This window comes from Amyelois transitella, chromosome 15, assembly GCF_032362555.1.
Source record: "Amyelois transitella isolate CPQ chromosome 15, ilAmyTran1.1, whole genome shotgun sequence".
Classification (NCBI taxonomy): Eukaryota; Metazoa; Arthropoda; class Insecta; order Lepidoptera; family Pyralidae; genus Amyelois; species Amyelois transitella.
This window is the reverse complement of record NC_083518.1, coordinates 5,752,436-5,824,524: the sequence shown is the minus strand read 5'-3', so window position 1 is coordinate 5,824,524 and position 72,089 is coordinate 5,752,436. Positions and strand designations below refer to the sequence as shown.

The 72,089-nt window shown below is 32.6% G+C and overlaps 2 protein-coding genes across 4 annotated transcripts; one reads left to right on the top strand and one right to left on the bottom strand.

Annotated features, from left to right (window-relative positions):
* Positions 1-15,971: 15,971 nt before the first annotated feature.
* LOC106138377 (galactosylgalactosylxylosylprotein 3-beta-glucuronosyltransferase I) lies at positions 15,972-27,584 on the top strand. Of its 2 annotated transcripts, none has more exons than XM_060948133.1 (5): positions 15,972-16,338; positions 16,726-16,879; positions 19,107-19,238; positions 21,099-21,313; positions 22,475-27,584. In XM_060948133.1, exons 1-5 carry the CDS (start codon positions 16,145-16,147, stop codon positions 22,647-22,649), a joined length of 870 nt encoding a protein of 289 aa, XP_060804116.1. In that variant the 5' UTR covers positions 15,972-16,144; the 3' UTR covers positions 22,650-27,584. The 2 variants fall into 2 exon arrangements, with proteins under 2 accessions (XP_060804116.1, XP_013194965.1); XM_013339511.2 differs by having other exon boundaries at positions 21,099-21,320; positions 22,482-27,584.
* A 13,661-nt stretch (positions 27,585-41,245) lies between these two features.
* Positions 41,246-58,095, bottom strand: LOC106138362 (fasciclin-2). 2 transcript variants are annotated; one of them, XM_013339491.2, is made up of 16 exons: positions 57,849-58,095; positions 48,022-48,169; positions 47,114-47,271; positions 46,644-46,765; positions 46,164-46,304; positions 45,857-45,997; positions 45,508-45,660; positions 45,276-45,418; positions 44,974-45,065; positions 44,749-44,896; positions 44,373-44,592; positions 43,999-44,282; positions 43,291-43,423; positions 42,671-42,830; positions 41,997-42,174; positions 41,246-41,742 (listed from the first exon to the last, which is right to left on the bottom strand). In XM_013339491.2, exons 1-16 carry the CDS (start codon positions 57,901-57,903, stop codon positions 41,625-41,627), a joined length of 2,394 nt encoding a protein of 797 aa, XP_013194945.2. In that variant the 5' UTR covers positions 57,904-58,095; the 3' UTR covers positions 41,246-41,624. The 2 variants fall into 2 exon arrangements, with proteins under 2 accessions (XP_013194945.2, XP_060804156.1); XM_060948173.1 differs by having other exon boundaries at positions 47,114-47,266.
* Between the last annotated feature and the right edge of the window lie 13,994 nt (positions 58,096-72,089).

The window sequence follows — 72,089 nt, the reverse complement described above, 5'->3', positions numbered from 1 at the left end:
AGAACATGTTTGTAAATGAAGCTCTGTGGTCGGATAACCTCAGTTTATTTTGAAAGTTGTAATAATATAAAGCTGGATCATTAAACGAATGAAATATGATTCGCTCAACTACGTCCGACAATTTTACTTTTTCTTTTATATTGCGAGGATAACGTTACTACGAGAATTGTAAATTGTTTTCTCAAGGACGGACTAAGTAATTATTATAATTCTTACAGTCACTTGACGCACGTCCTCAGCAAAGTATTTAAGCCTACTTTTATATTTATCATACAACAGAATACATTATTAATAACATTCGTCGTCTTTATTTCTAATATACTAACAATATCCTCGCGAAAAATGAAAAATTCGCTTATTCATGTTACCGTAGGAATTTCGGGACATCCTCTTTTATTGCGTCTCTAGACTACATTTAGGAATGTACAGGCTCAATTTTAAATTACTAGACCTAGCGGTTTGGGCTGTGCATTGATAAGTTAATCAGTTAGTTAGTTCTCGTAGGATTTGCGATAAACAACAAGATACACGAGCGAAGTTGCAGACAAAACTAGTATATCACAATATCATAAATGTTTGCCACAGGCTAAGTTAAAGAGTACTCGTAATAAGTTTTTTTATTAACAAACAAAAATACATATCTTTTCTCCATGCAATATTAGTATGGTTCAATACTAATTACCTAAAATGTTGTGACATTTCATTCGACAAAACTCTACAGTCGTTATTTAGAAAGTGAAATTTTTATTTGCGCCCCGAATTGAAACATCCATTCGTTGTTTTATGTTCATAACGTGAAGGGTGTGTCCGTTACAAATGTGAACCATTAGGATGACCTTTTTCATGCACGACTGCTAAATACATGGTGGCACAAAATAGAAAAGGCCGGATACAAAATATCGACAGTTACAGATAAATATTTTGCAATGTGTACGAAGCATTCAAGTGATCTAGATCTCGGATGACAGTCGTGAGAAGATGTTGAGTTTCCGTAATATTGAAACTACATACATAAATTTCGTTATGTACGTTAGTAGATGCTTATTTACCACTTTAAACTTGTAAATGAAATTCCTATTGCTTTTTGTAAAAATACTTGGTTTGGAAATAAATAAACTTATTATAGGCTAGTTAAGAAATCATTCGTTTTGTAAATGAAGAATGTTTTTGGTAATATTTTGTTTGGGTGCCTCTGTAATAAAATAAAAAGAGAGGTAAAATATTGTGAGAAAATCTGCACATTCAGGCGATTGAATGTGAAACTATGATCCAGTACGAGCTAGGTCCCAGGCAAAGAGCATGGCAATCGCTTCATGTAAAATCTGAGTCACTCGATCCAAGATTTATCTAAGGCTTATCCTGGGCTCCTCCCCAAAGTTGTGAGGATGTTACCGGGACTATAGCCAGGAGGAAGAAGACAGATTATACTCGTGTATACTCTCATCTCAATGTCTTTTATCGCTCCTATTTTCTGTTTTGACGTTATTTTGTTACTTGCGTTATTCAGAACACAATCCCGCAAATTCCTCGGATACTCTCAGGCACAATTATTTAATGTGTCATTTGATGAGGTTTTATGTGCCTTGTAAATATTTGTTAAAACATGATTGCCTGAACAAGAGGCAGTGTTATGCTTTTAAGAGATTATAGTCATTGTTTATTAAGTTCCAACTTTCATGCCTCTATATTTATATAGAGCTCTATATTAATATAGCCTGGAAATAAAAGAATATGTAATTTAATAAAAAAAATATATTTATAAAAACAAAATATGGGTTTCATAAACACTATTAAATTGCTTCTTTTAAAGTGAACACATGCAGAAATCCCTTACCACGCTAATTGCATACCTGTTTCTTTGATAAGTAGATATAAATATTTCAAATCAAACCATCTAAATTGTCTAAACAAATTTTGAATTTTTTGAATTAAACTCAAAGGAAGATACATTAAAATGATATAACCGTAAAAGTAGGTCACCGAACAGATCTTTGCAAATCCGAAAATACATCCATTTTATACTTTCCAATACAGGTATAACTTTGAAGTGAGGTTCATCACGATTGGGGATTTCAATACGCCGTCCGTGGACACAGTGGTTCGTATTTTGTTTGTTTTTGGGAACATAATATTTACAGAAATAATATTTGATGCAGCAGCCAGTCTTTGTGGATATGTATTTGAAAACTGAGTGTATTGAATGCTAGTATAACTGACAATATTTTCATTGTTCCTACTTTCAATCGATACTAGTGTCTATCAACAATCTGAGGTGAGGTTCTTTATAACTTTTAACTAGAGGACGCCCGCAGCTTTGCCCGCGTTTGACAAAAATTCAGTTAGTTCCCTTGTCCTTAGGGAATTGTAAGAAATCCTCTTTTAATGCACTCCTATTTCACAATTAGAACTTGATATGAAAATTCAAGTATATAGACTCACCGGTTTGGGTTGTGCGTTTACATATATAGATATATAGTTTTACATATATGGATTTTCCCTCATCGAAAGAGACGATCCAGAATGGATAACATAGATAAAAATGTCATCCACCGAACGTGACACACTGTACAGTAGAATTAGTAGCATGTTATTTTAATAAATATTTATCATAACAAAGTTCATCACTAAGCTTGTGTCGATAAAGCAATGGATACAATAATATATACACATATCAAGTCTTTATCGCTTGTGGAAACGACAAAGTCACAAGACTCCATTGTCACGTTTATTTGAATAGCATAATGGAATGGATGGAATTGTTTCTTCCCAATCACCTTAAAGAAAAAACACAAGTTTATAAGCTCTTTGCACAGATTTTGATTATCTATATTGGACTGGTAGAATTTGCACGGAGAAAAAAAGGAGCGGCTACACATTATATTTTTATCTTTGTTATGAGATCAACATTAAACAGCATAAATAATACATATTGCTACGTAAATTTTAAAATTTTATGAGTAAAAGACTTCAAGATTTTATTATTATAAAGTTTACTTACGACGTAAAAAAAGTCGTAGGCTTGTAGCACTCGTAGCAATCTCGTAGCACGCCTACGACTACGAGTTCGCTTTATTCAAACTGTAGTTATTTCGTTGTCAAAATTGAGATAAAATCGTCTTTGGTAAAGTATCTACCATGCGTAATCAATGGTCACTATTCTATTTCAATTCTATCATTATGGCTAACAGCTGAACGTCTTTCTGTCACTCTTTCAAGACTGCTGGCTCTGTCTACCCCGCAAGGGATATGATAAGACGTGGTTATATGCATAATTGAATGTAGCCCACTGCTCGTCCAAATTTGTAAACGAAAGTATATATATAAAAGTATTATAAAAATACATCGTCCGGTTGTATCTTTTGTGGCGCGTGTACTTTACATTTATCCCGCATGACAAGCCATAAAATTAATTCATCTAAAATGCGACATTATATTTATATTCAAAAACAAAGAGTGTGAATCTTCAGATATGTACAAAATGAACATTTGCAACGTTAAAATGATATGGTTCATTTTTCCCGTGTACCCGTATCTACGTAATAAAATTCTTTAGCGGATGCCATGTTCCGATATACGCTGAGGTAATTAAATTTCGGATTTCACGCAGAATTCCAGGCATGGCAAATATTTGAAAAGTTATGAGGACGCTGTAAGGCACACTCCATTTTGTACGTAGTGTTGTTTAACTTAATAATTTAGTAACCCTATTATTGCGTAAGTAAGTGTGGCTATATTACTAGTGAAGATTAAAACAAATTCTGTTCGGGAAAAATTCCGTTTATTCAAATAACAAGTACCAAATTTCTTGAGTACAGTCACAAGATAAAATACAATAACTGCCGTTCCTGGTACAGTGAAAAATAACATTGAGTACTATGCATTTATGTAACATTCATAAATGGCAGTATTCTAGGCGCTTAACGAATTTCCTTCTATAAATAGACTGCAGAAGTTATTATTAGAGTTTATTTTATAGAAATATACTAGTGAAGTTACTACAATGACCTTGAATAAACTCTGAAAATAAATTAACGTTGAAGTAAGAAAAAGTTAAAATACATTAAATACTGATTTTACTCTTTAGCATTATTCAAATGATCGGAATTCGACTGCCCTTTTATATATAAAATAAACAAAACAAAGTCGAAGACGAAGAAACTTTAAACAACGATGCTCGAGTTGGGATTCATTAAAACAAAAGAATTTGACTTTTAGAGCCCACTTCCAATTGTAATGTTCGCTGACATTTTAGCTGATTTCGATGTCATAACATTACATTTAATGAAGTAAAATGAGAATTGAATGACAGTTTGACCAATAATAAAGTTGAAAACTCTTCAGAAATAAGATGTTGTAAATCGCAGGACATTCTTTCCGTTGCAGCTCAGGCATACTTTTTAGGGATCTAAAATGTTATATTATATTTCTGAATAATCGAAAAATAGAGATTCTTATTCTGAATGTATAAAAAAGGACATTGAATAACTAAATCTAGGCATGTCAGCATGAAATTTCGTTATGAAAGGCAGGGTTGCACTAAAAGAGACCCGAAATTCCCTCAGGAAAAGGAAAATAACAGGATTTTCGCTTCACGCGTGTGAAGTCGTGGGCGTATTCTACTAAGGTTTTTGAAGACTAATGAAAAAGAGCAATTTAATTACCAGTATCCATCAAAAAGGCCTTAGCACTTAGTAATTACATCGTACCACCTTTGTGGACTGAGACTTATAAGCTCTTCAAAGGACACTATGATGGACGTAAAACATCACTCCTTTGAATAACCTGTGTAGTTTCATAACTGCTAACTAAACCTGCGTAGTTTTGTTTCCCATCATAAAAGGAAAGTACGTTGAAAGTTGGACAAGCTGTCTACACCGCAAACAGGTTTTGGAAAATTTCCAAGAAGTATGAACCATGTTTTAAAGTTTGAAATTAATCATTGTTCATAAAATACACATGCTAGTGCTTGCATCGAGTTTGGTACAGGGATATAAAAAATTATGAACATTTAAGATCGGTGTTTTTCTTTGGTATTTGTTCGACAAAGCAAAATTAAAATACTTTACGTTACCTACGTATTATATAGCCAATAGTTTGTATAGAAAAGGTTATTTATTATAATCTTGACGATGCGAATTTTTTAAATTGAGCAAAGTTAAAATCAGGTACATAATAATGAGAAGAATTACTGTTATTTTTTTATTCCTGTTATAAATTTATACTTGTATATTTTGAAACCACCTCTCAAGTCTCTTATCATTAATGCTTTCCAATTTACATGGAATTGAAAATCATTCAAATTTATATGGAATTACAGACAAATAATACAAGGTACGAGTACCTATTGATTTATTAGTCTGCAATTGCTTGCTATATTGATACAATCTGCTTGTCTAAAATTAGTGTTAATTATTTTATTCCTGTTATAAATTTATACTTGTATTATGATACCCCTCCGGGAAAGAGGCGTGATTTTATGTATGTATGTATTTGAAGCAAATATCACTTGCTTAATTTCTATTTGGTAATATTATTGAGTGTATAGGTACTATTAGTTTTATTGAGAAATCTAATCAAAATAATTCCTAACCATATAGTAGTGAGGATATTTGTCAGCATTATTGACCGAGTAAGCAAAGCTTGTGAGGTCTACCAATCGACTTGTATGTAAGTACATATATTTATAACGTGATGACTTTCAAACCATTAGTCCGATTTTGATCAAATTTCAAATAAATGTAGGGTCTGACAATATAATTTTAAAGTTCGTGCGTGGAAAGGTATCAAAATCGGTTAAATTCTGTTATGTTCTGCCTGATACACGAAGTACCTACAGCCGAAACTACTGGGCGTAGAAATCGAAATTTGTAATGTTGGATCTCTGGAAAGTGAAGGTGAGTACTAATGTAATTCCCAAAATTCCCATGGTAATGAAAACTAACGGAACTTTTTGAATTACGCGGTCGTATAACAAAATATTGTTTATCTCATCCATATATTACCATAATGACATAGTAATGATATTAACTAAGTCACAAAACCTCCTTACACTAATTTGTGACGAAATATGAATCTTTTACTTCCTTTGTCATAACCTCTTTGTTATTTTTATTCATAAATCATTCACAATGTGACGTCGCTAACATTATTTCAAAGGACGTATAATAACTTCCCGGAGAAAGGGTCGCGCAATAAATAATATTGCATTAAAAGGCAATAATTCCTAACCTCAGACTAAAATGTTTGGTAAATTGCCTCAATTTATGTTTATTAAAATCTTTATTGTTAATGTTCATATGTTGAGGATGCAACCGGAAATAGAGCCACAAGGAAGAAGTGTTAACAAAATTATATTTTTCTAAGGAATAATATCATTGCCCTTTTTAAACAAAAGAAAAGTTGTATCTAGCAGGATTCAACTTGTTTTATGAATTAGAATGCAACAGGCGATTGTTCTGTTCCTTTTGTGAGACATGGTATTACTTTTTTTTTTGTTTGAACACTACTTGTGTTATTTAATTGCATCGCATTTTTTTCATTCATCACGTCACTTTGTCTTAGTTCAATCAGCACGTTTGTCAAAATTACATAATACATTTTACCATTAAACTGTAAAAAAACAGTTACAAATCTAAACGCATGTCATTAAGTATATTATGTACGATCGCGTTCATATCTGCAGTCATAGTTTTAAAATTCTTACGGGTTAAAATAGCGTGCACTGTGGTTCCACTAGATACACACACACATGCATATTTAAAAGAATAAATATTCCTTCAAATGAATACGGTCTTTAATACCAATGATTACTAAGTAAAAGAGTTTATTATTCTATGACATATAACATAACAAAACAGAAAGAGACGGTAATCAACGATGGCCGAACTAGGCCCGATAATTGTCGATCGAAATATCGTCGTCTCTCATTATTTGCATAAGATTTGCCTATAGAGGGAAGCCTGCGACTGCCAGACTTATGTCATTTTAATAAGGTTGAAAGTTTGTCTGCACTCGACCCTAACATAGGTAGTGGTTCCTTTGAAAGTTATTGGGTAGCAATTTTATTACTTCGTGTGAGCAAGTGAGATCTAAGATATATTAGATAATCTCGCTTGCTCACACTCGCTTGTTCTAGTTACTAGCTTTACTTGGATTCCGAAGTTATTCAAGGATTTTTTTGTCTATTTTAGTGTTATTGACAATTTTTTAATGTTTCAAGGTGCCATTTGAACTAAGTAACTGACTGACTAACCAACTAACTGATATCTAAGAATTACAATACCCGTGTTTTCAAACACGGAAATCAGCAAGATATATTAAACAAGAGGGAGCAAAATAAAACATTCAATAATTAAAATTAGTAAATTTTATTGAAACAGTTTTTATTTACATATTGATGATTATATAAAGCTATACATATATAGTTTATTACACTAATTGTATCATCCACTTATCTCCTGTTATTAAGGTTACAGCTTAATTATTCGTTTTCATAAAGAAAAGATATTGAAGCTGTCCTTAAAATACTATCTAAGTAATTAGTACTTTTAATATAAATTGGCAGAACCTTTCACGCACTATATGGACTCGATGCACAGGGCAGTTGTCTTGCACAAATGACATTGTTGGCATATCATCAATCGGATAAATACACCGCACAGTTGGTAACATGGTTTCTTGCAGCACTTGCACATAATGAGCAGCTGTAGCGCGTCCTGCTATCCACACCTGTTCCCCAGGTCCAGCAGCACTCATCCAGCCCCACATATTTACAGCGATGTGTCCAGACTCCATATTTGGCACAATATTTTTTTCTTCATACCGAGTTGCATTTCTTCGCCATAAATAAATGAAGTCTACCGTGTTGTGATGACAGAAAATAAACGAACTTTTCGTCCGTAAATATCGCTTTTTTCCAGTCAAAATCCAAATACTGCCGAGCAAATTCTAAACGTTTTTGCTTATTTATTTCTGATAAATACGGCTTTCTTGCTGGCTGTCTGTGGTGTAGTCCCTCACGGTGCAAACATAAAACAGTAACCGTAGTAAACTGATGTGTCGAGCTGTTCCGCAAATATTCTGGTCGGCATGAAGCCATTATTTTCGTACTGTTCCACCATGGATCTCCGCTGTGTGGCGTGTCGCTGTGTTGATTAGCGGACGACTTTTTTTTTCACTACCCTCTTCTTGATGGCGGGTTACCCAACTTGTTGTTTATTGTGTTATTTGTGTGAATGTGTGAGTGATAGCAGCGGTGCAAGCTATAAAGTTTTGCGAACTATGATTGCAATTATGAACGCGACCGTACATTATGATTCTATTGTTCTCATTTATTTATCATCATTATAACTTTGATTTAGCCGTAAAGATGAATAAATATATAATTCTTTAATAGAGAATTAAAAAAGGTGGTATTATGTCGCATACCGACTATAAGAAGTTAGTAAGGTACAAATCGCTCAACTTTTTAAATCACTTTAGTTCCAGGGTTTAGCGATCGTGGCAAGTTTAAAGATGTAGTGTCCGTCTACCCCTCCGGGAAAGAGGCGTGCTTTTATTTATGAGAACTCAATCAGGAATACGCGACAATAAAGGAGAGAGAAATAGTAAAGTTTAAAAGGAAGATAAAAAGTTGGTACATCCCCGACGAAGATTGATGTCTACCTTAGCTTTGTAATCTAATTGCTTGGTAAATCATTTCAGCCGATTCAAAATGTCTCAGATTCAGTTACAAATAATAAACAAGCTAATAAATACAAACAATTTCAACTGACACTAAAGAAACTGCGCGGTTCTCAGCATTTTAATAAACTTGGGATTCTGCTTGTAGGCGATGGGCTACCAATCTATCACTATTGGATTTCAATTCCATCAAGTCATACAGCTGAACGTGTCCTTTCAGTCTTATCAAGATTGTTGGTTCTAGCTACCCCGCATTCCGTCAAAGCTATGATTCAAATACACAGAAAAACACGTTCAAATTCTAGCAATACCTAGACGAAACTCTCGTATGAGTAAATATTATAAACCAATTTTCTTTGTCCTCTCATAAAGTCGTAGGTTACATCCCAAGAGTATAGACGGGGTAAATGTCAAATGTTACAATTACTAGACACAGCTGACTGAAAACCCTTCAGAGTAAAATTACTGAGCTGAAAAATTTATATAAAAATTCTATCAACTTATTTGAATTAAAAAGAATATTATATTTTAAGTTTTTAACTTAAAGTAGTAAGTATATTTTATTATGAACTGAGGTAAAGAGTTGTCCAGTAAAGCAATTAATGAATCTTTTTGGTAAGTACCACAAGACACTAAAGTCTAGCGGTTGCCTGCAAATACATACATGTGTACTCGTGCTATTTATGAGCATATCCACAGCATATCGATTTATAGATTGAAGAAGGTTTGATTGAAGACGGTAATAACACTTATTTTTAGTTCGTTTACTTTTGCTAAGGTGCCATTTCTATATTTTTGTAGTTTAGATGGGGTTAATAAGCGGTCTTTATTGGGTTTTTTAGTTTCCTAAATGTATCAAACTTAAAGTTTCTTTAAAATTCCTAAGGTACCACAGAGGCATAACGGAACATAATTAACTTGGATCATGGTTTGTGTAAACATTTTTGTTGCAATTTTCAGTATATTTCCAAATATTTTTCCCGCCGTAAAAGCATCTGTAAGCATTTAAATTAATGTGCTTTATTCAGCAAAGAGAGTGTAAATTGGCTAACAGTAAATCTACTAAAAATACGAAACTAAAATCACAAGGCAACCACAAAGGTTGTACTAGCGGGCGTTGCCCCGCTGCTGAATTCGGGATTTTCATATAAATGCATTTCGTATGCATTAACTGCACTGTACAGGTACCCTGTTATTTAACATCATATTACTGAAGACTTGTAAGTACTATTGTTACTGCTTTATATTGTAGCGAACAATATTAATACCAAAATACTATGCTTCTATATAAGTATTATGTATGTATGTAATAAAATTTAATGATTGTAAGTAGGTAAAATCATTACATTATTTCAAATGAATAATTATGATTGAAAATTAGGATCAAATTTTCTCTTTTTGTTAGCAATAAAACTAGCATTGTTTTTTAAATCTGAAATCTTCTAATTAATTCCTGTATAAGTTTGTTTTTCAATTAAAAACAAATATGTTTTCCTTTTTTACAACTGAGAATTCGACGACAAATATCTGTCTTATGAAAGATAATACAGAAGTTATATGTGCATAAGACTTTATATCTAAACATAGTAATACCCTTGATGTGATACTAATAAAGAAGAATACAAAGAAATACGGATTACGGTCCCAAAATGACGTGAAAACATGGCATAGGATTGATGATACCCTATTTATATGATTTCAGCTCTGGGGACTGTTTTTTTCTGCAAAAGACAATGTGTGTTTCATTTTTTTCTTTACTTGTAGAGGAAGGTCATTCAACCTTGCACATCTTAGTGTATGTGTTTTTACATCGCTTGCTGACCTGGGGTGTAATTTCTTTGACGATCATTAGGTGGAAGCAATGAGTTACTTTGATCGTAATTTTCCGTAAGGTGGAAAAAGTTTAAAATTGTATGTAATTAAAACAATAAATTTAATTTGTGCATCAATACGTATATAAAACAGATAGAGTAAACATACCTACATATGTACATAAAACCGCCTCTATATCCCGTGCGGGATAGACAGAGCCAACAGTCTTGTAAAATACTGTTGACTCTGTCTCACCTGTTTGGCTTAATGAACCAGATACTGTATAAGTTAACTTAAAGGTTTAGAATATTCTTGAATTTGATTGAATAGTAGCAAGCAAATTCCCGAACATGTACTAAACAAATAATATTCGATTCATTTTTAATCAGTAACGATTAATATCTTTCTTTGTCCTATTAAGTTGTAAATAAATTAGCATTTGTATAATTACATAATTTACAGCAGAGATAATTTTATGCCTGTTGACGAGTACTTTCTGAAATAAGTACCGAGTAAAAGCATATTTTGCGCCGAGTAGGCTCATTTAATTTATTTTAATATGCCGCCGAGTCGCGGTCCTTGCTTTAACCGCATTTTCTCTCATAAATCTGCCAAATGTACTTATCTCAGTATTTATTTTTTACTCTACTTCAAAGTAAGTGCTCTTATATTTTTACCGACCATGTTTATATCAAGGTAATTTTTTTTCATGAATTTCCCGAAGTGCCTGGCATTCTATTATCTATTATTTTTTAAAGAAGTTTTACTTAATACAACTAATAGTATTTATACCAATATATTCTATTTGTTAAAATCTAAATACTTACCAGAGGACAGGAGCTCTTCGAACAACGATTTACAGCGACGTATAATATTTATTTAATTGAGAAATGGATACAAATATCTATCGTAAAGTACAATAGTCAACAGGTAACACAGATACGAGTATAACAACAGTTTTTAAATATTTCAAAAGTTTCAACAAGTTAACCGCTAGCTCGCAGCATCATGTGAGAGTCGTCCGTAACAATAACACTAGGAAGACCAAACCAAGCGTATTCGGGAGTGAAATTAACAAGGCAGAGCGGAAGCGAAGAGTAGGCATCACAGGAGGCTGGAAATCACATGTGGAGAGAGTAGAAAAAATAAAGAAAATTCGAAGGAGAAGGACACTGGGCCGCGTGAGGTTTGACCGAGTTCAAATATGGCAAGTCTGTGATTCAACAAGTGGTTGGCGCGGGCGGGCGATGCGGCTCCGAGGAGACTACCTCGCGGCGGGACTGCTCGCCCGCCAATGTTCCGAGCTGGCTTTCGAGGCTGCGGGAGTGCGGGCACGTACGCCTGTGTGCGTGCGCTAGGCCGAGGCTTCAGCCTTCATTGTAAGCGGTGTGCCTGTGTGCGCTCATCCCCTGTACAGACGCGTCTGCAGGCCGCAGTGGGGGTGGCCTGCGTGGTGTGCGAGCGTGACGCGCCTACGGGTCTGGCGCACAGGTAAGCCCGGGCCGCCCAGCTAACGTCCCTGTCCTATCTATACCGCTTTTACAATGAAATGCCTCGCTGAACGTAAACTACCTGGTACATTAGTAGCATGTAGCTCGTATGGAGGCTTTGTTCGGCGGGGTCGCTATATAATAATGTAAGCTCTGAAAACGTCAGTTTTCGGACCGCTCTACACTTGGGATAAACTTTCGCGTTCCTGACAGGCTTCGGCACATATTTATTTAGTTGGGTACTCACTCAAGCCCGAATATTTCGCGTTGTTCGCATACCGAATACCGATGTAGGGAATATATTATTAATTTAGCGTTAATTTGATATGTGCGGAGTTAATTATAATATGATTCAATTATGTGAACAAATATTTTGTATCTAATAACATTCAAGGCAGTATTGTGATTCTTATCAATAGTATATTGAGAAAAATAATATTTGCTAAATCATAAAAATACAAAAAAAAAAAAGATAGTAATTATATATTAAAGGAAAAAATGATAGCCTGATCCTGGCAATTCACTGAATTCACCAAACTGATTTCGTTGTAATTTGACACTGAAAGTAGTTACGATTTATGCAACTTTTAGAAAAAAATTGAAATGTTCCTAAATCAGAATCCTCATTTAATAACATCTAAATACGAGTACCTATATACCAAGATGTACACCAACGAAGAAGAACAAACAAAAATATACTACATTCAACACGTAATAAGCACGCAATACACCTTAAGTTACTCACAAATAAATTTATTTTCTAAATCAACAACTGTTTATCTTACGCAAAACTCCGCGAAGTGAAAATTCTAATTAAGATTGTCCCGATTATCATTAAAGCTAAAACGCAGGCGAAGTTGCATACCTAATTACCGCACTTTAATTGCGAATCGACCTATCTACAATGTTGGTTGCAGGAAAAATACTTAAACAACTAAGAGGATTTGCATAATGTGACTTTGAACTTAAAGCGCTTGGTATTGAAAAAGGAATAAAATATCGTGTGGTTTCGGGCACTTTAGAATGGAATCACTCCATATCTTCCCATGTATGTCGTAAAGGGCGACTGAGAGATAGGCTTATAAACTTTAGTTGCCTCCTGTAGGCGATGGCCTCGCAACCTGTTACTATTTGAATCTCAATTTCATCGAGAGGCCTTACACCTGAACGTGGCCTTTCAGTCCTTTTGAGAATGTTGACTCTGTCTACCGCTCAAGGGATGTAGACCTAACTATATGCCTAATTATACATAACCTAGACCCCGCCTAAACTAAAATATTTTGATTTCTGTCATCGCTTTAATCATCTTCCTGGGGTGTCTTAGTTGCGGCATCATCTCACTAGGGAGGAGCATGAGGTGCGCCTGATCACGATTCTATTATTGAGCAAGTGGAGTGACTCAACCCCGACCTCTTCAATTGTTGCAGGGAAACTTAACTAATATATTATGATTATCTAGTTTACACATAATTGACAAATATTTATTTATTGAAATTATACTTATAAACTGTTGTCATTTCGACTCTCTCGTAAAAAGTATTGTTAATATGAATGATTAATTATTCAAACAGAACCAAAGGCAAAAGTAGTAAGTAAATTTTGTAATAATTACTCAAATTTAAGGTCTAAGTGTGAAAAATATAATTTAATATAATATAATTTATTTTTTATTCAGATATCATGATCCACTTTGTTAGTAATACAGAAATCTTAAAGATAGTGTTAGTATAAAGTGGAGACCAATGTGTCTATAATAAGAAAAGAGATACCTATTATTCCAAATGCCATAATGGTTTATATTTGTAACGATGCTGCGGGGTGAAAGACTCATGTGTGGGCAGATCTTACTTGAAAGACTATCTTTAGTACACCGGTACGATTCTCACATACTTAGCTACAAAGAGCTTAAACAATAATTTACTTTTCCAACAAAGTTAGATTAGTTAATTTCATGTTATGATGAAATGTTCTTCGTAATTTGATTTCTCACTTCTTATGTGTAATTTGGTTTGTTTATTTGGAAAACAACAAAATACGAAATGAGAATGAAAATAATTGGATCTCTGTAAAAGTAAAATTACCTATATAAGTACCTATAATTATAAATCCAAAGATTTACTAAGTAGGTAGTCATGAAATTAGTTAGTGTGTATATTATTCCAACTAGACATCGCCTACGGCTTCAACTGCGTGAAACGAATAATCCCGTTTATTTCCGTTACCGTTGGAATTTCGGGAAATTTTCACGTAATTTCAATTACCCGAAATTCCCACATTACATTTGGAACCTACATGCCAAATTTCATATGCCTAGATTCAACGGTTTAAGCTGTACGTTCATACTACAATAAAGCATACGGCTCAGTAACATTACCACAAAGTCTTTACTCCTGTCGTTAAATTTCTACATTGAGCTCCAATTTGTTTGAATCGAAATTCAAAAAGCAAATTTATAGCTTGCAAACGGTGCTCCATCTCGATTGGTGGTTAAAAATATGAATTGCATCGAACAAAATCAATAATGACGCGTTTGTCAGTTGCGTTACGGAGCTACGATGCTACAGCTCTACCTACGGCGTGGTGCTACGAACACGCTACGGCGGAGTAGCAATTTCTTGTTGCTCTTTTGTCTGGAGTTTTGTTCAAGTATTTAAATTTCAAATCATTCAGTGGTTTGGCTATGCGTTGTCTGCCAGTCAGTCACTTAGTAGGTAACGAAAAAGTTAATGTAGTTATATAATGAGTAGCCTTCCTAAGGTATAATTATGAGGAAATAAATTTATTTTCTGCCTGGTGTAAGTCCCAGTTAAATCCTCACTTCGCTGAAGAGGAGCCCAGGGTGCGCCTTTTGACCATGATAATAAATTGGTACGAAACCGCTCCTATCAGACCTTCGCAACATTTACAGAGAAACGCATCAGTTGCCTGAATATGCAGGTTTTCAAGCTGGGTGCAGGATAATTTCCCTCACTGTTAGAACTCAAACTAAAGTACCTACCTGCCTAATACATAACTCAAAAAAGAGTATATGATGATGATGGTAAATTGTATGGTTTATGTGAGTAGGTACCTACATACATAAAGCAGGTAGATATTATAAAATACTCGTTATTAACTGATAAACATATCTATGGCATCATGTTTGTGTTTGCTTGTTATTGATATCCGTCCATCCGTCCATTAGCGATGTTTAATTAAAACATAATTATCGATAATTAGTGCGAACACTGAATGCATGCCATTATTAATTTGATGGGAATGTTTTAATAGGTGACAACGGTAACACTGGACTACGATATGGGGGGAGCCACTATGTAGGTACATAAATCTTTGTCTGATTGTTGTCTACCTCGCTTAGTTATCTGATTAAACAGAGCGCCATCTAGCGGAGTGTTGAAAGATTTCTCTCGAGATAATGAAGCAGGAACCTTTATAAAGCGGGGTTGACTTTACCTCAATAGCCGCCCAATATAGAAAAATGTATTAAACGTAATGGAATGTTATCAATAACAATAAAAATCTTGCCGAGGTTATCCATATATAGCAAAAAAAAATGTGACGTGTAGAGTGTTGTTTTACACAAACTGGGGTGTAAATAAAAATGTATGACAACGGCAAGTTACACTTTGTAATGAATTATAATAGTTAGTTACAATATTCTAATGAAAATGGAGCTTTATTTCTAAGTTTGTCACAAACCTCAACTTAATATCAGTATGTAGATACCTCCCATTACCTTATAAGGTTTTAGTCTTTAATTTAGACGATCTAAGCAAAATAATAAGAGCGCCATCTGAAACTCTCCAAAGAGTGAAGTTAAGACAATAATCAATAATCAACGTTCGTGAATAAACCCTGTCACTGCGGCTTAAAATTCGTTTGCAACTTGTCGCAGACGTGAGTTGACCCCTTTAGGCACCACATTCTAGCATAATCTGTGTCATTTTGGCTGTCAATGCTGTCATCAATTTACATCTGTCTGTCATTCGAGTCTGTAGTCGTCATTTGAGACGGCGTTCCCAAATTTATCATTAATTAATCACGAAATGAGATAAATACCTTTATAATAATGTTTTCATTATAACGGTGACAGTGAACGTCTGCGTGTGTTTGTAATGTGCAACAGAAATTAACAGTTCAAACTGAATTCTGACAATAAAATGCCTTTTGTTAACATCAAAAAGCAATACTTAGCAATCGGGATGTTGATTTTTGTAATTCTGTTTTTCTTTAATTCTAAGCCTGCTTTTCAATGTCAGATTTCGACGGATAATCAGGTGGTTTCTTACCTTCCAATCATCTATGGAATTACCCCAACGTACACCAGATTAGCTCAAAAAGCTGACCTCACCAGGTAAGTATCGTGACGATGTCGCCCTTGGTGGCATCGATTTGATTTTTGTTTACATTTACCAAAAATATGAAAACCGTTTGACCGCAGAGGTATTTCCTAGTTCATACAAGAGTTTTATATTGTTTGAAAGGTCATCCAAACACTTGGAACATTTTCTGCGTTTTTTGTTTGAACCTTGTTTTCCCTCTTATTTTTGTTATCCTCCAACAAATGAATATCTATTTAATGTCTAGTAAAGGTTTGCTAAAGCTAAACACAATAAATTTAAATTAGGTATAATATGATTGTAATATAATAAGATGTAGGCGGATGTCAAGTACTGGCTGGTTAAACAAAAATTTTGAAATTTTAATTTGTCATTAAATCGAGTGCTTCCTTTTTTTACAGGTTATCCCAAACTTTGATGCTTGTTAAGAACTTTCACTGGATTGTTGTGGAAGATGCGGAAACAAAGACAGACTTAGTAAAAAATTTCCTAAAAGAGACTGGGCTTAAATACACACATTTAAATGTGAAGACTCACAGTTCAAAACATTCCACGGTGAGAATATATTATTTAACAATATTTCATTCATTGTATTTAATTTGGTATTTTATCATACAAATTTTATGTATTATACTCCTATCTCTTATGCTACCCAACATGTGTTGAAGTCTATCTCCATTGTTACAAAAACTGCACAATCAGGTGACTGAATAAATGGATGGATGTATAAACATGATCCTATATCTGTTACATTTGCTTGCAATAAATAGTAACAGAGGCCAGACTGAAGTCTTTTTGTGTGAGAAAGAAAGAAAAATTGTTTATTTTGTACAAAATACAAAGAACACATGAAAAATATGACAATTTACGTCTAATACATACATACATACATATGATCACGTTTATATCCCTAACGGGGTAGACAGAGCCACCAGTCTATAAAAGACTGATAGGCCACGCTCAGCTGTTTGGCTTAGTGATAGAATTGAGATTTAAATAGTGACAGGTTGCTAGCCCATCGCCTAAAAGAGGAATCCCAAGTTTATAAGCCTATCCCTTAGTCGCCTTTTACGACATCCGTGGGAAAGAGATGGAGTGGTCCTATTCTTTTTTGTAATGGTGCCGGGAACCACACGGCTATTACACGGCACAAAAAGTTATCTGCTCAACAAATGTCACAGTAAGTATGTGACTTATCCAGAATCTTGGTCAGCAAGCACACCCTAGCTTCCTTTCTAGAGAGGTTAGGATGTATGTGGAACTAATCCCAAGAGAAAGGCGAAGAAATGTGTGGGAGCAGGACAAATATGGAATTTTCTCTTTAGGGGTGTATTCCAATCAATTATTTTACAGGTGTAAATAAAAATAGTCACAAAATAGATGGGAAATTACATACCCTACACCTCACTTTGATGTTGATGGAATATTCTTGATTATCATGCAAACCTACCAAACAATTAAATATGTATATAACTCAGCCTAGATCATTTGAGCCAATAGAAACCATAGTTATTTTGAATCAGTTATTTTTAACTCATTGATTGGTTTATTACTTTAAATAGTACAAATCTTTTAGAAAGATAAGAAGCAATAAAATGATAATGAAATCAATTTTCTTGGTAAACATATTTCAGATTCTGGATATCAATATTTGTTTGTTCAAGAGCTACAAAGTAAACTCCACTTGGTATTGTGTATGTTTCTCAAATTCAATTTTGATCTGTATCTCAATGCTGTGTGAATTTATATTTGGACCTTTAACTTACTAAATTTATAATATGAAGCTCTATTTGACTGCAGTTATATAAATAGGTATTTTTTTGAGATGCCCTTTAGAGTGACATTGCTGATAATTTTATATAATTGAACATTTTGCACATCAAATACAGAATTCCCTCTCTTTAGTAGCCATTCGCTTTGAACTGATATTTTACAGTTTGTCATTGAAATCCACTTTTGTTGCTTACTCTTTTTTTCTAAAGTAGGTTAAATTTTATTTATGTAAGTATAATGATTTTGCTGTCAATCAGGGCTTCTATAATGTAGGTAGCAAAAATACATATAAAAGTATTAGGTCCTAGAGGTATACAAAGGTTTTATAAATTTAGTTATTATAGAATGACGGACTGTGAGGCTAATATTTGGTTAAACTAGACCTAATTGTTTGTTTATACTTAATACTATTTTGTATAAAAAAAATTTATCTTAACATTTCTAATCACTATATTTGATTTGCTTGATATTTTAAAGTAGAAAAAATACAATAGATATAATAAGTACTATTTTAAAAGTAAGACTAAAAGTAAGTAATAGGGTACTTTTAGTCTCTTTACTCTCTTATAACATATATTAAACTCTGATTGAAACTGCAATTGAAAGCTTCAAATCATAACAATATGTGAACTATAACAAGAGTGTTGTGTGAAACCGTATTGAGGTAATCTTAACAATATTTGTAGTTTTGTTTTTGTAACCAGGATTTTGGGATCGTACGGAATGCTCATTTCCTGCTCTTTTCATAGCCCCAATGTTTTTAATTTTGGTCCAAATAAAATTTAACGTTTTCAAGTCGTTATGAATATATAAATTATTTTATATTACATATGATAAGACCACCCACCCAATTGATTAATAATTGGAATTTAATTAATTTTTAATTTCATTAAATTTCTTATTTGAGTTTACTGAATCTTGGAACTTGTCTTACATTATGGAAGAGCCTAAGAAATGAGCAATTTATTGCATTTTGAACAAATCCCTTAATCATCGTTTAATATAACAGGCGAGTGGCGTAGAACAACGCAACTTGGCTCTGGATTGGCTGCGAGATCATTTGGCGAAGATCGAGGACAAACGGGGCGTCGTCTATTTTATGGACGATGACAATACATATGCTCTCAAAGTGTTTGACGAGGTAAGCTCTTAGTTAAATAATTATTTTATTATAGTATGTATGTTGTATGGTAAGTTTGTTGGCCTACTTAAAACAAAAGAAGGCTGGCGTAAGGCCCATCACTACCTTCTGACACCCTACTTGCATACTGTAATTAGCTTATAAATATAAAAAAAAACCGAGAATTACAAGTAGCTTTTAACACCCTTTTTTATTCTTAGTTATTTTGAAATTCAAAACAGTACTTTATCTACCTATCTATTTATTTTCAAAGTTCGCTTTTGTGTTTCTTTAAACTTTCAAGTACTTATATTTGAATATACTAAAATTAACAACAACTAAATTTAAACAAAAATAAATATAATAAGTAAATAATAAGTCTTTATTTTTATTTACAGACAACAAGGTGAGTTTATAATTACGAAACAATGATTAAGTGTTTTTAGCTTTGTAACAATATATGTATTGCATTGTTTGTAAGCAAAGATCTGATCATTTCATCACATTCATCATTCCAATGATTACATAAACAATTAAACAATATTATTTCAAAGCAAATGCAGTGTCTGCTTTCAGGTAAAGAGATATTTATTTTCTGTAAATTATAGGAGGCAAATTAAAGATGAAAGCACTATTATATGCAAAAAAAACCTATTCTTGAAAACAGATAATTTGGTTAAAAATAAAAAAAGCTACATAGAATAATGTCTTTATGATAGTTTTGAAAAGACTGTATGACCACGTTCAGCTGTATGTTTTAACGGTAAAATCCTACTACTATTATAAAGGCGAAAGTTTGCATGGATGTATGGATGTTTGTTACTCTTTCACGCAAAAACTACTGAACCGATTACCATGAAATTTGGTATGTAGGTAGCTGAAGACCCAGAATAACACATAGGCTACTTTTTATCCCAGAGTTCCCGCGGGATTGATAGGGTTTCCATGCGGACGAAGTCGCGGGCGGCCTCTAGTATTAAATAAAGCTCTTTGTTTAATGCAATTGCAAAAATGTTAATTTACATCCTTGACATTAATCTCAAATGCTTGTGGTTTACATAACAATGTGACCTCGTCAACCAATTTGCTTAGATAGTGAATACCTACCCATATTTATGGAATTTTAAATGATTTCTACAAACTATAGTAGGTACTTTAAATTATCAAACAATAATGTGTTACCATGGTCCAATATGAACTTGGTTCTTCGTGCAATGGTTTCGGAGGTCAGACGGGAGTGGGTTCGTGTAAAAACTTGATTTAACCAATTCAAGATCGTGGTCGTGATCGTGTGCCGTGTGGTTCCCGGAACCAATACAAAAAAGAATAATACCACTCCATCTCTTTCCCATGGATGTCGTAAAAGGCGACTAAGGGATAGGCTTACAAACTTGGGATTCTTTTTTAGGCGGTGGGCTAGCAACCTGTCACTATTTGAATCTCAATTCTATTATTAAGCCAAATAGCTGAACGTGGCTATTCAGTCTTCAAGACTGTTGGCTTTGTCTACCCCGCAAGGGATATAGACGTGACCATATGTATGTATGTATGCAAGATCGTGGTTAGATTTGCATTTCGGGCTCCCCTTCTTAGAATTGAGAATATAGCTAGAACGAACACCTAGTATTTTGGCCTCCGATGTCTGCTCAGATTTGTTCCATCATCCTACAAAGACAGACAATAATAATCTTTATCAAGTGGTACAAGTATGCAGGGATCGTAATGAATCGAAAGATGTAGTCTCTGCCTAATCCTCCGGGAAAGTGGCGTGATTTACGTACCTAAAGACAAAACTTTCAGTAGGTAAAAAAAGGCTACTTTTGTATGATGTATTCGTTTTATAACTAATTGTTAAAAGACAACTGAATTTTTAATTTCCAGATGCGTAAAATCAACAAGGTAGGCACGTGGCCGGTGGGAATCGTCGGCGGCATGCGAGTCGAGATGCCCGTGGTAACAGACGGCAAAATAACCGGGTTCAATGCCGTGTGGAAACCGTTCCGGCCGTTCCCTATAGACATGGCCGGGTTCGCGATCAACGCGACGCTGTTCCTGGAGAAGCCAGACGCGAAGTTTTCTAGAAAAGTGCAGTCTGGGTTTCAGGTTGGTATTTATTTATATTATCACGTCTATATCCCCTGCGGAGTAGACATAGCCAACAGTCTTGAAAAGGCTGATTGGCCACGTTCAGCTGTTTGGCTTAATGATAGTATTAATTTATTTATTCGTTGTGGTGGTGTTGAATTTTTGACACGATCAAGAAAACTTCTTGTTAGTCCTGAAGGTTTGTTCTCTATGCTAAACTTCATCAAATCGATCCATAATTTTTTTTTACATATATATTATCACGTCTGTATTCCTTGCGGGATAGAAACAACCGGCAGTTTTACAAAAAACATACAAATATACAAATATTTTCTCCTTATACATTAGTATGTATTGACTCGAGAATATATTACTTTATAATAAAATTTTATTCAACAAGTTTGAGCGCGCCGTTTTTAAAGTTCTGTGATAGGAAGATGGATGGGAAAGAAAGGAACATGGCGTCATGACAGATTCGTCATGTTCTATTGAGCCTTCTCTTACAACCATTTGATTCGGAGAAAATACATAGGTACTTGAGTTTTATACTTAGGCTAAACATTTGTAAGTCCCGACTGGATGCACCCTCCAACTCTCTGAAGAAGAGTCTGGGGTGAGCCTCTGACCACGATCCCAGCTTAATGTTTTTACACAAAGCGAAACTCGTGTGACTCCCGCAGCCTTAGCCAGGGAGACCTCGCCATTTGTTTAATAACATTATAACCAAATAAATGAATTATGTTTTAAGGTCCGATAAATTGTGGTATATCAAACAAATGCTTATCTCGCTTTCACTTGAATATCGTGGCCCGAGTTATCGCATCCTGTACCTATATTTAGTGTTGCGTAGAGTCCGTTGTACAAATGTTACAATCGATTCTTGGTATATTTTAAAGATAATAATATCAATTGGATTGAAAAAACAAGTGCTCGAAGCTAATCTTTAGCAATAATTCTTATTCTTCTCATATGGAATTTATCTTGTATCAACTCTGTTTCTAGAGTTTAACCATTAATTAATTTTATTTAGTCTTATAGGTTTTGGTCTCAATGTGCTACTTAGCGTCTTCTAACAACACATTCAGCTGTTATTTTTCAAAGCTCGGGATCCTCTTAATACAATTTTTATTAAGTTCTAAACTATTTGTTTCTAACATTAAAAATAATATTATATTCCAGGAGAGCGAAATCCTCAAGTACTTCACTACAAAAGATGAACTGGAACCTTTAGCCGAGAACTGCACCAAAGTGTACGTCTGGCACACACGCACTCAGAAACCTTCCATCATAAACCCTAAGAAATTGAAGCATCCACCGGTTATATCAGACGCCCACATTGAAGTTTGATTCTGTAAGATCAAGTTTATGTGGAAAAAAAATATCAATCAATTGAGTTGTACTTTTAAATTGCAAGTACTACTTTTTCTAATATTGGTATGGGACAGTGCTTGACCAATCAATAATAATGAATCATTAGTCCATCGATATATGCGCGTTCCATATAAGACCTCGTCTAACTAACCATTGCGGAAATTGTGGTCAACGCACTTAAATTAACAATAAAAAAACTATTGTCGATGGAATTCATTTTCAAATTACGTCATGGGATTATACGGCCATGAATATACAAGTCAATCTCTTAATTTTTAGGGGTACTATTTAAAACTATTAGGGGTACTATTTAACAATAATAGGTTTGGAATAAAATAATACACGTGGTAATATTTACGCATATTGCTGCTGTACTCAAGCGGTTGATTTTGACTATAAAATATTCAAATAACGCGCCTAACAACCTGAGTTTTGTATTAATTTGATGCAAAAATACTCCAGTTTATATTCACATATATCTTAATATAAACATTATTTATGAAGATTTTTTTCAAGAACATATATAATTTTGATTAAACATATTCATTAGCCAGCATAAAAGTAGGTATGACCCGCTCGTACAGGTCAGAATTTTGAATGTTTCTCAATGTACTTATAAGGCGTCTCCGTCATATTCTATCACAAGTACAGCGGCCCACAACTGAGATGTGGTACACTGTACAGCGGAATACAGAATTAAATTCAGTTTTACAAACTTTTGCCATGAAAAATTGTTGTCAGTAATATGTTAAACGAAAACGAATATGTTATTGAGAAATAAAATATTTTGTACCAGTATGCACACTCGGCGTGTTATACTCAAATGTATGAAATTTTCTAGTGAAATAAAATAGATAATATTCACCAGTGTAACAAATAAGATTGACCCTAAAAATAAGAAATAATTGTAATTAATATTGGCATTACTTATTTTAGTAGTCTTTGGGATATTTACTACGATTGTACTGCCTTTTTGTATATTTTTGTTATTTTTTTTTACTTTTTTATATTGTTTTGTTGTTGGTCAAATTTTTATTAGGATCAAAGTTTTTACCATATATTTTCATAAATACTTTCCGTATAGTTTTTGTTTCAAAAACCGAAAATATTTAATAAGTTTCATTCCAACCTGACGAAATAACATATCATTTTGGTTTTCCAAATGTAAAACCCAAAAATTCCTTAACGCTAGAATTAGTCTCTTAGGGAAAATAATTTATAAGCATGAATTCTAGGGATCATATATTTTCGGCTTATCACAACGAATTTTGATATTATCCCCCATTTCATCTTAATTGAGTATTGTAATCATGAACAAAATACTTTGTATTTTAAATTAAACATAATGCTATTATTGTACCTTTATGTCAAGCATAGTGAAGTAAACTTAAATTTATTATTTATTACTAGTTTTATACTAGTCTAAGAGTATTATTATATGGAGATATTTATTAAGACCTTTAGAAACTACATTAGTTAAAATTGTCATAATAACTATATTAAGCCTAATTTAATGAAATTTATTTTGTAGCTGATTGTCTGATTTATTGTTTTTGAGATAAATATTCTTTCTGCCCATTTCCTAGGCAGCATTAGAATGTGGCACGCAGTAAGTTTTTGCATACACATATACATTAGGTATTATCACTACAGTATACCTTGAGAGACATGAACATTTGTTGTCAAATGCGATCTTCTGGTTTTAGTCCTAGCAAATTTTACTTGATCAGTACTCTTTGCATACAGGCTCGACAATAATGGCTTGTGATTAATTTTGTTATGATATGTATATCGATCACTTGTATAAATTATTTGTCTGTCATTGTATTTTTTTTTAGTTATTTTGTCTAGTCCGGTTTGAATTCTTAACATATATATTCGAATTAATTTGATTGACTTGATAAATATGTGTATCTTTTATGAGTAGTTATGTTGCTTCTGAAAACTGCAGCTCTCGATATTAATTTGAAAAAATGCACATAATTCAATACAATAGGTAGGTTACATATACGTTTTTAAATAGCAGCTTAAAATACTCAAGTAACAATTAGTATATCTTAATCTTAACTAATAGTAGCTATTTCATTTAGTCTTCCTGGCTATAGTCCCGGCTGCATCCTCACCGCTCTGGAGAGAAGGGTATGCCTTTGACCATGGAACCTTTGGTTTGGATTAGTCAGGTTTTTAGACCAAGCCACTCCCGTCTGTCCTCCATACCCTTTGCAGGGAAACCTAGCCCGTATTGGATCGATCATGGTTACACATCCAGTTCCCTGAATGTGCAGGTTTCCACACGATGTTTTCCCTTACCATTAGAGCATTGGTTTGTAATCAAATTAATGTACATAACTTCGAAAATAGTCATTGGTACATGGCCGCATTGAGATTAGAACCGATGTCTTGATGTGCAACCGCCTTAGTAGTTTAATCCTGAAGTAGTAGTTTAATTAAATCCTGAAAAAAAGTGAATATTTTGTTATAGACCGGAATATTCACCGATTATCCATAAAAATATAACAATAGTATTAACAATTGGCTTGTCCGTAAGTGTTTCGTCGCAAAGGGAACATATTAAAAAAAAGTGGTAATTCGCTTTGATAGTTCGCTAGATTTCATATACAATAAATCTTATTAATGTTAGCAATCGGAAAAGTAAATCAGGTAATTGTTTTGTTTTATAAGTAATTATTTTATGATATAAAATTTCTGATCGGCCTTGGTAATGAATCTTTGAATTAGTCAACAAATCTAATGATCCTTGCTTGTAAACTCACAATGTTATAATTATCCTTAGTAAATAACTTAATGCTTGATCCTTAGTAATATTATAATGTATAGACATTATAATAGCAATTGTATAAATTGCTTTACCTGAAATTATTTGCAGTAAAAGCTTCTTTTTGTTTCAAAACAGGGTTAATGTAATAAACATAACTTCTTTACTAGCAGTGCCATAATAAACGATGCAGCTCATATACCAAGCTTAAACATTTTTTTTTTCAATTTGATAATGCCCATTTTGTCAGCTGAAAGATGCAATATAATGTGCTCCAACTTATAACGTATTTTAATGTAGCTACTAAATTAAGAACTAATATATAAATGCTCAAATCTTCTAATCGGTCTAAATAATGTACTTACTTATCTCAAGCCTTTATATGTATACAAATTTTGTAGTGTTGTTGGTTTTGTAGGTGTTTTTGTTATTAAGTAAAACGTACCTTATTTATACCTGTCATTTTCCTGATATTTGCCCCGGTTACGTCCTTACGACATGCATAGGAAAGAGATGGAGTAATCCTATTCAAAATCTCCGGAACCACACGGAACCGTTTATACGTATTGTATGTATAGAAAAATGTACTACTTATTTAATATTTATTCCAATATTACGCTTACCTTCCGCTATGTTTACATTGTTCATTCTTGTTATAAAAAATCTATGGAAATCAAAACACAATAGAAATTTCGATTTCTGTATTTTTTTTTGTGATATATAAACGGTTTGGTAGACAATGTAATTTTATAATTCATTTTAGTGCACAGTGGGCTATATAGACAAGTATACAACCTTGATACGCACTTTTGCACAAATATGAAAGTGGTATACTTTACTTTGTGATCCACTGTTCAAGCTACGTGTTTAAAATAATTTAATTATAGGTAGATGCAATAAAATATATTCTACTCGAATAAACAGTATTGTATCATACTCGTAGTTTGATCATATCATCTGCTTCAAGTTAAGTTTATTGGATTGTATTCAAAACGTATTAAATATTGAACAACGACTTTTTACCATAGTAATTAAATATATTGATTAAAATAGCTTTTAGTGACAGCTATACATTCTCTATCCATAGTCGGCCAAGAATCGACTCACAAAGATTACTATGAACTTTGCTACACATTAAATTTAGTTAATCTTATTATTGTAAAATTAAAAATTAATATTCAACGGAGAAACTGTATAGCCGTCATTATAGAACAATTTAGTGGTACACAATCCATTGCGTATTTTTGTCAGTACATTGGGCCACATAGAAAATTTGGCAATCTTTGTATATTAAGTATACTAGCGACAGAAAAAGATGACCTTTTCTTCAAATCACAAACCCGTTTACTTTTCTCCGTGGTCCACTGTACATGAGCATAGAAATCTGTGTCTGTACGCAGTCCAGGTTCCTGTGTTCCTCATTGTTTATTTTCAAGGATAATAATATTGAAGCATGGTTAATGCTTGAATTGGTAACGTCTTAAGTTTAATCCATTCTTTTAATTCCAAATAGTATCAATATATTTTTAATTACTTAATTGTTATTGTTTTCGAAATTGTCGGCTGTTTGGGACCACGATAAAATACTTGCCTCTGTTTCAAAAGAGATTTGATATCCAATTAGAGTACAAGAGAAAAATCTTTTCTGACGGAATTTGGTTTTGGATGAGATTGATATTTATTTCATGAATACCTAAGCTATAAAATATTAAGTAAGAATCTAATAACACAAATCTCAGTCTTACTTTGGGACTACATAGCATAATTTGAATGAATTTCAAAGCCAAGAATAATAAAAATGGTATTTTTTTTTTATCTTATTGAACAATGTTGTGTTTTTTCTTTTTTGTATAAGGACTTAATTGTGAAAACTGCAAGCTTAAAAGGTTACCAACAAGTATTTCAATCTGTATAAAAACTACAATAATATTGAGTAAGTATCAAATACATCACAAACATAAATCGCAATAAACTAGGTATAATAAATAGAACAAAAATGTATTCTAGATTAATTTACACTAGGTATTAGATATATACTATTAGGAGACTCTTATGTGATGGTTTTTAGATTTCTATTTCAATCATTGTGTAAATACTGAATAATTTTACAACACGATAATAAAATATTCAGAACATTTCGCTTTTTTTCGTCCGTAAAATATCTGAAATACGAAATAGAAAAATGTACATTTTATTGTTTTAAAAATTAAACTTACATTCATTTTATTGTTTTAAAAATACAATAACTAACAACATAAGGTGAGAGAAAACATCGTGAGGATACCTACACATTCAGGCAAATGATTTTGTATCTATAATCAATACGGGTTTTAGTTTCCCTTATCCATTTATCCCACCTTGGCATCCCACATACGAGAGAAACCCTGCAATCGGTTGCGGAGGTCAAGTGGAAGTCGTTTCGTGTCTAAACCTGACTCACCCAATTCGTGATAGTCGAGAGAGCCTACCCCGTGCTCATCTTCAGATGGGTGACTATATAACCGAGACTATAGTCAGGAGAAAGAATAAGTAGCCAATAATTTTCAAGGATAACGAAAAAACGCATGCTACTTCAAAATACTACTCGAAGGATTAATTTTTGATCAATTTCAGTTTGAAACTGTAAACCGATTACTGTTCTATTTGCAGTCATACTCATAAGACAAAAATAATGTAAGGTCATTATAATAATCGATCAAAAAAGACAAAAAAAAAATAGTGAATGTAAGATAAATTCCCAACCCTGAACTGAATAATCTGCCTGTATAAGAATTTCGATCAATTCAACATATCTACAATTTAACCAAAATTTCAAAAAGTTTGCAAGTTCTTGCGAAGTACATTTTGCAAATAAAAAAGCCCTTCAAAAGTTCCAAGTGACAAATCTTTTATTACTTGCATGGGGTGAATATAAATGTGCACTTCGCGGAGTGAAGTTACGCGAAAGTAAATATTTAGAGTTTGTTTTGTATAATAAAAGCGACATTTTCCATTTTGTTCCTTACGGCAGTAGATACGAGTAGTTCTACTGGATGGAATTGAAATTCAGATATCGACAAGTTGCTCATCGCTTAAAAGAAAACTCGCACTCAAATTCCCTTATTCGCTTTTTACTACGTCCAGGGGAAGGAGATGAGAGGTTGTCTTATTCTAAATAGTAAATCTTATTGTGCTTAACAAATTTTTGTCAATTAGTTGGTAGGTATTTAATCTGCCAAGTTGGTAGTATTATGCAGATAAACTCTACCACCAAAGAACTAACATACGTAAAGCTTTAAGTACTTGGTACTTATATCTACGCTGAAAGTTCAAAGAAGTTAACCAATTTATCAAGTGTTCATGAGCTCTTAAAAGTTAGGCAATATTACTGAAACTGCGGTAGTTTTATTAACATAGTTAATGCAAAATAAATAAATAACTTTACGTTTCATATTTTAATTTCATAAATTTATATTTGTCGACTGGTCCTTTTTTGTTGTGGGATCCATTCCCAACGTAAGTCTAGATAGAAAGAATTTAATTTTTTGGTTTTATTTCTGGATTAAGGTATCTTATAAACTTGGGATCCTACTTTTAGGCGATGGACTGGCAACCTGTTACTATTTGAATATCAATTCTATCATTAAGCCAAACAGCTAATCGTGGCCTATCTGTATTTTCGAGTGTTGGCTCTGTCTATCCCGCATTATATGTATGTATGTATGTAAGGTGGCTAAAGTGCAAAGAAAATACTCGCTCGACGTTACGCTTTTAGTTTCAATATCTTTATGTAGATGGCGACACTAGTACTTGTTATTCGACACTAGTAGTTCGTAGAGGTATCTATCTATACATACTTTAGGTGCAAACTATACCTACCTAATAATCTCCTCACCTCTAGAGAGGAGCCCGGGGTGCACCTATGTTCACGTGTTATTACCCAAATACAGTTGTTTTTGGGATATCTTGACACAGTTAACATACTTACCTTTTGCACTTAGCCATGCGCTACTAAAACTACTCGATTAAATGACGAGCCATGCCGTTGATTGCCAGTAGATTAAATTATAAATGAGTTGATGTGATGAGCAAAGTAAATCTATTAAATACTTAGGAGTTAATCCTAGTACAAAAGTGTTTTTAAGGTATGATGGTATACGTTATATAGACCAAAAGCAGTTGGTTGATGAAAAGGTTTGGTAAAAATAGACTACTGACTCACATTAATACAGTTCCCCAATAAATTGATTACCAAGTCAGATTTACAATAGAAAAATTTAAAAAATAATCTTTTTGACCCGAACTATTGCTTTTTATAGACAACCACACACTAATTAACACCTAATATTTCAATTATATCAAACCCAAATCTAGCAAAATCAACAGCATTCCGTCGTAACAATGTCCGAATCACTGATTAATTTGGTTTCTCCTGAAAGTTCCCGAGGGATGGCGGTCATCCGTCTCAATAAACAGACGCTGATTATCACTATCCCGACCCGACACATCCACTGTAATGTAGCTTCAGCGTTGGGGTGAAACGGGAAACAAAATGGTGGTTTGGGTAAATCACATACATCTAAGGATAACATACCTATTCACTATAATATGACTTAGGTGGATATAATTAAATAATCTTTGAAATTAAGACGCTTTCCCATGCACGGGGGATTTTCGTTCAATGTAGTACACACATGGTACACGCACGAAAAATCCCACGGGAAAAAAAAGTGCAGTCTTCTTAATTTTTTGTGTTTTTAAAGAGCTGAATGAGGAAACCTTTTTCTAACCTATTATTATTTTTTTAATTGGGCCTTTCCTTTTTCAGTGAAACAGGAAGTTTTCGTTCTTAGTTATATAATTAATTTGTGTCGCCGTCCGCGTGCCGTCATATATCAAGCGGATTTTTGTTAATGTGTCGTTCTATAAAGAAAAAAAATACTATATAACAATTTCAAGAAATTAGAAGGGATCCTAAATAAATACACATCTTAATTAATAGTTTGGAAATGAAACACAATGATAAAATGATGGCACGCTACGTAAACGAAAAGAGTGTTTGATGAATTAAAATCTTCACAAATCACTGAAAATCATGCCAACGTCATGTTCAAATACAGTTTTACTTTTAAAGAGGAAATACGTACATAAGAAAATCTTTACTCAGCAAATACTTAGGTAGTAGGTGCTTGTAAAATACTTTACAACTAAGTACTAAGTTAGGTACTTAGTTGTATTTATTTACATTGAATGTTGAGAAATAAAGCAGTTTAATTACTCCTTTAAGTCTCAATTTATTTTATTTTGGCTAATTCCATTTTTTTATGTAAGATGAAGTAAATACTTAAATAATATTAAATATGCACCGAATTTCCCTTCAAAACACCTTCTATCAATGCAAGATGTTTTCACATAGCATTCCGCTACCAAGATGTAAGCAGGTAATGTTTCCGTGCATTCGCTAGCATAGACAAATTATGCAACTACATTCCGGAGTGCTGTAAAATATAGCCTTTCTGCATAGGTACGTTCAGAAATATTACAGTAATTTTATTTTACGTTGCTTGGGTTGGAGACTGTTTTGATAACTTTATATTTTTTAAATAAATTTCAGAAATAAGAGTTGTGAGTCATAGGTACCTACTTAGTAGGTATTCATTTAATTATCGCACCTTATGTACTTTTCAAGAATCTGTCTAGGTAGGTAAATAACTAAGATGTACCTACATATATTAGAATCACGCTATGACCTTTAACTTAAATGTTTTTGCAAACTAATTATGATTATATTTTATGTAAATCTCAACCTAAGCTCAAATGATTTATGATGATATTACCAATAATTTGCATACATGCATGAATTGCATCTTCTTGGATATAAAATACTTTGGGAAAACTGTCGAAATATGTTAAAAAAGTATATATCTCTATAAACTATATTTACTTACCTCAAAGTAATCACCACTGTCGATCTGCTACATCTAGTAGCACCTACCTACCTATATGTATGTAACAGAACCTTACAATTATATCCCAAATCAAAGCATATTCAGCGACCTACCTAATGAATAGCTCATTGCCAAATTACAACCACCCCAATTCTTAAACGTAATAATCGAATAGGGGATATTTCTAACGAACGAATTGTACTGACTGGTGCAACAAGCCCTGTCATTATGGACCAGTCCGCTGCATACGAGAGCTGCATAGCTGATGCGCATTTCATATGCATACGCTTATCTGATTGTTTATTTTTTATTGTATTGCACCGGTAGAAATAAAATTTCCGTATTGTTTTTTTAAATCATAACATAATTTTTGTTGTTTTGAGATAAAATTAAACTTTGTAAAGAACCCAATCTGACAAGTAGGCAAATATTACAGACAGAAGCAAACTTTTAATTTCCTACTTATTAATTCAAGATACAAAAGAAAATTAAGATTCTGTGATCCACTAAATGTATTATACATATATTTGATGACTGACTTACAACAATTAAATAATTCGAAATCTATGCATATAATAAATCTGTAGAAGGGTCAATTCTGTACATTGAAAATATTGAAAAAGTAAATAGCAAGGGGTGTTGCTGGACCGATACCAAACACAAATATGTGATTAAAATTTTTTTTGTCTGTCTGTCTGTCTGTATGTTTAGGCATCACGTGAAAACTAACGGTTCGATTTCGATGAAACTTTGTATAATTATACCTTATTATCCTGGGTATAAAATAGGATACTTTTTATCCTGGAAAAATACGTAGAAAAAAAAATTAATCTTAATTTTTCAGTTTTATCCACAGACGTTCTGTAGAACCGCGAACACACGTTGTGTTACCCGCAGTGGATTCAGCGCCGTCATATGTCATTGTCAGATTTACTCAAAATGGAGAAATGAACCATCCACGCGAAGACCGACATCCACGCGGACGGAGTCGCGGGCGGAAGCTAGTTAGTTGAATAATTTCTTCTTGCTTCAATTTGAACAGCCAAGAGTGACTCCTGCCTAGCTGAATATAAGCTAAGATCATAGACACGTTTTCCATACCTACAGTCAAAAAGTTCGTTCCTACATATGACACCTCTCTTTAAACACCGGGGCTTGTTAAAACCCCCCGATTTAACAGTTCGATCATAGCTAGCCCTCGTGCTTTTACACCGAACTAATTGAAATTCATTTGTGGTGCGAGCTTGAAATTTATTTATACGAAATTAATTTACATGCTAATCACGGCTTCGTATTGAAGATTGATTTAGTGGAGTTTTGTTGGTATTGATTTATAAATACTTATATTTGATTAAAAACATTTGAATGTATAAATAATAAGGACAAGCTTTCTAAAATAATTACATACCTATCTAACCTAACCTACACAATTATTAAATTCTGGCTACACTTCACCGGAACCTACATAAGTTTTATGTTATTTGTTATACAATATTTTTAATTACTTGTTTATAGGTGTCGTGCATTATAAAGTATATTTTACTTACTACATCTAAAGTTCTTACAATATAATTTTATTTTACTGGTATTGTAATTAAATATAAATGTTACTTGCAAAATTACATTTATATTTAATAAACACAAAAACCTTCGCGGATCCAGGTTTTTGCTTTACTCCTAGCGAGCGGGCTTTAGTCTTAGTTAGCTTTAATTTAGTTACAATTTTATACTTAAGTAACAAATAAATAAAAATAGGTAGAAAATAAGTAAATAAAAATTTCTTTGATTCGATATACCTACATACAACGCTAAAATCTGCTATATATAAATTGGCAGTTCAATTAGTCAGTCAGAGCCTGTATAGAACGACAGAAGGTAATCCAATTTGAATCGTCAGGGGTTCAGTGTGGGGTCAGTCAGGATAGTTTTAGCACTGATCGATCACTTTCAGCAAAAAGTTTCATCCAGGTAAATTAAATTTTGGACGAAAATATTGACGAATCCAAATGATTCATATCGATATTCCCGGAAAATATGTATTAGTAATGGCCAGACTACCTTATTTCTAAGTTCTTTGAAGTATTTTCAGGGATTACGAGAAAATGCTTAGTCTATTCAAGTAAATATAATGTAGTAATTTTATCACATATTTTATTCACGAGTTTATAAAGCTTTTAGGAATTGATAGTATTATGGATAACAAAAAATATGTAGGTGGGAGCTTATTGGGAAATTTATATTTAGATAAAAAATGAGAAGCCCTTGTTTACAATTTCATAAAATTTTCCTAATTTTATAAATATCTTGCCTATTTAGAGCATGATGAGAGCAATATTGTTATTGTCTTACAGATACATATAAATAAATAATAGATTGCAATATTAGGCGATTGTGAAATATATTTTGTTTATCTTATTATTCGTTTCACGCTTGACAGAATGATCATGGTCATTACGTTAAACGAGAATAGATTGATTATTGAGGTTTAGTTACAAATACTGTAATGCGGCATCAGTCTTGTCAGACTGCAGCCCTTTATAATTATAATTAGATACGGTATTCTTGACATCGTTTAGAGCGTCGGAGGTCGAATCGGTATTCGACTAAACGATGTCAAAAACTTACCGAAGTTGCCTTGTTAAAATGGGTGATGCGCAGGAAGGCACCGCACAGGCAGTTGCCTATGCGGTTGGATATGTAACCATTGATCCAATACAGGGAGGTAACTTGGGAGTCGCTTCGTGTAAAAACTGACCCAATCCAGGATCCATGGTCAAAGGCATACCCTGGGCTCCATCCCACGGTGGTGAGGATGTAACCGGGAATAAAGCCAGGAGAAAGAAGGTTTTTTTTTCATTTTCTTAATTCCCTATTGTTGCTTGTAGATTTTTTTTCTACTTATAGTTTTTAAATACTTTCTGCTACATAATGACATATATGTGCCAAGTAACTGAATGCCAGCTCACGTAGACGGCATAAGTCCGATGTCTGGTGCCAAATCCTTAACAACTCCGAATGTAGTGCATTTATTAAAATTGCTGCTACGAGCTAAAATTAATGGGGTGAAAATACTGCCTTTGTTAAGGATTTAATGGTCCGTTCTGAGATTATTTAATATATAATTTCTATGATGTGTTGTGTAAATGTTTAAATTCCGTTTTTGGAATATAGATGTTAGTGCTTACCTTATTATTTTTTATGAGGTCAGTATCTCATCAATTGGAGAAAAACACGATGACGCAGTGGTAGTGCTTGCCTCTGACTAAGAAAAGAAATAACAAGGCCAGGATTCAATATCAAAGGACTGATATAGATCAGGATGTATTTTTTTACAGAATGACGATGAAGTATGTAACGGATTTAGAAGTATGTTAGTTTCTCTTTTATGTTATTTGTGGAGTACCTGCATATTGGTATATTGATTGAATATAATATTGATATATCAATTAAAGATAACAACTATGGACCTACATAATAAAAGAGGTATACATAGTACCTACCTATACCTAATTGATTTGTATGAATACAGACAAAAGACGCGCATACCACTGTAAATAAAATTAGTTAAATATACGAATATATATACATATTGTCGCATTGGGGGAAAACTTACTTAATAGTTTTAATAAATGTAGGTACTTTTGAAATCAAATATACCTATATTGTTAAACAAACCAAACGTAAAGAATAATTAATTTTGCAGTAATGTCACGTTGGATATCAATTTTCACTATAAAATGGAATCTACGAAACAAGATTTAACTTCAGAGCTAACGCCAATTACAACGATCAAATAAATAATGAAACAGTATAAGTTTCCAGACGACTGAAATAGAAAATATTATCTAACTACCGAGGTACGGTAGCAATACCAACGACCTAAATAAAGTTTCTCGTGTGAACAGACCTCACGAAACCAAGACGAAATCGAACCTACTACGAACCTGACTGGAAGTGGATTTGTATACATTATAGATTAATTTCTGTTTTTTTTCTGCTTGCCTTGCAACTTTCTATTTAAGGGACTATAAATTGTAATTTCATTAAAAATAAAAGAACCAATAAAAGAAAACATAGAATCTCATTAACACGCATAAATCACGCCTTTATCATTTACGGGATAGAAGTAACAGATACAAGACGGCGAAGGCAACGTTTTTTATTATGAGACGCACAAAAATTTTATTATATTCCTTATGTTCATTCAAGTTATTTCAAGCAAGTTTGTGGAATTGTCTGAAACTGTCTAAGTACAACAGACGGCATATCAAACTGTATCGCAAAGAACTTGAATAAAATGTTTTAGGTTTGAATGAATCTTCTGAGGAATTCTAGATTCTGCAAACCCACAGTGAAATATCAGCCGCCGATTCGCTTAATTCCTAACAAATGATCTTACGGTGAGCGAAAACATTTTTTGACATCCATTTGTCTTAGTGATCCAAATACCTATGAATTCACGTGCAAATATTGAATAGGAGAGACGGAAGTCACTTCTCGTAAAATCCAGGGTTCGTAGTCATAGGTGGACATAGCACTTGAGGTGAGAATGTAATGAGTACCTACTTACTTATATAAAGAAAGAAATAAAATATTTTATTATAACATAAAATATAAATAAATATGACGTTAAAATCTTATTCTAACTTATATGCTACCAAAGATGTACCACTCAGCTTCATGACATGACGCTGGTTTTAAGTGGAACCTTAATACAAAAAGTGTCAGATGGCTCTACGTTAGTGTAATTAAATATTTAAATGGTTTTATTTACAAAAATAAAAAATACTGATCGCTTGGTTTACAAATGCATTGGCTAAAAATACATTATAGCATTTTGTGGCTGCATAGCGAAAGCTGCCACAAAATGTATCTGAACTGTGCTTTGGACCCCTATCTAATACAGGGACAATTCTCACTCGGCCTTTTTTTAAATTTGAGATATTTATAAATATCATTAATATCTCTAAATAGAATATTTTATACTTACGAATTCGAAATTTTAACCACTCTGCTACCGAAAACTGTACCAAATTTGCTTAAATTAAGTTGATGTGCTGTTAACTGTACCCACAAACGTGTTTGCAGTGTTAAGTGCAGTGATGCGTTTCGTTGTCACATTAGTTGCATTGTTTCAGTAATTGTGGTTAATGGATGCGGTAACGGATTTGGGGACTGATACAAGTAGTGTAATTAGGTACCGTGTAATTGAAAATCTTATCGATAAGACGTTATTAGCATTTACTAATTTATTACAAAAATCGAACTTTTGCCTGAGCTAACTTTATCTTATAAAAAAGTATGATAAAAATATCGCTCAATATTCCGTTTAATAAATTTTGACTGTCTTTCATCGCGAGCTCATCTCATCGTTGTCGGCTATTGAGTCTCTCCGGATATTACAACTCACATCGCGAGGATATTGGCTCTGCAATGTGCATCCAATGATAATCCCTTATTTCACTTTATATATGCTTATGCACAAAATATTTGTGGGCGGACGGCGAACGTTTCTTATTACATCCTCTGTTAAATTTAATCTTTTCTGGCATTAGCTTTTGTGCAGGACTTCGCTTTTCATGGCAATTTGCAGAAAAAAAGTCCCTCCGGCCACGTATGAATCTAACCAGTTACCTACTGTAGAAGAAAAAAAATTAGATACCAGTTACCATTGGCAGGCAGCAATATCAAATACTTTTTTACAACAGGCAGAGATTGGTTATCTAATAACTTTATTATTAAATAAAAAGCTGAAAACAATTTGGAATTCCTTTTCATATAATGCAAGTTTATCTTTGAAATAAAATAATCATTGTAAATAGTAGCGTACTATTTTATAATCTTTAACCATCTCAATTTTTTCCTGCTTACCTATTAAAATCATGGATTTAATCTCAAAATTAGAAGATTTCTACATCCAAGTGTTCAGCATTATTTGCACAGCACGCCATTAGCAAAAGGTTCACATCAGCATTGCAAGTTTGAGATCGTGTTCACTCATCGCAAACACCCATTACAGTTATTCTGCTTGCTTCACTACAAATAGCTTTGCTAGAAGCGCCTTAAATTTGATTTATATTAGGCTTTTGTAACTTTGTAAACGTGTGGTATAAACTTCTTTTGCCGAATAAGTATAGAATATCTTGTAATCAAGTCATGAGTACACAAAACCGCGCGAGATTACTTGAAGAGAGATAATGTGAATGAAGTTCGCTAAAGTGTACAGGAATCATAGCAAGTGTAAAGATGTAGTGTCTTGCTATTACTCCGGGTAACAGGCGTAATTTAACGCATGTAATCTTTAACTTGTATTTATATACTATACTTTAATTTTTTGTTAATTCCTGCAGTGTTTAGTAGCAATAGAAGACTTTTTTACAATCTTAGTCGGGTTTAATACTGACTTTATAAATTTTCCGGTCACCTGTATAATTTCATACCAGAAATAAAGTCATCTTTACCATAATCTCAATAATTTATTTCAATACCATTTAAATCAATTGACTTTACCCTGGTTTCCATTTTTCAACAAATATTTGAAGTATCATTTTCATGAACAATATCATATATACATAGCTTGATAAAAAGAACATCCAGTATTTCTTAATTCCAGACTGAAGCACTCTCAGCACGGTTTGGCTTCAGTAAACTCGCCACGTTTAGATGTTCCACAAGCTATTTTGGTTTGTCACAATAAGAATAGCAATTTGCACATCCAGAATGGGAACTTTGCAAATAGAGACTGATAATTTAGTTGTATAATATGCGAATAAAATTAAGTTTTTGTATTTTTTACCTTTTTTAATATTAGGTTTTATTTGGCCCTATTTATCTTATAAGGAATAAAGATAAGTTACGAGTAAGCAATATTTACCCGGTTTGGGCTGTAAGTTGATATATCAGTCAATTAGTAGGTGTTCTTTTCTTTATATACATACATTAATCACGCCTCTCCCGGAAGACGGCAGAGACCACATCTTTCCACTTGCCACGATCCCTGAATACTTCTTTCGTTTCATCCATATTCATAAGGAGTTATGTAGTAACTTGCATGAAGAGAGCTTCATGCAAGTTATTCCCTTTTTATATATTTATTTATTTACTTATTTATTTATTTTAAAACTTTATTGCAATACACAAAAAATTTACAAAAGGCGGACTTAATGCCGTTTGGCATTCTGTACCAGTCAACCAGCTGACCAAACCAAAAAAATTTAAGTTGGTGTAGCGATAAAGTATACATGTATACTGCAAAATACTTTTGTAATGTATGTAACATTACAAAAGATGCATAAATACATACAAGATACATATACAATTATACATACATAAAATATCAAATTAGGATGACCCATTATTGATCTGCCGAAAGAAGAACCCATTCACAGCATGCTATATAGGTAAAAATTAATTGCATGTTATGTTACAATAAAAAAGTTATTGAAATATAAATATACTTATATTAAAAAAAAAATTAAAGATCATCGATTTAAAGTATATTTCTGTCACTTTGGCTTAAATTTCAGTTAAAACTGTTATAGGTATCGTGATTTCTAACAGTTATTGCGAGTGTAGAAGCAGTTATTAACACCTGGCAGCCATTTTGTGTAAAAGCCTATAAATTGAACAAATGGTCTCGCGTGAGAAACACCGAGTGCACGGACTAAAGGATATCTTTCACAGATTTCTATACTAATGCCAAGTTCTATCAGAAAAATGTGTTACGGCAAGCTTATAAGCAGCGATTACTATTTAATGGTTTGTTAGCGTTATATTTTTAGTTAAGCACTTGAACGCAAGTTTTGTCTCTATGAAAGTAAAACTCTTTCCAATTTTGGAAAACGTGGAAGATAGGTAAACGTGGGTGGTAGGTACTTTAATTTGGGAACTACCTTAAACCCCGTTTTGCAATTTAATCTTAATATCAGATAGATTTAATTTAATACATACATAAATATAGTCACGTATATATCCCTTACGGGGTAGACAGAGCCAATAGTCCAGAAAACGCACATAATCCATACTAATCCATATTTATATATATATATTATAGTTTATAATAGTAGCTCTTACCCGAAGCTCCGCCCGCGTGAATTTAGCGCCATCTAGAAAAGAATACTTACAGGCTTTTCACAAATCCTCGGGCATCATAGTTTTTGCAGGGATAAGAGGTAAGTACCCTATGTCCTTCTCCGTACACTTAATCAATAAAAAATCTAGGGTACCTTTCGTCACAATAAAAGAATAAAGTTCCTGTGGGACTTCCGGAAAACCTTTATTCTTTTGAAGAAGCCGACGAAGCCGCGGGTAAAACATAGTTTACAACAATAATAAAAGGAAACTATTATAAATAAAGCCATAATTGTGCAATTAATGATGAGTCTCAAATTCTTGGCTCCCGCTATGTTTTCTTAGGTACTATAAAAATAAATGGGACTTCCTTGAATATGACTCGTCTAGGAATAAGCGGAATAGTGACATCACTTTTAATTATGTTTCAGGGACAATAAAACACATTTTTATGGAGCATCCTTCCCCTAATAGGTGAATATGATTTTGTATGGGACGTTCGTTTGATATACTGACGTATAAGTTTTTAATTCTCTGTTATATTATTTTTAGTGAGGGTTAAAAAATATTTAAATTTCAATGGTTGCCAATAAAGTCCAATTAAGGTTCGACTGGCAGAGAATGACTTATGGCATTAAATTCACCTTGTGCATAAAGATTAATTAAATTAATAAATAAAAAAAAAAAATCTATTTGCAAATTCCATATGGGAGCGAAGCTGGCTTGCAAGCTAGTAGAAAATAATAAACTTACCAAATCTATTATAAGAGCGCATTCATAAAAGTTAAGACAATATTCCAATTTTCATGGTTCCCAGCATTTACAATTATCAAAAGTAGATAAGAACGGAAAATAAAATAAATGCTTCCTTTTTTTGCTAAACCTTTTTCTAGTTGTTTAATTAAAAAGGAAGGCAGGTCGTTAGATAGCAGAAAATATCTGCAATGTACATTTAGTTAAAATTCAGGCGGCGATGGAATCACGAACTGCGCCACAGAAACAATCTTCGCCGTTTCCAGCGAATGTATTTCCACTTTAAAATTCTTCGCATTTTTCCTTGCCATAAATTTTGCTAATTTTAATCTGTGCTTTTTTAAATATTTTTAAGTACAAAATTTTAAATCGCAAACCTTTTGTTTTTTCTTTCGTACCTAAACAGCAAATTTTATGTTTAAAGACTCAATTTGCAATGGTTCTAGGTTTTTTTAATTAGTTGAATCTCTCTGACCTGGCCTGTAGGCCTTTTGTAGTAGTAGTAGTTCGTATCCCGGCCAGGATATGATGAGAAACGATCTTTAACAAATTGGCTTGGGTCTAGAATGTTTATCTACATATACAAGTATTTATTATAAAATATGTAATAGCATTATAAACTATGGTATCTCATATACTTACTCCGTTTAACTTAATTTGTGTAATTTGTCCCGTATATATTTGTTATTTATTATTATTATTCTTAGTCAAAAAGTTAGTTGGCACAAACCGGTAATAAGATTAAGAAAAAATACTTAAGATACTCTATTGTTATTATATTAAAGGCTAGAATATAATTAATGCGCCGACACTAACCTGTTTAGTTTAGTGCACCGGCACGACAACGGTTTTAAATTCTCACATCAGCAAAAGCGTCGTTAATTTTAGTAGGTACCGTAAAATATCGCAACTTTGTTTTTTTTTTCATACTCAATTTACTTTTAATTATTTACATATTTTATTTTTATAAACTCTTAATAAGGTAATTAAAAAAACAAAGCATATTGTAAGCTAATTTTTAATTAAATTAAATTGTTGTGCTTAAACTGATAGGCTGATCATATCACTAGTAAAAAAATAATGAGTATCTTTGTTGTAAATTGCTTATAATGATTATCAACAGAAATAAAAGAATATTAAGAACTGTAAAATCCACTTCTGCTATAAAACGGTAACTTTATTTATCGCTCTCAATAAAAACGTTACCGGTAAGAAAAACAACACAACATCATAAAATAAACAATTTGTAAGTTTTTTAATGAATTGACTTAAAATATTATTTCTTCACAGGTACTTACGTAATAATTTTACCTATTTTATGTACAACTAAATTAATTACCTAAATATAGTATAACTAAAATATACCAATTTGACTTTTCATTTCTATAAATTATCTTTGGAAATACTGTTTTTTTCCTATCTATTTCAAACCGAGGAATGTTTTCCCGTTATAATGCCTGTAGTCTTATTGTACTCGAATTCTTTGTGATTCTTTGTATTATCTGCTGACGTGCTATTATCCTTCAGAAGACCCTTTTTATCCCTGAAAATTACCAAAGCGTAAATATAACTGTGATGAAAATAATAATATTGTCATATTTATGATATGCGCATTGGAAGATTATCTTTATTTAAAATTGTGATTTTTTTTATGTTAAAATAAAAATACTATTCATGTTACTTATAACATTTTAAAGAATATTTTAATTTTTGTGTTCCTCACGTTGATAGAAAATTACATATATAAAAAGTGACATTTGCTACATATATTTTCTAATACTTTATATATAAATGTACCTTGTCTGTTCGATTTGACTTTTTCTCTTTCTGCTCTTTTTGTAGTAGAAGCTGGCAATCATCCCTTGCTTTTTCCACACGCAGAGTAGAACATCAAGAATAACGAAAGCTATAAATACGATCACAATTGCAATTCCTATGATAGCTCCAGCAGATAAAGTTTTCTTTATTGTAAGTGCTGAAAAGAAAAATAATAATGCTTTATTTATTGATTTAAATTTTATTATAATTTAATTATTAATCAAAACTTTATTGTTATTAAAGTTAATGCTAAATGCATTGTCTAACAGTTTAGCGGACCTCAGGCCCTAAGCTAAATGGCAGAGGATGCAACTGGAAGCACGCCAAGTGAGAGAGCATTATCTAACAGTCAACCTTTGGGTTAAGCAGAGAAATTAAGTTATTCTATGGAATATATAGTTAATTATATATAACTACTTAAACAATGCAGATACAGATCTCCGTATTCATAATATTGTATTTATTTTATAATAAGATAACAATAGTGAGCTGGTGTACTTCAACCCACGTTTCTAAACTTATACAAATTATTATTACACCAAAGCCAAATTTTGCTAATTCGGTTCGAGTTTCAGTTTAAATAGTAACTTGCGCTTATGATTTAAATTAATTTCTTTACATTTACTTACTACTACTACTTTAAAGTTACTTACCTGCGACTGTCACAGTAATGTTTGCTGCCTCAGAAACCCCCACTTGATTGTGGGCTCTCACTTCCACGCAGTATGTGGCATTCGGTTCCAGGACATCAGTGTGGAATTCCATGGTAGACATTACTTTCAGCTCTTTACATGAATCGTTTACTGAGCAGTCCTGAGAGAAATACATAATTTCGAGAAAGAGTATATTTGCTTAGGTAATGAAATATATATTTTAACGAATCACCACGTATGTCCGTGACGAAAAGACACTACGACATACTTTTATTTGTTTGTTTGTATGTTTGTAAACACTTTATTGCACATTGAAATAAATATAACAAATTAAAAGACAGAAGTTGGATTAAGTGGAATATGTACAATGACGGACTTATCCCAATTGGAATTTATATTTATTACACGAGTCAGTCAAGCTAATATGCTTCGCCATTTTATTTATTTTTATGATCTTAAAAGTTTTACTTAAATAATAACAATATGATAACAGAGTATAGTTCGCCATCAAACCAACCTTTATTACTAGGTAACAAAGTATTTTATTAAAAAATTGAATATAATATACCTAAAGCAATAAGTTAAAATTGCATTTCTTAAAGAAAAAATTGCGCACTTACGTAACAATACCGTATCAAGTAGTAATCAATGGTCGCCCCATTGTCCACAGGAGCCGTCCACTTCAGCACTCGATGCTCTGTCGCGTTCACAACTACTGAACTGCTGTCCCAAGTTGGCGCACTTGGAAATGACCTAATAGTAAATAAAAACATGAGTGAGCCTCGAAGTAAGTTCGAGACTTGTGTTACGAGTTACTTACTCAACGATACAATATTTTATAATAAATACTTATATAGATAAACATCCATGATCCAGGCCAATCAGAAAAAGCTCGTTTCTCATCATGTCTTGGCCGGGATTTGAACCCGGACCCGCAGACAAGCGTACTACTGCTGAGCTACAAAGGTTGTCAATAGTAAATGAAGCATTGTGTATGTTGAAAAAAAAATACGGCAACATAGAGGTAAACTAATGAATAAAAAATCAAAGTTTATATTGAGTGGATTACATGAATAAATTAAATTCAACAACAACTCTCCTTAATATTAATGCATAGATAAACACTCCTGTCCCTATTAAAGTTATTGATAATATGTATAATATATAAGGCTTCTACGTAAGAAAAATAGCTTAAGTTTAATCTTTAATTAATAGACATATAAGTTTTCTTTGTAAATACTTTAAATTTAAGTTAAAGCATAAAACTACTCCATATTTTGTTGAATATGTATATGTTTGGCTTTGTCATGAATTTGTTTCATACTTACGGCGCACGAGTTGTGAATACAAACATTGTATTCCATTCTCCAATCCCGACATCGTTTATTGCGGCGAATCGTATATGGTACGTAGTGTTAGGAATTAAATCACTGAGCACAAAACCTTCAGCCTCTCTATCTATACTCCAAGTCCTATTTTGATGGATATCCGTAACATCATAGTTATCGCTTATATCGTACTCTGCAATATATCCAATCACATCGGGACCTTCGTAATTGGTGGGTTTTTGAATGTGAAACATAACTTCTGTTGATCTTATATCACCGACTACCTGAAATTGTATTTTTAGAGTAGCTTCTATTTTTGTCTGAAATTGCATACCAAGTTCTTTTTTCTAAGTTTCAAATTTTTGAATACTCACATTTGTAATGTTGCTTGGAGGAAATCCTTGTTTTAAAAATATAGTCTTCAGTGCTTCACCATATTCATTTCTAGCTAAACATTGAAATGTGCCATAAAAATTGGTTGTATTTGTTAAAGTTATAGCTATATATTGTTCCTGAGACTCTTCCAAATTATGTATCAATTGTTGTATATAATGTAGTTTTTCGGCTGATGCGTTTTCAGGATTAGTTTCGAAACTATAAATAGATATTTTTGTTAGGACACTAATTTATAACTATAGCTAATATACCCGTATGGTTTTTTCGATAAATAGCATTTTTATCACAACTTAGGATCTTATCATCATCCTCTTGAAGACAAAATGTAAAAATAATGAATTATTAATACTTTACCTCCAAGAAAGAATAGCTTTAGGATTGGCGTCATTTATACAACTAAGGGTAATCGTCACATTATCCCAGCCCCACATGATTTCTATATCAGTTTCAAATATTGGCTTGTGCAAGACAGTGAGGTACATTGTGCTTGTTTCAAAGTCAACTGGAAATATTTTATGTACAGGTCAGATAATTATTGCAATGAAATTAATTAATAAGTAAATGTGATACAATAATTACCGTCATTGGTAGCATTGCAAACATAATATCCTTCAACAGATGGTGTCACAGGCATAAACGGCGATGTGATTAAGATTTCATCGGTTATTCCTCTAAAAACAATAATAATGTAGAGAGAAAAATTTCCATAAAATTGAAACGAGTCAACTTTAAAAATATTCCGTACTCAATAACATTAACAATACTTAAGTAATAAAATAAATTATAGACTTTTATAAGAATCCGATATGACCTCCTTAATTCGGGCTAAAAATGAGCTATTTGTTAAATCCGAGCATCACTGAAAGAAAGATTATACCTACTTTGAACCGTTTACATCTTTGCCGATGTATAATATGGACACGTTAGGTTCTGGCCGGCCTTTGGCGTTACATATGATTTGCATTGTAGTTCCTTCAACGGCCGTGGTGTCATTAAATTCTATGATTTCAGGAGGGACGAAAACCTGTGATAATGCGAAATCTATATTTATTTAATGTTCTATAAAATAAGCTCTTTTCTAATATTATTATATTTATAAATAGTAATACTTACCTCAATAGAGATTTTGTTTGAATCGTTTCCAACAATATTGCTTGCTGTACACTGATAGGTACCATGGTCTTCAGCAGTAATATTATCGAATATCAGTCTATTCACTTTAAAGCTAACGTTATCTCCCATTTTATGCTTCTTCTTCGTGGAACTCTAGAAAAAAAGATGATATCTTTAAAAAAATCGTTATTACTCTATTTTTCTATCTGTCTTTAATTATTAAAAACCTTTAAGAATTTCAGTGCTTTTAGTTACAAACAATATCAAATTAAATATAGAATCAACTGTGCTTTAATATAATCGGCATCGAGAAGATACCAGAAAATAGTTGAAAAGAAATAGTGCTCACCACAACGGGCTCATCTATTTGCCAAGTAGTAACAGGTTTGGGCGTCCCTTCAGCTATACATTCCAATATTAAAGTGTCACCTGCTACAACAGTAGTGTGTGGATCAGCGTGAATATCCAAAACTTTAGGTTTTGTAATTACCTGTAAGATCAGTAAAACTAATTACACACTAGGTTAGTTTACTAAGTTATAGGTTACTTTTACTGCATGGAAATCAAGAATTTTTTACACTTTCAAATGGTTTTTTTGGTTCACATTGTCTATGCAACTCTATTGTAAGTTTGATATTTAGACATATCATCCTTACCTTTACATTTATAGACCTGTTAACTTCTGCACCCGTTTCCATATCCGACACAAAGCATACAAAAATTCCTCGATCATCTTCAGTAACATTGTTTATTATAAGTCCGTCTTCCACTTCATTATATTTGTGGCTTTCTTTATTCTGAAACAGTTTTGCAATTAATTTATCTACTCCTTGGTGATATTTTCCTTAACTCGTTATCCACACACGAGCATACATATCATATTCTTTATAGGAGACAAGGAAAAGTCACAAAACTGGAAAGTCACTTTCAGCTCGATGAGAGGTTGCTAACTCATAATCTAGATATTAATATCTTCATTATCTTTTTATATTTTTCGCGTGAAGGGAAGCAGTTAAAACAATTCTTTCCTTGGCTACTAGACCCACAGTCATAGTCATAATAAGACTTACTACTGATTTCTCAAGAAAAATAAATTTCACAAGAATATAACAATAAAGATACAAATTTATACAAACCATTGGCTTCTCCCACCACGTGTAACGTTCTCCAAGCCCACCCCATCCTTCACATTTGATCTTAGAATTGTTTCCTAATACAATCATCTGATCTGCTGGCGTGTTGATTATTTCAAGAGGATCTGAAATGAAAAAAACGTATGAAAATTATTTGTTAAGACTAAATAAGTTATGGGTACAAACGCATGCGTTACATAATTTATTTAGTCATGATGCGAAATTGCAAAAAAAGAAAAACAGAAATATAATAATATTTAAATTATATAACTTTTCTTGTATTAAATTGTAAATATAAAATAGTTATAAATTTTCTTCTATTAGATAGATATATATAAGATATAATAGAAGAAAGTTCTTATTCCTTGCTTCAAATAATTTAAAAATTTTAATTGCCTTGCACAATTCACAATATATTATACTACTATGGATTTCGAAAATGTAGTGTCTAGTTAATGCATTGTCATACTTACTGTAAACTTTCAGCTCAAGTTGTTCTAAAATATTTGGTTTTCCGTTACATTCGCATATACACTTGAATGTACCGATCATAGATATACTCAATTTCTTTATAAACAGACTAAGTATGTTGCCTCGCTGCTCTGTTTCTATGCCTGAATTTGAACCTGGTCTTATGAAAACAAAATCTTATGTTATTTACGGTCACAATTTAATGTCTGAGCCTTAATGAAATGACGAATATTTTCATCTTTTGTCAAAATCTTTATTGGGAAAAGATATTTTTAGTATCTTCGACAAATTCTTCACTTGGAACAGGATCTTACTTGTTATTTGCATGGAACATAAAAAAAAAATGCCGTGTGGTTCCCGGCACCAATACAAAAAGAATAGGACCACTCCATCTCTTTCCCATGGATGTCGTAAAAGGCGACTAAGGGATATGCTTACAAACTTGGGATTCTTTTTTAGGCGATGGGCTAGCAACCTGTCACTAGTTGAATCTCAATTCTATCGTTAAGCCAAATAGCTGAACGTGGCCATTCAGTCTTTTCAAGACTGTTGGCTCTGTCTACCCCGCAAGGGATATAGACGTGACGGTATGTATGTATGTATGTAACATAAAAAGCAAGTAAGTCATCTGTAAAATATTTTAGGATTATATCCCAGGTTTCGCTCCTTTCCTGTGAGATGCCCACAGTCTTGTAAAAGTCTGTGCTTCATCAAAATCGTTTCGAAAGCTTTTGAATGATGTAAATTGCATTTCTGTTTGTATAGAACAAACAGAAATGCTAATATTTTCTGTTCTTACACATGATGATGTCGACACACAAAGACAATATTAAGAAATGTAGACACAGCCTAAACGACACGAACCTTTTAAAATTTTAGATTCCTATTCCTATTATTTATATAAACCTACCGTATTTCAGTATCACCAGGACCAAACCATTTCGGTTTCACTATTTCATTTTCATTACTTGTACAGTAACATTCTTTATAAAGAGCTTCACCCACTGCTTTTCGTTCTTCTGAATATGTTATTTTACCTTCATTGCAAGCCAGAATACCTGTAACAAATGTTATTACTCATATTAATAATTTTTTAAACATACCTCGACTTAATGTAGGCTAATTTTCAGCTTAGATATGAAAGTATTTTAATAAGTTATTTGAAGCCAATTTATAGAACATAAAAAATAGTAATACAAACATGAATGATACAGAAATGGTCCAGCATCAAATTTAATACAATAAAATGTACAAAAACAACGTCAATACAATAAAATATTTGTAACAATAACATCCATCTGAGATTAAAAGATACATCAAAATTGCATTAAATTTTTAACAAGTCTTAAGATCAATCATCAGATCATTCACTTTGTCAGAATATCAGAAGACTTGGATCTTATTAAAGTTAATCAAAGTAAGCGGATTGGAAAGCTTGTAATGTTAAAGTTTTATTTAAGATCATATTATCGGGTCCAAATTCCCGATTGACATGATTAAAACGAGCGGGAATACTTTCGGAAAGTTCTCGAAAGCGGTCCCGTGGGGATGATAGGAAGTTGTAATGAGTTTGTCGGTAACGTTATAATGTTGTTGGATTGTGGTGCAGAATAAAAGGACTACTCAATATCTTTCAAGATCATAAGAGGTGACAAAAACAACTGCAAAAAAAATGGCGTTTAACATTATGATCGAAAATGCGCTAAAATTCTTAAATAGAACCACATCCTAGAATTTGGTTTATTTTATTTCTTAACAAACAACAAAGGTATTTTAGGTCGTACAGTGTTTGGCAGAGAATTCCAAAAAGTGAAATGAAATAATGGCACTCTATATATAAAAAAACATGTTAACGAATTTGTTACTCTTTTTTGAATATAATTTCTGTGGTCTACTCATAAGAGTATAATTTTTTATAGCTACAAAAACACTTAACCATAAAAAAGCGGTTATTATCTGTTTCCAAGAGAAGAATTGAGACAGCAGACATAATTCGATAATATAGTGGCAAAGTGATCAGAAATTGCATGGGATGCTTGGCTTATGCCTTTGTGATCACATAAACTTTTCCTAAATACTGCACGGCTTAAGATATATAATGGTATAGTCACCAGTAGAAAAACATGATTCCCTCTAGTCTATATACAAACCATATGACCAGGAACGATCAAGCTTTCTGCAAGCGACTGTACCATTTACAAAAATGAAGATTTTATTTTTATACTCGTTTTACCAATTTCGACGAAGGCTTTGTGGATCATGAAATTACTAATCGTTTGTAATATTGATAACATAATACGAACGAAGTTTAAATTGGTTTGCAGAGAGGTTGATTTGTAATTACATCAGCATTTGATAAGGTTTAAGCACATGACCGTCAGAGTTAAAATATTATTAGATATCTTTTCCACCCGAATTGTCAGAGTAATCAGTAGATTATGGTGTCGATACTAACATGGGTAACCTTAACAATAAAAAAGATTAGTTAGGCTTAGTGTAAGTTAATTACTATTTATTAGCCTTGATAAAGCTTCTTTGGACTATTACTTGTTATTATTGAAATAAAGTAATCAATATGGTAGCCTTACGAATGCTATTAGATAGGAAGAACTAGTAATGTGCGGTCTAATTAACTAACAACATTTTTTAGGATTCTCTATTTGACGCTTCGTGATATAAAAACATGATTTTATGGTATAAGCAATACCTATCTATTAGAATAACTATTTCCAAGGGTCGGTTTGATATGCCAATCATTCTTTATCAAATAAGTATAAATAACTAAAGTAAGCTCGCGACATTACCTGCGTCCCTTAAACGAAACCGTTCGTCCTGTCGATTTCCGTTCCCGTGGAAATTTGGCAAACCCGTAGATTCTAAATTTCAAACCTCTAGGTCCACCGGTATGGGATATGCGTTGAAACGTCAATCAATGTGCTATATATAAAATATGTCAATCAGTGTTTTAATATATTTAAATGACATAATTTTGTAGAAACCAAAATTATTCTTTGCGGTTGCGATATCAATTCGTTCAGGTACACTATTCCACGAGCGGATATTTAAAAATATTCAACTTCAAAGAGAACTCAGCGTAAAGCAAACAAGTCAGATACCTATATCGTTACGTTACGTTTCTCGGACATAGATCAGTCCGTGAAAGAATATTATATCCTAAGAAGTGAAGGATTCAGTAGTCAGAATACCCATAACTTATTTAATACCAAATCAATTCAAACAATCAACCCAGTAGGTTTATTATATACTTAAAAAATATCTTATGTCATGTAACATGTTTTTTCTTCCTGCTGAAATCCTTTAAATTACAGTCAGGCCTTGGTCTGCTTTTGGTTTTTTTCTAAGACTTACCATGTTTTTGACATAAATAACATCAAAAGTCAAACATCTTGACCCATGCAAGTCCACTCATACCATTCTTTTTATTACCCTCATAAAATAATGACCATCATCTCACCGAGTTTAATGCCAGTAATTGAAGATTAATAAACAAACGGACAGTATGATTTTATAGGCGTGATTCAACTCTCGGCGTGGAAAAATTTAGCTGTGATTTTACTTTAGAATATTTGACTTTGATGGTGTTGAAAAGTTATGCAAGTTAGTTATTTATTACGTTAGGTAAATTTCAACTCTTAAATCTCGAAGTACATTTAAAATATCGATTATTATTATCTTTCTAACTAAGTTCATATATATCTGTCTGACGCTCCAGCACTTCCATTAAAAATGACAACGACATATAAACTTAGGTTAGTCATAATTACAAACAGTCGTATTAAGCACTATTTTATAAATCATAACTATATTTTTTAGACTTACCTAAGGTCAATTTCAAATATGCACAAAAATATTTTAATAGTCTGATTATCTTGTTCAATACTTTACAATACAGTATTACTGATACATAAAAACGATTGTTATGAAGTACATAATATAATCTAAAATTGAATAACCATACTTATATGAACAATGTATTTAAAAAATATACAGCCTCCATTCAGTGTCAGTGTTCAATGACCCTGTCTTTCGTTCTCATACAAGAGTGTTTTATGTCAAAAGCATGTTGATTCAACAAATCTATTTAATAAACTCAGTCTGACAAAATTTGTTTAAATCTTTTAAAGTAACAGATCTATTTAACAAACCTTTAGTTAGCCTGATGTATTAAGTATTCTTAAACACTTTAAAACTTTTGTCAAGTCTTAACTAGATTTATAAAGTACAATTACAGTACAAACAGATTTAATAGATATAATGATTGCATCAATTAAGGTCACGTAGGCAAAATGCATTCCTATTGAAGTGTCCTGTAACATTAGATCACAAAGAGATGACATACCCAAGATAACTGACATCATAGCTATTCTGACTAAATGAGGAGTTTACTTACACGACTATTTTTATCTAAGAGCTTTAAGGCGGCAATGGTAGCTATATTCTATACAAAAATTTACACAATGAGAACTGTTAAAATCATAATTTTTGTGTCGTTGTTTCAAAATTGTGGCATTGCATTTGTTTTTTTATTGTAATTTTTTTTTATTATTTTATAATGTTTTGATTTGCTTCTGATTTATAAGTATTTAGTTCTCGTTTTACCAAGATACCAAAAGCTAGATGACTAAAACACTAGAAGGCAGGACTTTTTTATATTCAATTCAAATGAAATGAAAAATCGCCTAGATATGAGCTTTTTCTTTGAGTCAATAAGATTTTTAGAACTCATCAGACTGAGGAATTAAGTACAAATAACTTTTATTTCTTCTTAATTTCTTAATATTTTTTTTCAACACCATTTCATAATCAGACATCATGTAAAGAACAACTAAATTACAGCTTACAAAATTCAGTGCTCTCAATTTAGACGCCCCTTTAGGTAGAATGTATGATTAAATTTACATCGCTCTACTTCGGAAGTTTAGTGGAATACAAGGTCGAAATGGTTAAAAATATTGCTATTGAACGTGACATACTTTATGTTTTGTGCAGAGAAAGAGTAATTTTGTTGCTTGTGTTTGATAAAATGGGCCTTGGGTACTTCTAGATGTTTTTAGATTTAATTCAATATCACCCTAGGTATGTAAAGTATGTGTAGATATAACTAATGCTACTGGTACCTATAGTATTTTTCGAAAATTAATTGTATTATGGTGGTCAACTAAATACTAGTAAGTGTATACGTAATAAAAAAATACAAATTATTAAATCTAGTTCGCATAGGTACATTTCGTACTAGGTAAACAACATGTTGTTTATAAAAAAGTATTATTATTTTATTTCCAACCAATTTTCAAAATGAATAGAACTCATATAAATAAAAATGGATACACAAAATTTTAGGATATGTACTTAATTAATGGAACAGAAAACTAGTAAAAAAAAGAACAATAAGAAAAGATTTTACTTTAGGCACACGCAAATACAGCAAATAAAAAGCGATGGAATAGTAAATCGTAGGGAACTCCCCCTGAATTATCGGTTCGTTAGTGGAAAGCATTGGTAGGCCTCGATTTAATGTTATTTCTCCCAAGTGTAGGAATTAGCACATGGAAAACATCAGGGGTGGACTGGCAATCTCCTATTTATGGCTACGAAAACCTATTACGTATTGATTTATATTTGAAGTGATGGGAATAGGCCTGTTTTTTGTTCGCAATCTTATGACCACACATTTATAATTAAGCTAATTTAAGTAAGTATCCTTCATTTTAAAAAGGCAATAAAAGGAAAGTAAAGGTTTTTATAAAAGCAATAAAAATCCGGAATTTTTTCCGCTTCCGATACGCTTATATTTTTTATTTTTTAAAAGTGGTTTAAATATTTATTAAAAAATACATTTATTTTAAAAATATTTCAATTAAGTAAATATATCCATACAATTATATGATAAATATCATCAAAAACGTTTTTAAATAGTAGCTAAAAAGTAATTATGATTCATAAATATTATATGGAAATATGAAACCTAACCGCAATAGGTATTGTATATAGGTCTGCCACTAACTGAAGCCAGCCTTGACCTGCTGAGATGGGCAGGCAGATAATTGCTTTGTTATTATAAAATAGTTACCTATTCAATATATTTTTATTTATTTTTCAAAATAATGGAACTATGGTGAAATATCATCAATTATTTTTTACTAATATTGAGTAAAAATGTAAACATTTAACGAGAATACTATAATATAATAATTTTACAGAAACTGTTTCCCATGAGAAGTTGATATTTTGAACATAGTTTTCTTTATTATCAAATGGCACCTAAAGCGAATTTTGATATTTTTCTATATTCAACCATGATTATGAATTGCACAATTTTCGCTTTACAATAGTAACACACCGTGTAGGATTTTTCAAGTTATAAATAGTAAATACACTAGGTTCATACACTTGGGATTCTTCTTTAAGGCAATGGGATAGCAACCTATCACTATTTGAGTCTTAATTTCATCGCTATGCCATATAAGTGAACGTGGTAAAAATGCAATTATACCTATGTTTGTACATAAATACACTAAAAGTATTTTCAAATCTTGGAGAACTGTTTTTTTACGTATAATCTCGTGGGTACATTTAAGCTTGTGTAGGATGTTCCTATTATCATCTTCATAATAATTAAATTAACTGTTAATATTTCAGTAGGCGTGCCCAACCTTCGCCGTGTTTTCACAACATAATTAGGTCTGTTCATTAGCTGCCTAAAACTACTCCGTGCAAACTTATATTATTATTTTATACGAAGGTAAAATAACCTCGCAGTAGTTTTCAGTGCTAAAATTACTTATAATTATGAATGTTATGTTTAGAAAATAATTTACATAAAACACAATTTACAGTCACATAGTGTATGCTAGTTTGCCGTGTGGTTTTAGGCACTTTAGAATAGGAACACTATCTCTTTTCAAAGGATATCGTTAAAAGCGACTAAGAGAATGGCACATTCATCTAGTGCAGCTTTTAAAAGCGCATACACTTAAAGGTTAAGTCATTTAATTTAAGGTTAGGTTGCCTTGTGAAGGTTACGTAGGTAAGACGGAACGAGTAGCTTCAGGTAAAAACCTGACTTACACGATCTAGGATCACGGTCACAAGGCTCACCCCGGGCTTCTCTACAGAAAGGTGAGGTAAGGGTGTTACCGATACTACCAATCGCACAGTAAAATTGTTAGGCAATTTCTTGTGCATTACGTCAGATACTTTTACCACTTGCCTCCATTTAGAATTTCATTTCATTTTCACTACACAAATGTAGATATTTCATTTAATAAAACAATATCCTGTGCTTCCTCGTGCGCCAGACAGACAGAATGTCATTATTCAATTACATTTTTGAAGATGCTGCTTAACTTAAATTGAAGAACAAAACGGAGGAACAGACCGGCTGGGTATGAATGAGATTTAGAAATGCGCTGTTTGAAAATATGTTTGTAACTAAAAAGAAGTACAATTAAGTAAAGTACTTACTTACACATTTGTTAACTAAAATTACAATCTGTACACAGGTTTTTCCATAATGTAATTAAGTAGTAAGGGTTATCTATGTCTAACTACATGTATACGATAAAAAAATGGAATTGAGACTTTAAAAGGATCTCAAGTTTATAAGTTTTTGTTCAATCTTCCCGGAAAGAGAAGCACACATATGTTTTCTTCACATAGAAGCAAGCTAGAAAATATAAACTTTCTTTAAATTTATATTTGTTTTTTCAATTATTTTTTTTAATTGTGGGTAAATTCAATGTAAATATCACTATACTTCTACCTTAATATCGTCATGTCTTTTAGAAACCAACAATCTTTCTGGGGACTAAATTTCAATATCTGACCATAAACCTTCCATAGGATATTTTGTAAATATTCTGAATTCTTATGTAATGGCTGATGCAGCCTCTCAATGACGTACATTAACATCTAATGAATACGTCGGACCACCAGCGGAGAGCATAAATCAATTTAGCGCAACAGAGATTATTGGTTACACATGTTACGATGTTTCTGCACAATTCTCAAGTTTAGGACGCGTTTTATTGATTTGTATAAATCTGAAGGAAGGATGCAGAGATCGTGGCAAGTGAAAAGAGGTAGTCTCTGCCTACCCCTCCGGGAAAGAGGCGTGATTTTATGTATGTATGTATTTATTGATTTGCGCATTAACACAAATACGTTCAATACTTCTTCGGAAAGTGTAAGGAATCATTAAGAGATATTTTTCCGAATATTCTAATAGGATTTGAAAACGGAAAGCTAATTAAGTTTATTAGATCTACACAAAATGCGTAGCAAAATCTAATATATCATTAGTACATCTTTTACGAGTAATTTCGTAATGAGGAGCTGGTGAGGCGTAATTTTCTTAAAATTGCTGGTGGTGAGTTATTATAAACACATTAATAATTCTTCAGTAGGTATACATTCTACATGGCTACTTTGAAGGTAGAAGCGTTTTCCTGTGGCTTCGCTTAAAACAAAATCCACGGAAAAATATGTTGTTTCATCTGGGAAGAAAGCTGGGATGGAATTGGACACAAACACAATGACATAACATTTTCCCAGTTATCTAATAAGTGAAGAAAAACGGCATTTTGCTTACAGTCCTGATCTATCAGACATATCGAATTAATCAAAAGGCCACCTTTGTGTATATTACTCTGAGCCTATATCATCTCCCTTTAATGATTACCTTATGCAATATGGCCGCCTGTTGAGATTCACTCGATTAACTTTAGTTTTAAATTATTATCTTTGTATTTCTTAATGCAATGAAGGAAATTCCATTCATTCACTAAAATAAGTCATTTCAAAACCGCGCGCAGTTCCCAAAATATTCCCTTCACATATGGCCTATTTCCAGCTACCATGAACCATGACATAAATATGACGGCACAAATTTAGGAATTGGTATCATTTAACGAGCTTAACTAGTCGGTGTCCGGCACTTCAATGTTTGATGCACGCCTCATGTTCCATATTAATTGCTGTGGTATGTTTAAGCTTGGAGACAGACATAACATTTATGACAATTTAATAGGAAGATGTTATATCGTTGATGTTAAAAATGTTTGAAGTCAAAGGAATATGGACGTAAAAGTTACAAATGATGAGATAGTATTTCTTTCTTTTATGGCGTAGAAACTTTGACAATACAGAAGCGAGAAATGTTAGGACGGCCTCTAGGGCGTGGTTGCATTGTCGATCATGGATGCTAAACATATATATATATATATAGAACATATGTTTAGCATCCGTGTTAGTGACTCTGATCAGTCGGCTTGGCCTTTCATTGGTGATCTTAATTTGACGTTTTGTTACCGTAGGTAGCCTGGTGTAGAATGGCGCTCTTAGGTAAACTAAAAAAATCTCTCATCTCTGTCTCTGGGTCAGATTCAAAAATACGTTAAGTTCTTCACTTTGTTGCAGAAATTTATACGGTAAAAGATGTTGAAAGACAACAAGTTGTGCAGAGATGTGGTGCTGCATCATTGAAGCTTCATTTAAGCTTGTCAACCACTTTGTCTCTATTTGTTACAATCAGCAGCTTGGGTTTGTAAGTTTGGCCTCTTAGTCATTTTCCCTCCTGTGACTATCAGACGTACAAACTATCACATTGTTTACCTATTACAGTAAGAAAACATCTTGTAAATTTAGGCAACTTAAGACGTTACCTTGATCCAATACGGGTAAGGTTCCCATGAAAAGGTTGTGGAGGTCAGATTAAAAACCTGACTCACCATCCAGGACAATGGTCTTAAGGTGCACCCTTATTCCTCCCCAGAAATGTGAGAATCAAACCGGGACTAACTACTAACACTACTAACTAACGAAGAAGATATCGTTATTGGAGCGCTTCCACTTGATGAATGTGCTTATTCCCTTACTCTCCTTTTACAAAATCCATAGAAAAGTTTCTAAAAATAAGGTCCACACGGCACCGATGCTTTTGAAAATGTTGTTAGGTAAAAAAAATAGACACGATCTCCTAAACAATCTGTCATGATTCTATGAATACAGTGGCGTAATCGTCAATCATTATGGTACAAGTCATTTCAAACAATTGAATCTATGATACGGGTCATAAGGGACTTTAACTGATGCAGTGAATACTCTTTCACATTTTTTTTTAAATTCTTAATAAATTTTCTTTCTTCTTATCTTCTGTTTGTTATTGAAAAAGTACCTATTAATTGGGTTGGTTGTCTGAATAGAAAGGTATTGGGTATGATTCTGTAAATTTCATTTTGTAAATATGATTGGGTAAGTTAATACTAAATATATACTTTTTACAAAAATAAGATATATTTATCTTGATAAAATATAAATAAAAAATGTAATTAACCATAAAACAATCAAAAGTGGAAAATTCCAGACGAAATGTGGCAATAAAATTCATGACCCAGTCAAAAATAGCGCGACAAAACTCGACTGCAACCGTTTGTAATCGCAGTAGTTAGCGCGTTCGACATTATAGTAAAACTGAAAATTTGTTATATTAAAATTATTGTTGTTATAACTATTGTTTATATTAAAAAGTAAATACAAAAAAAGTCGCTGGGTAAGGGAATAAAACAGAATAGCTATAATTACATCGGCGACAAAATGATATTATGTTTAAATGGAATACTACGCAAAATATAAACATGAAATCCATTTCTTCGCTAAAATAAACAAACACTTCAACATAAATAAACAATTAAAAATAAAATACGTATTGGTACTCACCCATAATGAACAAACAGAAAACTGCCAAAATTGAAATAAAATTCCTCTTCAACATGATTAAATTTAAAATGAGAACACAAAACTTAAATTTGGAACTAATTATAATATATTCTATGGCATTCTAGTTTCGCGGCATTTAAATTCAAATAAGTTTGGAATATGGAGGTTACACGCGGGATAATCGATTTGTTCGGTAATGTTGGCTGCTAAACAAAACACAACGCAACTGACGTTTGAATCCTGTGCCTCTTGCTGACACTGTGTTTGAAACGGAACGCATAAAGCGAAGTGTAAACATCACTCTTATTTTTAGATCCGTATCCATAGTTAGCTAGAATGTCATTATTTTTAATGAGCTGGAGATTTATGACGAAAAGATTGACAAATTGGTGTTTTTGTTGAAGAAACTAACGTTGTTGCTATTTACCTACTAATAATTCATGTAAAATCTTATAAGATTTATTTTGGTTTTATTCGCTTAAGGCATGTCATTGATAGACACATCAATTAGGTACTTGGACGACCACTCTATTTCCACCTAAAATTTTGCATCGACAGCGAGTTATAGTAATAAATCGCCGAATGATTTAACAATAGACATTAAATCAAAGTATTACTCAGGTCGTCTATCATATATACTCTGATATACTGGTAACATCTTATCTTGCCGAGTTTCTCCCAAATTCACTAAGGACCTACACCTACTGCAACATTAAGTTAGACGTGCAACCCACTAGATGATAGAAATGAACGTCATAGGTGACAAACATAGGGTACCCGTATAGACTGATAACGCAGAAGTACCAACATATTAGCAAAAAAACAGCTGGTGATCTAACCAGTGGTAAATGAGAGAGATAAAGGATTTAAAACAACAAGCTAAAATAAAAGATAATGGCCGCGGAATTATCTTCCGCAATATCGCAACGTTGCATAATTTCCCCCTTATCTGTCTACTTAATCGTTACTCTTTCACTAATGCGATGATATTTCATATTTTTTCTTTTGGTTACTAACAACCCTTGCCAAAATCTTAAAGGGATCCTATCAGAAGGGAACCCGAGCAATGTGTTTTGTCTCCCCACTTAAATAAATCGCATCTTATTACTGAAAAGAACAGTATTAAAGGGATTAATGTTTAATGAAAGAAAAGGAGTAATATAATAGCAACGTTGCTAAATCATCTGTTTGTAATAGAAGCGAATAAAGTTTTTAAGTATAAGTCGGCAAAATTTTATGTTTTGTGTTATAAACAAAAAGTCTGCATAATATATGTTGCTGCGCATCTTAAAAAAAATTTACTTATTAGCCAAATACTTAATATAAATATATGATAATTCTTAAAGTTTCTTTAAGTTGTGGAATACTTGTAGATTGTTATTTTCCTTTTATTGATTTTTATTTTTATTCTTTTCCTGCGTACGTATTTCGTTTTATTCACATTCGTAACTCTTCATGCAAGATCAGCAGCTTCGGATACTATTGTCCTGACTTTTCGCCTGGATGAATATAAGAAAAATAAGGCTAACTGCATAGTAAATAAACGGTTTTGTATATAAAAGCCCTATTAGGATGTAGGTACCTACTTAAGATCACACACATATAACTATCATGAAACTAACAATGTCTGACAACTAAGTTCTTTGATGTCAAAACACGACGTAAATAATTATCTTATGTCCCGATCCTGAAATAACATACGGACTGAAAGGTAAAAGCGGATAATTTTCCGATGGCGCAAACCTTTTTGGGAGAAAAACAATTTTCCCCATTCAGAGAACCATTTTGGGCACCTCCGCCCTAATTGAGGGTAAACGTTCTAAGCTGCGACCAAACATTTAAGGCCCCTTTACTTGTATAACCATGTTATATTGTCCTGGAATAATAATCCAAATATATAAAGAAGAAAGTAGAGTTGAACTGAGTGGCATATCATCGCAAAGCCTATACCGCTCGGTTAAAATTTGGCGTGTGGGTTCTTTATGTAGTCAATGGGTGCACTAAGACAGGATTCCCTGATTTTTTTGCAAGAACGGGTTAATTGGATGATTTTTGGTTTAACGAGTGCGAAGCCGTGGGCGCGTCTTCTAATAATGTATTAATAATATATGTAGCTTGGTTTGAGGTGAGACTTAAACTGTCGAGGTTGCATAAATATAGTATTAATGCGTCGTTTGTTCGTAAACGGATAGTGGCAAGTGAAAAGATGAAGACTCCGGCCACCCCTCCTGAAAGGGCGTAGTTTTAAGTACCGTGAAGTACCGTGGTACGTGTTGCATTATTTTAAGTTTCAGTTGTCATTGATATGACACTGGAAATTATTACTTAATAGCATCCCGCGGTTTCATTCGCGTCGTAAATATAATTTATTGTGTTAAAATATATCACCTATGTAGTTTCATTTAAATTAATTAAGAATAATTTACTTGGTATATACTAACCTTTTATATTTTTATTTTTAGTAATTGTAAGTAAAGATAGGAAAGCTTTGTCTTTCCAAGTATAGTAGTTCAACTTGCATTCAACCTTCAATTATAACTTTGGAAAAAGCATTTCAGCTAGATTAAATTTTAAATTGCAGTCCTCACCGTTAAGCAAACTAATATCTTTTGAACAGCTGTGCACGGGTGTACGCACGTATTGGACTGTACTGAAATAGGTTACTTTATTATGGACGAAGTTGTACTCGATAGTACCTACGGTTAATAAAAATTGTCGTTAGTGGGCTAGGGATATTATTGGCTTTTGGTATGAGAGACCGTTATGGGGTATGATCGGTGTAAAATCGAGTGAAAAAAGGAACAGCGTAATAAGGGCTACTGTGGTGTAAAAGAAGATGTAGTAGCATAGTATTATAGTTATTAGTATATACCATAGATATATATATACAATATATATGAATAAGGAGAGTGTGAATGGAAATGCAGGAAGGGGAAATTCTAGACGAACGTACCTTGATCAAATCAGGGATCAAGGTACGGTAAAAATCATGGATGTCCTGGAAAAAGGTCAAGTCAAGAAACGAGCTTGCAGGAATAGAATTATGAATGTGAATGAAACTGCAACGACCATGCCAAGTGGAAAGATGTAGGCTCTGCCTACCCCTGCCCCTCCGGGAAAGAGGCGTGATTTTGTTGCTTAAAAATACATAAATACACCAAAATATTTACATTATTTTTAAAACTCACTAAATGGTAATAAACACCTACCTGTAAGATTAGATTCCTAACAATATTTTGATATTTTGAATTAGGTATTCTGAAATGTAAATTGGGACCCGGAGCATTAGGATAATGTTATAAAATGTGTAAAATGTGGAACGATTTTGATCGCGGATCGAGAAATCAGATTTATGGCCCCGAGCGAGGGAACGTTTAGGTGTATAATGTATTTGATTTTTTCTCAAATTCTGTATAAACTTGCTATTTATTTTTTAACCCTTACAAACTTGAGGGACATCTGCATTGATATAATATGTGTGTGTACTTTCACAGAAGACACTCCTTATTATACTTACATCTTATGTCCAACTAGAATTGTACTCAATGCCAGTGGTACCTATTTCTATACAGTTTAATTTTGTAACAAACAACAATAGCAGAGAACAACGCAGTTTTTTTTTTTCAATAATCCGAGCCAAAATCCTTTTTACCACATTTTATTATAACAAATTAGTTAAGAGGCAACATCAGATGTAAAGTTAAAAAATAAAACACACTAATGTCATTCAACTTTTAAAAAATAAACAAAAGCATGACCGTTACATAAAATCGCAATTAAATGCAAAAAAGTGCATGGTGTCCCCGACTATGATTGATCGACTTGTTAATTTTGCCCCATTTTCCCCAATCACCGAAAACGCTACACAAAATGCCTTTTACATTAAAAGCATAACATCTGACGAATGACTGAGTAGCTACATTTTAGAACAGTAATAAAATTAACCTTATTTTCATCGACTTAGAGTTATGTTCTCATCAAACACAAAAATAGTCCTGAGGGAATCGACACCACGAGATTTATTCAATAACGATATGGTGGTGTGTTTGCACGAGTGTGTTAAAAAGATATTGTTCGTGAAATAGGGCTCTTATTATTTTGTTACACTTATATTGAGCCATGACTTCATCTGCGTGGTTAACATAATTGTTGAAATTTTTGTTTAAATTTAATAGTTAGTAAAAAAAATTATTTAAATTCAAATACTTAGAGCTGTTAATGGATACCTGTCTGAGTTGAACTTAGCACGTAGGTACTTATATATTATACTTACCTACTTATTATATGTCATTGAATAACAATTCGCTATGTAGTAGAAAATATGGCATAATAAAATATTCCACGAACAGCAAATTTAACGTGATTCTTATGTAAATTGTCAAACAATTTAGAAAGTAAATTATTTAAAAACTTACCTCGTACATCTGCTCATACTTACCAGAATTCCCAGTGTTTCTCGAAATTGCTCTCCCGTACTCAAATAGCGTGGTCGTGTAAAGTTTTCTTGCTATTTACAAGTGAGCCGACAGATAAGTTCCAATATTGCCGCATCTCCCCTGCACTACATGGGGAGGAACGGCACAGATGGTCTGCTGTTATTACCACCTCGGGAAGTTTAAGAGTAACGTAAATCGGTAATCAATATCAGTGGTTGCATCCACATTTGTTACCGTGAAAGTTTTCCTTGATTCTTATATGCAACTCCTGAAGTTGTTGTTCTGATATTGTTATTAAATTATAGTCTTGTGTAGAAAAAGCCAGAGTGTTAGAATTTTGGATTAATAAATATTTAATAAAAAGGAAAATAAAGTATTTATATTACAATTGTATTCTTTTAAAAATAACTTACATATGATTTTTAGGATAAAGATAGTTTAGGGACCTTGTCTGAAAGTGCTTATGTCAAAAAAAAATAATTTGACTTGTCTTATATTATTATCGATATTCTAATTAATTGAAACGAATGACATTTAAAATTTTAGTACCATAATCAATCAAAATATAAATGGGTTATCAAATTAACAAGTAATCTGCCATAGATTTTGCATTATCAAATATTATTAAACTCGCTGTACATAAAACATGACTAATGTCAAGAAATGTTTTATGTACAGCGAGGAGACAAAACGCGAATAGTATGCTTAACATTTCGGAAAATCTTTTAAGAATTTTGTTGAGCAGTAACACTGACTACGAACGATAGTCGAGTGTTTGAAACAATTGTCCTTCCTACTTGGCTATTCAGAACTGGTAGAAATACTGTTGAAAATGTTCATATATTTCGAAAACTTCTCTCCAGTTTATTCGCAGTTCCGATTTTATACTTTATCACGCGTTTTTCAATTTAATAATTTAACCTTATTTTACAAAATGTAATTACTTAATCTGTATGTTGATTTATTATTTTTAAGTCGTACAAAAATTATAATATTTAAGTAAATAAAATGAACATATTGAGTAAAATCCTTGTTAAATTGGTAAAATCTTGTTTTAAATTTAATGGTATCAATATTAAATAAAATTTAATTACGTAAATAATGTATTTTACTCGTAATATTTCATTGAATTTAAAGGTTTGCCACAAACATCCGAACATTAAGAGGACCTACATATTACAATTTTCCCATTATTCTAATTAAGAGAATATCTTGTTTATTTTCACATGAAATACATGTCCGATAAAATGAAACAAATTCAAGAGCACCGGTAAAACTTTCATGCATGTACTTGTTGATGCAAAATTGTGCAACTAAAGTTATCTTGAATTTATTATAGGAATCGTTAGACTCTCGGAACTCGGTGGCTGCGTATCGTTTGTAGCCACTCGCAGCTGTAGCCAAGTTCAACGGTGATTTGTGTACGCGAGCAGAATTTTATATTAAATTGCTTTAAAGAATTTTTTATACTTAGATATAAAAAGTAAAGACAATATTTTTCTTAACACATTATAAACTTCTTGTATGCGATAGGAACGAATAAACGGGATCTTTCATTTTGCCGTGGGTGTACGCTAGTGTATTTTAAGGGACACCCCACAAAAGTTTAGTTAATGATTATCATTCAACTTAAAATGAGTTAAACAAAATAAAATTGTCTTTATTCCTACAAATTATTTGTAGCAAAAAAGAAATTCCATTTTTTAGTTTTAATTAAATCCTTGCTCAGTGAAATAAAATCTGACCGTGCCTCATTAATTTTCCGACGGCAAAAATAGAGGGAACATTGACCGATGAGGGTTTTCTGCGGACATTCTCGATTAATCACTATTTGTGTTCTAGCTGGCCCCAACTTCAAACTATCAAAAAGCATTTATGTCAACTTGGGTAAAGTCTTTTTGAGCAATATATCAAGTAGGATGTTCTAGTGGTTTGATATAATTTTTGAACAACGCGGGTTTTCGTTCCTAAAGTTCTTTCGGCAGAGCAAGGTATAAGTAGGTATATATATTGGATTCAGTTCTCAATGGTATTAGACTGAAACGCAAGTTACATAATTTTCTTGTTAAACCTTGTTCCTCATCATTCAGTACGATTTATGTAATCTACTATTTACGCAAAAAAAACTTACTTACGAGTTGGGTACATAAAATCACGCCTCTTTCTTGGCATGTTTAGAAAAAAGATTAGTATGTAAGTAACGAATAAACTCACAGACTACTGATTTTTACGAAATTTGGCGCAATTGTTACATAGGCTACGAGTACTTTTTTCATGAATTTTCCAACCCGACCTGACCAAAATATAAATTTATTTCGTTTCGATATTAAGATATCAAATTGACCACTCTTACTAAAATCTGGCGCGCAAATCGGCTATGTGATAAGGGTCTACATCGGTAGGTATCCGGATTACCCTCATTATCATGCCGAGTCATGACGGAAGGCTGTAATAAATCTTATCCTGAATCAAAGCTGTTTATCTTGGCTTTCGCGATTTTGTTGCGAATATGTTTATTTTTTGTTATGATAAGTCACATTTTTTTGTTTTATATCTTCTACTTGAGCCAGGACAGAAATATTTTAATTTTAATTATTTACCGTAAAATATAATCAGCCTGATTTTCAAACCCAAAATCATTAATGTAATAAAATCTTAATCTTGATCAAAGCGTCGTTTATTTTGTTCTATGTGATTTTAAAATCTTTTCAAGTCTTATAAAAAAAGTAACAACATTCTCTCTTTCATTTTTAAGCATTCCCAAGCAAGTTAGTCATAAAACTCTATGTATAATATATAATAAAAGACAACGATGACCGACATGCACGCGAGACTGCTGAGTCTGCGTCTAAAATTTCCTAAGAAATAAATAAATTAATTAAAAATATATTTAGAATCCAGAAATTTAATATACCTACTATATTTATTGACAGATTCACAATACTCCTGAAAGCAGATATCCGGTATAATGTAAACGAGACTGCCATAATTATTTGTTTGCATCCATTTGATTGACGTGCACTAATTACATTGCGTCATTGCAAACTGTGTTTGTATTGAAAATGGGAAAAATGCTTGTTATTGCTATCGCTGTGATTACTTTCTAAGATAGAAGTTAAGTTAATCAGAACTTAACTGCCTGAGTCTATATTCCCAGACAAGTACTGTCCGCGAACATTCAAAAGTAGGGTATCACTTGGATAGGCATTTCACATCTTCGTCTTTATCGTCACTTAATATCAGGTGAGATGGAATATAAATGCCTAATCCAATATTGAATAATATAAATAATATTTTAGTGTTTACTGCCAATAATTTGGAAGATAAGTATATTTTCATTGGATAAGCTACACGTAAGATTTAAATCGTTCTTACGGTAATTTTGTTTCGTTACTTCGTGCCAATGCTGATATTGTAAGAAATATTACAGTCTCAATAAAAAAAATATCCTACTGAAGCTGTGTTAATTTCGAGAAAATATTATGCTATTTACCCACGCGTAATATTAACATTAAGGGGTAGTCACTAGCATATTCATGTCTAAAAATTGAAAATTATAGGTATATGACGTAATCAGATGAGTTAATAAAATTTCGGTTTAATTCTGATTTTATTTGATCAATAGTTATAATTTATTTTATCAATAAGTATATTACTGTTTATATACTTACCTTGCAAATTTTCTGTCAAAATATTCAAATAAAAAATATATATATATATATTCATATAAACATAGTACAAGTAATTAAAGCTAGTCAAAAGAAAGAACGAAAGACGCTTTCATTGCTTTTTATATTTAGAGAAGAAATTAGGTTCCTACATTTGATCTAAATTTACCATTCATTCATTTAAAGCAGAGTTGAATAATGTTCTATAAATAAGTTTATTAGGGCAAATCATTAGTAAACTGTAACACTGATGGAGAGAACAAAGCAATCAAACGCTCAATAGAGAATATTAGCGACAGAAAATAGGGCTCTGTTTTGATGAAATAAAATGTGTCAAGTAAATCACATAACTATTTAAGAATATAGTAAATTATAAAATCGCTTAACTTAAAATATATATAAATCCAAAAAAATACCCACTAGTTTATATCATAAAAATATGGATCGTGTGTTCGTTACGCGCATTCAGCGAGTGAGCACCGCCGCGCTGATGAACGTCGCTACCTGCGTGGATTCCCACACTTCTTGTTTTTGTAGGATTATAAGGTAAAATATCTTTTTTTCCTTTTTAAAATGTATAAAATATTTAACCCCTTATTTTTGTCCAATTGTTGGGAACGAGAATCAGATACTGATTTTTTTAATATGCAACGCGATTTACCAGACACCTTGTCAACAGGTTAGGTACATCAATAGTACTTACACCGACGAACTTTTATGAAATCATTGTTAAATGAAGCAAAAGAATTATAGAGTGGTTCATGGCAAATGGAAAGATGTTAGTCTCTGTCTACCCAATCGGGATAAAGGCGCAATGTTGGAACGAGGTGCTAAAGGTAGCTTTCACAACTAGTGCATTGAAAATTCTTGTAATGCAAGTTGTTGTCACATAGGCAGTGAAAACTTAAAGAGCAATTTAAATTATTCTTATAATGTCTTCTCTGCTTTGAAGTTTAATCTTAACCTAACATGGGAATAAATCATAACAGAATGGGTAGTAATGTAACATCACAAACGAGCTCTTAATACCTAATTCGCTAATTACACCATCGCATCAGTCCGGTATTGTTCAAACGAATTGTTAATCAGAGTTCTGCTGATTACTTGATCAATACATCTGCATTGTCATGTTCACAGTGTTAGTATTTAGGTTACAGCGACAGAGTATACAGACATTATGAACTACTACTGAATAATCTCTTCTCTTCGTCAGCATACCATAGAATTTCGCTGGGATTGTTTTTAAGATAGGTTAATGTCTCGCTCTCATTCTGGCTTATCACTTTATAACGGTTTTGGGTCGGCTTTTCGAATGATCTACAGCGTCTTTAGTTCTGACCATTTTGCACGCATATCTTTCGTGAGCTGTCACTATTTACTAGCTGAACATTGCCTATCAGTCTTTTTAAGACTGTCGGCCCGTCTATGCAAGGCATATACAGGCTCACATTTAAAACAACTGCATCCTTTTTATTTAAATTAAACGTCATCATTTTCACATTTAAAAACCCTCAAAAACTACGTCACACGCTTTAATACAGACCAATACTACAAAAAGAAATTAAAACTAAACATGTAAATAAATGTCTGAAAAATAAATTATTTTTCTAGTATCAAGGTCAAGCAAAGTACAGAGTTGTCGAGATCGCTCAGCTGAATGAATTGTGTCGTTGACCTCTGAATCTTACGCGTCGCTTTTCCGCCGGCCGGGGTGATATGACGTATTTAGGATCGTGGATGTTGATGCTTTTATTTTTTAAGTACTTTCTGAAATATGAACCGATAATTTTCTTTTAACGTTTTAAAATATCCTTTAGATGAGTACACTTAACAGTTAAATTTATGCAGTTGAATTAAAAGTCACCCTGTATACGTGACTATATGTATGTACGTCAAGCGAGGATTTCTTCGGCAAGTTCAAAAAGGTAAGAGGGTGGATATTCATTTTGCTGATAGTCATTTTGCGTAAATGATTCGCGGTCTTAGGTCGTGGTCAGAACGGACCTGGCCTACTCCACAGGGACAATGCGACGGTGTTAAACTGCTGAAAGATGTTGATGATTATTATGTCAATCTATCTTTTAAAATAAGCCATTCCATTGAATTATTTTAAAAATCAGTGCGGGTAGAGAAGCCGCGGGCACATAGGTAGGTATTCTATATTTTTTCCACCAGACCAGCATGGAAGGAAAGAGAATATATAATAAATTGGTACCTAAGTAAATTTAAAAAGACATAGAAAGCGGAAAACAAATTGAAGAGTAGCTGAATTCAATTCTCGGCATCTTTTCTGAATCTGAATCAATTGAAATGTTTATTGTGTTTACAATTGAGAGGCATTGTCTCTTCAAGTTCGCGAACCAACTCACTAAATTGATTGCTTTGAGTTAAAAGTTCGACGCCATTGCGGTTTCTTGGATCTTGTTCTGTGTTAAATAAAATAAAAAGAATTGAACAGAATTTTTTATTTTTAGATGATGAAGCGACTTTGTTTTAACTATTCTATCTACATATGTGGGCGTTAAGTTAAGCTGAACTGGGATTGGGCTGGACATGTTTGCTGCATGCTGTCAGAACGATAGATACTGGCAACTCATTGGCTCATTGGCAAAAGTGTTGACCTAAGGAAAAACTACAAAAATTATGGCGGGACGACATTGACACCTTTATCAGTAAATGGCGAAACAATTCTTCAGATAAAGGTTTGGAAGGAGGAAGGAAGGTCCCCAAAATAGTAGAACACAAAAGAATGCTTATAAAAAAATTACGTTGTACATTGAAAGATCAAATTCAATATAAGCGAAGTCTAGACTAAACATTGAAAAGTAGAATTCCATACAAAAAGCCGAAGGTGTCGGATGCGTCACGCGTCGAGACGCCAGTGGCGCCGTCTAGTCGGCCTCCACGGTCGCGTAGCAACCCTACATTAATCAACCCCTAGATGGAGAGTACTGACCTTTGAAGCTGTATACTAATATTGAAAAGGGTTAAAGAGATAAATAAATTTGTATGAATAATAAACACATATTATTATATCATGTACTAGAGAGCGCCCGCCCCACCCCCGTAAAACGAAAAAACACGTTAAATTCCGATCCCGGGGGAATTTCGAGAACTTCTCTCTTAATCCACACCTAGACCACATATGGAAGCTTCATTTTTACCACATATGGAACGACAAATTTACGTACGTTGTCTGTCAGTTATAGTCAGTCAATCAATCAACCAGTCACTCAGTAACGGAAGAGTTTTACATATAGATTTTTCGCTTACTAGCCGGGTGGCGTAATGGTGAAATTGAGATTGGCTGGCATAATGATTGAAATTAAGGATATTTGGTATATATGTCGCTTGCTAGGCCCGAATCCAACGTTTCAAAGCCTATTTCTAAGTGTTTTCAATCTATGAGAATTGAGGAAGCTGGCCACACATTTAATTCTATCTTGGCTACTAGCGAAGTTGTACGAACATTGTTAATCTTCCCTCCCTATTTAATTCTGAGCCTAAAGAAAAAGATAGAAAGAGGGAAAAGATGATATGTCTTCCCAATGATCGTGAACGCCACCCCAGTAATCATGTGACTCAAAGTATATAGTTAATTATAAAGCATGCGCTTACAATATACTTATTTTACAAGTACTTTTGAGTAGTATTATTACTTATTTCATAAAAACTTTTTTACTGCTCTTTACGAATCACATATAAAAATCGCCGTTGAAATATGAATGCTATTTCACGTAGGTAGGTATTTGTCAACCGCAGTGAAAATTTCAAACGTGTTCTAACAACAACAAACACGTTAGGTAGGTAGGTACATCAAATATTTGTATCCGCAGGAATCAAACTCGATTCATAGGTATTTGGTCAACATTCAAACTGAACGTAAATAAAGTTTTCCGCTAAATAACATAATGGGCGGTCAGATTCTTTGTTGATTCATAGGTATGTTTTTAACCTAAGTACATGTAATAATGAATGCCTTTGTGCATAAATACACTTTAATGTATTCTATATTGAACTTCATATGAATAAAATAATAGTACATCTTTTATCACCAAACTTTTAAGTATGCCTATTTTATTCATAAATATGAGCATTTTCAACGAAATTTAAATCCGAACATGAATTTTGTCATCCTATACAAAATTAAAAGGGTGCAGATAAATATAAACAAATAGTAGAAATTTCTAGTCACTGTCATGTTCTAAATATCATTATAAAAATTTAGGCCATGTTTATAAAAGTTTTGGTATCCTGCATAGTATTATAAATTAAGTGCCTGAGCAGAATTATTTTTGTGGGGCCTATCCCAAGAGAGTAAAATCTTGATAGGTAGGTACGTCTAGTTAATTCATAAGGGTTGGAACACTTTAACGCGTCTACGCTGTCACTTATACGTCCTTAAATAATGGATCTGAGGACAAAAACAAGGAAAATGTAATGGATTTAAACACCAATTTGAATAAATAAACTTAATTTGCAATTCACCCTTAATGAACGTAACTGTTTAAAAAGCTATCTGAATAAATGGAGTACACTATTGTTATATGACTACTGAATCAAATGTGGTTTTAATTTTATAGATTTATTTTTAATTCCGTAGGGTTATTTTCGTTATCAATTTCTTTATTGGGTTATATTTATATAGGTCCCCCCCCCCTGACTTTAGAAATCATGGAATTTGATCTTATTGAATAGAAGGTATACGATATCACGAGATGTTAAATAAAAAATAAAATTATATAAAAAAAAATTGTAAGACATATTTCAATTAATCATAAAAGTATAGAAAGGGGTGTTATATGTTACATAATTGAAATATTTTTTTAATATTACACATGAGATATTTACTTACATGTACACTCTTAAAATATAATCAGCTTAACTATTATTACTTCAGTTAATTGAAATAATATAAGCAAGCCTTTCACTTCACATACTTTTGTTAAATATTTATAATTAATTAATACCATACAAGTAGTCTTTTGTTTTTCCTCCTTACAATGGAATATTTTCCATTCATTTCAGTTCGATCCTATTAATTACACATCTGTTCGATGATTGACTGCTCATCACTCCCAGAGCTATACCTAGGAAATCTGATTTTGGCATGTAATTACCGACTCGTTACAGAACACGAACGCTGAGACAGGCAATTGATTGCTCGGCTATCAAAATCAGTTTCTAATTGAGATGTGCATAGTGCTTTCAAATTTATTTATGGTCTAGATCAACAAGTGTTTAGCTATATATTTGATTATTGTTAAGAACCATTTTATTCAAATAAAACTAGCTAGCTGCTTATTTATTTGTAATAGTAAATATTTTAGAAATAAAAAGGCAGCTTGCTAGTAATACATCATACAAACATAAAATTATGCCTTTCCCCGGAGGGGTAGGCAGAGAGTACATTTTTCCACTTGTCATGCTCCCTGCATACTTCTTTTCATCGATTACTCTTCATCTTCATCGACATTCATAACTCACTTCATTCAAGCTCGTCGGTTTAAGGTCCTCTGACCCGATCTTTCGCCAGAACATCCTTGATTGATGGTATATTCGCCAAGATCATCTCACTTCACGGTTCCCATTCTTATTCTCGTTGCACATATTTATTTGTACTTTAAAGTACCTAAATAGAAATAGTAAAGTATAGTTATAGTTATATATGCTTAAATATGCTTTATGTTTGGTTTGGTAGTAATCATTTGAGATTCATAGAATATAATAGACTCTATACCAGACAACGGCGTATCAAACTAATGAACTAGACTTGTAATATGAACGCGTGCGGTGGTCTCACTTGACACCCTATTAATTTAGATCGTCATTCTATTGCACCATACACGTTTCTATCTACTAACAACACCAACATCACATTATTATTAATAGCATTTACGTAGTTACAATAGCGTGGTGTATGAGAATGCTGTGATGTGAAAGAAGATATACATACATACATACATATGGTCACGTCTATATCCCTTGCGGGGTAGACAGAGCCAACAGTCTTGAAAAGACTGAATGGCCACGTTCAGCTATTTGGCTTAATGATAGAATTGATTGAAAGAAGATATAGTTTCAGGAATAGAAAAGGGATGCATGTTTTAGTCATGTTGAGAGGTAAATTGAAAGTA

Excerpts from the sequence above, each read along its gene's own strand:
- LOC106138362 (XM_013339491.2), bottom strand. The coding sequence starts at position 57,903 with ATGTTGAAGAGGAATTTTATTTCAATTTTGGCAGTTTTCTGTTTGTTC. Across the intron at positions 46,305-46,643 it reads CGTGGTGGGAGAAGCCAATG|AATAAAGAAAGCCACAAATA; the intron begins GTTTGTATAAAT and ends AAACTGTTTCAG. Across the intron at positions 44,283-44,372 it reads CTCCAAGCAACATTACAAAT|GTAGTCGGTGATATAAGATC; the intron begins GTGAGTATTCAA and ends ATACAATTTCAG.
- LOC106138377 (XM_060948133.1), top strand. The coding sequence starts at position 16,145 with ATGCCTTTTGTTAACATCAAAAAGCAATACTTAGCAATCGGGATGTTG. Across the intron at positions 16,339-16,725 it reads CAAAAAGCTGACCTCACCAG|GTTATCCCAAACTTTGATGC; the intron begins GTAAGTATCGTG and ends CTTTTTTTACAG. Across the intron at positions 16,880-19,106 it reads ACAGTTCAAAACATTCCACG|GCGAGTGGCGTAGAACAACG; the intron begins GTGAGAATATAT and ends TTAATATAACAG.